At 38.9% G+C, this 72,089-nt stretch overlaps 3 protein-coding genes across 4 annotated transcripts in view; all 3 read left to right on the top strand.

The window, feature by feature from the left end:
- LOC133635214 (THAP domain-containing protein 6-like) overlaps positions 1-8,349 on the top strand; it is a 16,193-nt gene extending 7,844 nt beyond the window's left edge. The window contains exons 2-5 of the mRNA XM_062028135.1: positions 6,507-6,606; positions 7,024-7,216; positions 7,402-7,491; positions 7,950-8,349. Coding sequence (XP_061884119.1) covers positions 6,527-6,606; positions 7,024-7,216; positions 7,402-7,491; positions 7,950-8,063 — 477 coding nt within the window. The 5' untranslated portion in view covers positions 6,507-6,526 and the 3' untranslated portion in view covers positions 8,064-8,349. The remainder of the gene's footprint in view (positions 1-6,506; positions 6,607-7,023; positions 7,217-7,401; positions 7,492-7,949) is intronic.
- A 10,343-nt stretch (positions 8,350-18,692) lies between these two features.
- Positions 18,693-44,592, top strand: ctdspl3 (CTD (carboxy-terminal domain, RNA polymerase II, polypeptide A) small phosphatase like 3). Its single transcript, XM_062028134.1, has 11 exons — positions 18,693-18,981; positions 25,961-26,066; positions 26,163-26,297; positions 30,041-30,149; positions 30,724-30,835; positions 31,013-31,099; positions 36,763-36,825; positions 40,977-41,056; positions 41,159-41,285; positions 41,360-41,455; positions 42,593-44,592. Exons 1-11 carry the CDS (start codon positions 18,850-18,852, stop codon positions 42,656-42,658), a joined length of 1,113 nt encoding a protein of 370 aa, XP_061884118.1. The 5' UTR covers positions 18,693-18,849; the 3' UTR covers positions 42,659-44,592.
- Positions 44,593-47,010: 2,418 nt separating this feature from the next.
- Positions 47,011-67,458, top strand: LOC133634876 (uncharacterized). Of its 2 annotated transcripts, none has more exons than XM_062027527.1 (5): positions 47,011-47,193; positions 54,049-54,343; positions 58,964-59,506; positions 64,706-64,919; positions 66,791-67,458. In XM_062027527.1, exons 2-5 carry the CDS (start codon positions 54,067-54,069, stop codon positions 67,044-67,046), a joined length of 1,290 nt encoding a protein of 429 aa, XP_061883511.1. In that variant the 5' UTR covers positions 47,011-47,193; positions 54,049-54,066; the 3' UTR covers positions 67,047-67,458. The 2 variants fall into 2 exon arrangements, with proteins under 2 accessions (XP_061883511.1, XP_061883512.1); XM_062027528.1 differs by lacking the exon at positions 47,011-47,193 and adding an exon at positions 51,652-51,725.
- The last annotated feature ends 4,631 nt before the right edge of the window (positions 67,459-72,089 follow it).

Genomic DNA, 72,089 nt, shown 5'->3' with positions numbered 1-72,089 from the left:
CACGCCGTCCCCTGCTATGTTGAAATAGTAACTAATATTGATACTGTTGTTGATAATATTCATTTTTGTTTCACTACTTTTGGATTGTTCTGTGTTGTGTTTGTGTCTCCTCTCAATTGCTCTGTTTATTGCTGTTCTGAGTGTTGCTGGGTCGGGTTTGGTTTTGGAATTGGATTGCATTGTTATGGTATTGCTTTGTATTATTTTGTTGGATTGATTAATAAAAAAAATAAAAAATGTTTGTTTTTAAATAAAAAAAATAAAAATCGATTTTTGGAAAAATGAGAATCAATACTGAATTGTACAACGTGAGAATCGCGATTTGAATTCAAATCGATTTTTTCCCACACCCCTAATATATATACACAACCCGGCCCAATTTTTTTAACCCAAAGCAGCCCCGAGTCAAAAAGTTTGGGTCATCAGACCGGAGGTTGGGTCTTGGGCGCGCAGTTGGGTGTTCCAACAGGACAATGACCCCAAACACACGTCAAAAGTGGTAAAGGAATGGTTAAATCAGGCTAGAATTAAGGTTTTAGATTGGCCTTCCCAAAGTCCTGACTTAAACGTGTGGACAATGCTGAAGAAACATGTCCATGTCAGAAAACCAACAAATTTAGCTGAACTGCACCAATTTTGTCAAGAGGAGTAGTCAAAAATTCAACCAGAAGCTTGTGGATGGCTACCAAAAGTGCCCTATTGCAGTGAAACTTGCCAAGGGACATGTAACCAAATATTAACATTGCTTTATGTATACTTTTGACCCAGCAGATTTGGTCGCATTTTCAGTAGACCCATAATAAATTCATAAAAGAACCAAACTTCATGAATGTTTTTTGTGACTGGCAAGTATGTGCTCCAATCACTCTATCACAAAAAAATAAGAGTTGTACAAATTATTGGAAACTCAAGACAGCCATGACATTATGTTCCTGTAAACTTTTGACCACGACTGTATATATGAGTGTATAATATATATATATATATATATATATACATATATATATATATATATATATATATATATATATATATATATATATATATATATATATATATATATATATATATATATATATATATATATATATATATATATATATATATATATGTGTGTGTGTGTGTGTGTGTGTGGGAAAAAATCACAAGACTATTTCATCTCTACAGGCCTGTTTCATGAGGGTTTCCTCAATCATCAGGAGATTTTAATGGAAGCATTCACATACCATGGTTTATATAGGGCACAGAGCGGGTGGGTACAGGCAGGCGTAGGGGCGTGGTGATTGGCTCATGTGTTACCTAGGAGGTGTTTCCTTCTGTGACGGCATGCTGATACAATTTCGCTGCGATTGTTGAGGGATGACAAGTCTGGACTGTATATAATATACAGTTTCTCTTTTAAGCATAGGTTGCATCTTTTATTACCACTGTTGTAAGGTGTGCTGGATGCAAGAATTTGCCATGTTATCGAATATTCAACATTATTGTCTTTGAGATTCCAAATGTGTTTACTGAGTTCTGTAGTATTCCGCAAGCTTTTGCTTCTGAAAGAGGCCTTGTGATTGTTCCATCTGGTTTTGAATGCTCCCTCAGTTAATCCTACATATGTGTCGGATGTCTTAATGTCCTTGCGTGTTACCTTTGCTTGGTAAACGACTGATGATTGTAAGCACCCCCCGTTGAGAGGGCAATCAGGTTTCTTGCGGCAGTTGCAGCCTTTGTCGGTTTTGGAGTCGTTCTGCCTGGTGGTGGACGGCTCATTTTCAATTGCTTTATTGTGGTTTGAAATGATTTGTCGTATGTTGTTCATGCAGCTGTAGCTCAATTTAATGTTGTTCTTGTTGAATACTTTTCTTAGGGTGTTGCCTTTGGGGAAGTGTTTGTCGATCAGGGTGAGGAATTTGTGGCCAATATTAGTTGAGACGTTTTTGCTGTATGGGGGATTGTACCAGATAATGTTTCGTTTTCTGCTCCTTTTTGGTTGGTTTCCTGGCGTGGGTTCGTAGGTGAGGGTGAAGTTGTATCCGCTTTCATCAAGTGCTTTTTGGTACGGGGGGGTTGCTTTGTCGAATTCAGCTTTGCTAGATGACAGCATCGATAGTCTTTTATTAATACCGGTAGGTATTCTTTTCGTAGTAACGGATTGCGGCTGAACTGGACATCGAGGACAGGGTGGACGCTACAGCCAACAAGGAAGCCTTCATCACATTGAAGGACCACAAACCCAACTTGGAACAATCACAAGGCCTCTTTCAGAAGCAAAAGCTTGCGGAATACTACAGAACTCAGTAAACACATTTGGAATCTCAAAGACAATAATGTTGAATATTCGATAACATGGCAAATTCTTGCATCCAGTACACCTTACAACAGTGGTAATAAAAGATGCAACCTATACTTAAAAGAGAAACTGTTTATTATATACAGTCCAGACTTGTCATCCCTCAACAAGCGCAGCGAAATTGTATCAGCATGCCGTCACAGAAGGAAACACCTCCTAGGTAACACATGAGCCAATCACCACGCCCCTACGCCTGCCTGTACCCACCCGCTCTGCGCTCTGTGCCCTATATAAACCATGGTATGTGAATGCTTCCATTAAAATCTCCTGATGATTGAGGAAACCCTCATGAAACAGGCCTGTAGAGATGAAATTGTCTTGTGATTTTTTCCCACACACACATATTACGCTCTACCACGGTATCGAGCACTATTTTTTGGATAATCTAATTAAGACATATATATATATATATATATATATATATATATATATATATATATATATATATATATATATATATATATATATATATATATATATATATATATATATATATACAGCCCGGCCCCCAGCCACATTTTTTTTAACCCAATGCGGCCCGAGTCAAAAAGTTTGGGGACCCCTGGTTTGAACCAATGGCATCATTAGGCCTTTTTGGGGTGGCTGAAGGCTATATAAAATATACTTTAAACCCTACTATAATCTTTTGTCATGTTTTTTGTTTTTCTTTAAATGTTTACAATGACAAAGAAAAAAGTCATATAAAGTAGCTATATGTGACTTTTAATAATTATGCAATCTGCCATTATACATGTCAAGTTCACTTGACTGCATAGTAGAGATCAGCTGAGTCATGTAAGATTATCATGCGGGAGGGGGCGGGCTATTGTACGGGCGACGGCAGGGGAGGAGAGGATGCTCGAAGGTCTGTACAATTCACACTCATTTTCAATGTAATCAGGGCTTTTTGTGGCCCTAAACAAGATTGTGTTTGTGGCCCAATTCCAAAGCACAGTAGCTGGCACGCCCCGTGATCAGAAAGCCCAGGAAGTCTTTGTTTCATCAATAATGTTTTTCATCAAGTGTTTGAACCAGGGGTCCCCAAGCTACGGATTCGGCCCACCAGCGTCCAAAATCCGGCCCGTGGGAAGTCCCAAGTTAAAAAATATAAATAAATAAATAAAATGTTTTTATTATTATTATTTTGTCCTTTCTAATCCATTTTCTACCGCTTGTTACTCTCGGTGTCTCCTAGCCGCTCAGGCAAATCATATTGTCTGAAAATGCATTTTCCCATCGATAACGTGACATCATCGCGCTCGGAATATACACTATATTGCCAAAAGTATTTGGCCACCTGCCTTGACTCACATATGAACTTGAAGTGCCATCCCATTCCTAATCCATAAGGTTCAATATGATGTTGGTCCACCTTTTGCAGCTATTACAGCTTCAACTCTTCTGGGAAGGCTGTCCACAAGGTTGCGGAGTATTTTTATAGGAATTTTCGACCATTTTTCCAAAAGCGCATTGGTGAGGTCACACACTGATGTTGGTCGAGAAGGCCTCTGTCTCAGTTCTAATTCATCCCAAAGGTGTTCTATCGGGTTAAGGTCAGGACTCTGCAGGCCAGTCAAGTTCATCCACACCAGAATATGTCTTCCATGTCTTTATGGACCTTGCTTTGTGCACTGGTGCACAGTCATGTTGGAAGAGGAAGGGGCCCACAAGGTTGGGAGCATGGAATTGTCCAAAATGTGTCGTATCCTGGAGCATTCAAAGTTCCTTTCACTGGAACTAAGGATTCAAGCCCAACTCCTGAAAAACAACCCCATACCATAATTCCTACCACTTTGTGGCTGAGTTGCTGTTGTTCCCAAACTCTTCCATTTTGTTATAATAAAGCCGACAGTTGACTTTGGAATATTTTGGAGCGAGGAAGTTTCACGACTGGATTTGTTGCACTGTCCTATGACAGTTCCACGCTGGAAATCACTGAGCTCCTGAGAGCAGCCCATTCTTTCACAAATGTTTGTGGAAACAGTCTCCATGCCTAAGTGCTTGATTTTATACACCTGTGGCCGGGCCAAGTGATTAGGACACCTGATTCTGATCATTTGGATGGGGGGCCAAATACTTTTGGCAATATAGTGTATATATATATATAAATAGCCCGGCCCCCGGCCAAATTTTTTTAACCCAACCCGAGTCAAAAGGTTTGAGGACCCCTACTTTGAACCAATGGTATCATTACTGCACCTTATTGATTTTTTATCCTGCACTACCATGAGCTAATGCAACGAAATGTCTTTCTTATCTGTACTGTAAAAACTGCAAATTTGAATGACAATAAAAAGGAAGTCTAAGTCTAAGTCTATTAGGCCTTTTTAGGGTGGCTGAAGGCTCCCTAAAATATACTTAAAGTTCTACTTAAAAATTCTTTTGTCATGTTTTTTGTTTTTCTTTAAAAGTTTAAAATGACAAATAGAAAAGTAATATAAAGTAGCTATATGTGACTTGTAATAATTATGCAATCTGCCATTATACATGTCAAGTTCACTTGACTGCATGTAGAGATCAGCTGAGTCATGTAAGATTGTCACCAGTGGATAATAATAATCATAATACATCCTAGTGAATATTATTATATTATTATTAGTGCATCCGGGGCCAAGCATCACCTATCTCGGGGGTCGGCAACGTGGGGCTTTCGAACCACAAGCGGCTCTATAGCGCCGCCCTAGTGGCTTCCTGGAGCTTTTTTAGAAATGTATGAAAATGGAAAAATAAATCTCACTGTTTACATTAAACATGCTTCACTGATGAGAGTATTTGGCGAGCGCCATTTTGTCCTAATTTCTGAAGTCCTTGAACGCACCGTAATTGGTTTACATGTACAACGTTCCTTGATGCTGCCACAGAAAGACGTGTTTTATATCACTCCTTCTTTGTCTCTATGTGTCCACCAAACGTTTTATGCTGTGCGTGAATCCACAAAGGTGAACTTTGTTGATGTTATTGAGTGCTAATCAGACATTTTTGGTGACTGCATGACTGCAAGCCTAATCGATGCTAACATGCTATTTATGCTAGCTGTATGGACATAATGCATCATTATGCCTCGTATTTTAGGTATATTGGTGGTCATTTTATTTGTAGTTTCCGTTTCCTTAAACTTGAACACACATATCTTAGTAATTTCCAGGAGTTATCTCACCATCTGAAAAGCCTCAGTTTTAGTAATGTTTTCAAATGTTGTAAAAATGTGTAGAATAAATATTACATTTCAACATTCCTGTCAACGAAGATTTGCATCAGCCTGCGACACAGTCATTTTGATAGTAGTCTAATATAGCTAACATAGACACTTACTTCATGTGTTGCCTTCATTATAACACTTATATAAGGCTTTACATTTACAGATTTTTATTTTTATTTTTGGTCCACTGTGGCTCTTCCAACATTTTGGGTTGCCGACCCCTGCTCTATCTTTAGAAACTAGTGATACCTCTATTTCAAACTTTAATTAAGGGTCCTTCAATGCACCACAGTCGTGTGCTATAAAATGCAAAATAACTTTGTATGTGGCACTTGTTAACTGTTAGCATGCAAACGATAGCATGCTAGCAAGCTAACTTAAAGAATGCTAACTTTTTCATCTAATTTTACACTTTTTTTTTAAATTGACCTTTGAGTCATATAACTTGGTATATGAAACATGCTGACTGTTATCATCATAGATATATATCAGTAGATGGCGCAAGGCGGAGTCTCCAGCGTAGTTCACCGGCGGCCATCTTGTGACGGTCAACTATTCTGGTACGTTCTATGGTAGCTGTTGTAAGGTGAGTGATCTGCACAAACAAAAATACTCTTAACTCGCTGAAATCTTGACGGATTTACAAACGGTTTTGTTTATTACACACGTTATTAACGTGGCTATGATTCAGGATGCTTGGACATGTTGAAATTGCAGCTTTTCTGTTCGAAAAACGACTTAAAAAATAAGGTTGTATGTTTGTCCCTGGCCAGCTGTACCTATTAACGTTAGCTAAGTTAGCTGAACAATTTTGTTAGCTCGTTTCATGGGAAAAGGATCAGTGGGAGAGGCAGAATTGCTCTTTCTTTTCAACATAACTTAAGTTGCACATGATTTCCAAGCGGTTTGGTTTGTTAAAAACATCTTACATTATGATACAGGAAATTGCTGGCTTTGTGTTTACAGAACTACGCCTACCAGTGAAGATGCCTGACTTTTGTGCAGCCTACGGATGCTCTAATCGCCGTAGTCTCAAAACGAGAACCCGTGGGATCACCTTTCACCGGTAAGATATGACAATATTATGACTATAATTAGGATAATCGTTAGTTACTTAGTGGATGTATGTACAATACAGGTCCTGCTACACAGGAACAGCGGGGCTATGTGAGATAATAGTATTGCAAGATTGTTGTTGACCCAAGGCTTTTTACACAATTGAATGTTTCTTTTGGACACCTTTCTTATAACTCTTTTAGTGTGGTTGTCTTATTCTTAAAGTACATACATGCATACATGCACATACATGCATACATGCATACATACATGCATACATACATACATACATACATACATACAATTACCCCAAAAATATGATAATTTAGGTGTGTATTTTTGTCCTTACCCTTAATGTTAAAGGAAAGAAGGGTGGAAAATGTTGACAATAATTTATATATCTGGCTACCTTTCTCACGTTTTTAAGGTTTCCCAAAACCGGAGAGAGGAAGAGGCAGTGGGAACTTGCCCTAAGAAGGGATGGTTTTGTTGCCTCTGGCAGGACAGTGCTCTGCAGTGAGCACTTTAGGAGTGAGGATTTTGACAGGACGGGGCAGACTGTCCGGCTTAAAGATGGTGTTGTGCCAACAATTTTCAACTTTCCAGCTCATCTTCAAAGGGTATGTGTATCATTGACCAACAAGAATTCAAGGTGTATAAGATTGATATATCAATATATAAATATGTGATTAAATGTCACACTTTAGTTTTTCTTTCTGCAAGTTTAGGAAGAAATAATGTGTTGCTTATTACAGCACATTTTAGACACTCAATATGTTTTTTTTCACTCTTATGTTTATTTTAGCCGATAGCAACAAGAAGCACAACCACTGCTAGAAGAGCGGAAGACAACCTGCCAATGGACTTGTCTCAGGATGAACCTCAGCCTGATGTTGTGAGTATTTGCATGTGGAATGTCCAGGTGTCATCAACATGTCCGTACACGGACAAATGTGTCCATTGGTCTTGGCTTGTCATATTATTATATTGAGGTGGTACTCTGTGTAAAAAGTTTGAGAACCACTGGCTATCTCACTTGCTCTGTCACTCATACACTTGGATGAATAAACATGTGCGAACATTGAAACTACACCCAGGGGTAGGCAACCTTTACAATCAAAAGAGTCATTTTTGTCCAGAGCCACAAAACATATTTTTGCCTTATAAGGGGACAAGCCTATTAAGATCAATTTCTTAAAAGTATGCTGAGTTGTGTTTTCTGTTGGAGAATTGGAGAACATAAAAATTGATTTAGGCTCACAGCATTGATAAGTGAACATTGAATTGTTAAAAAAGTAACTGTTATTAATTAACATATTACTAATATTTATATATTTGTATATTTTGCCAAAGCAACAGGGAGCCACTGGAGAGAGGCGAAAGAGCCGCAAGCGGATGTGTTTTTGCTCGGGGAGCACATCGGCGACACACAGTATGGCATTGACAGTCACCACCATACGCTGGTAACATTAGTTGTGTCCCTGTTTTTCAAGCTAAGGCTGCACCACATTGCAAAAATCAATACTCTGAGCTTACAGAGTGGCAACATGAGACAGAAGCTCACCAAAGCAGTCCTTTTCAAAGGGCATTAGCTCCAACTGTGTGTGCACCGTGTGTCTTATTGGTTTTGTGTTGTACTGTATTGTATTGTGTGCAGCTGGTCCTTGTCTCCAAGACAAAATAAAATAACCTTGAACCTTGAAGCCCCATCTCTCCCCACCTGCCCCTGCTTCCTACATCCCCTCCACACCACACCAAGTTGTTCTTGGGCTTTTTTCGACTACAGGAACTCAGCGCACCGTGCTGTGTAGTGGTAACGCATTTCAAAGGTTCTGGATTTGTTTCCAAATCCAGAACCTAAATACAAAACCAATCACAGACCTTCATGGGTTTCTAGAAAGTTTCAGGTTATGGAAGGTATTGGTTAGGAATGGGACGATATGAAGATTTAATGTCAAAATATTTGTGATAAATGAGACAGAACTGGCCAGGACCTACTGTCTGTGAGATAATTTTATGTTGGTTTGGTTCTTCTGATAAAGGTGTGAATATCTATGCTATTGTCATTAGTTGTGTCCCTGTCATTCAAGCTAAGGCATTGCTAAATTAACAACTCTTAGCTTACAGAGTGGCAACATGAGACAGATTTTTATATATAAAATGTAAATATATTTAAATTTTAAAATGTATTATAAAATAACATAAATATTAACAATATAATAAAATAAATGGAATTGTATTTATTTATTTATATATATATATATTTTTTTTTTATATATAAAAAATATCTCGGTAAATGTGTAATATAAATACTGTGTGTGTGTGTGTGTGTATAGCTATTGCTTTACCTATCTGCTTAATATTATTTTCATATGAAAGTCCATTATAAGTATGCAGTATCATAACTACATCTCTGACGTTTATAACAAACCAACCCGTTTGAAAATCGGTTGAAAATTGAGCAAGCTATGGTTATTTCAATAGTACATGCACCATAGACATTCATGTTATGAGTGGGCGTGCTGCCCGACGCAAGATGGCCGCCATGTGGCAACGTCGGTCTCCATCGGCCAGCAGCGCGGGTGAGTCATCTAGCCTTTATATATGTCTATGGTTATCATGCTATTGTTAGCACACATGCTAAGTGTTAGCATTTTTATGTCAACATGCTACTGTTTTAGGCTAGCTCTGTGGTTCGTTTTGTACAGTTACATCTAAAATTCAGGAAAAATTCAGACATCTATCTAATAAGTACGGCGGCTTCCGGCAACCCCCGGCCAGAGGTCCAGGGCACGGACAGCAGGTCCATCAAAATTTCCGCTGAAATTTTCTAGTTATATTGTTATTATTAGTGCATCCATAGCCAAGCATCCCCTATATTTAGAAACTAGTGATACTTCTTTTTCAAACTTTTTTAAGGGTTTTTTAATGCACCACAGTTGTGTGCTATAAAATGCAAAAGTGAAACTTCAACTGCCACAAATAGATGTTTTATAATTTTACCTTTCTTCTGTCCCCTCATCCTTGTTCCCAAATGTTGGCGCTGTGTGTTATGCTTGACCTAATGACATTATGACATTTGTGTTGAGGGAAGAGACAAGTCTCAAGTTGTGAGCCACGCCGTTCCTGTTTTACACTTTTGCAAAGGAGTGTCGGTAGTGTTATGTATAGGGATGTCGGACTGCCGATATTATCGGCCGATAAATGCTTTAAAATATAATATCGGAAATTATCGGTATCGGTTTCATAATTATCGGTATCTGTTTCAAAAAGTAAAATGTATGCCTTTTTAAAACGCCGCTGTGTACACTGACGTAGGGAGAGGTACAGAGCGCCAATAAACCTCAAAGGCACTGCCTTTGCGTGCCGGCCCAATCACATAATATCTACGGCTTTTCACACACACAAGTGAATGCAAGGCATACTTGGTCAAAAGCCATACATGTCACACTGAGCGTAGCCGTATAAACAACTTTAACACTGTTACAAATATGCGCCACACTGTGAACCCACACCAAACAAGAATGACAAACACATTTCGGGAGAACATCTGCACCGTAACACAACATAAACACAACAGAACAAATACCCAGAACCCCTTGCAGTACTAACTCTTCCGGGACGCTACAATATACACCCCCCGCTACCCCCCCCCCCCCCCCCCCTCGACCTCCTCATGCTCTCTCAGGGAGAGCATGTCCCAAATTCCAAGCTGCTGTTTTGAGGCATGTTAAAAAAAATAATGCACTTTGTGACTTCAATAATAAATATGGCAATGCCATGTTGGCATTTTTTTCCATAACTTGAGTTGATTTATTTTGGAAAACCTTGTTACATTGTTTAATGCATCCAGCGGGGCATCACAACAAAATTAGGCATAATAATGTGTTAATTCCACGACTGTATATATCGGTATTGGTTGATATCGGTATCGGTAATTAAGAGTTGGACAATATCGGAATATCGGATATCGGCAAAAAAGCCATTATCGGACATCTCTAGTTATGTAACAACCATATCAATCAATTTGACAGCAACATTGATTTTATCGTATTGTTTTCATGATGTTGTTCGCTATTAAAAAAATTTAAAAGCTTTAAATATTTAGAGAAGCCCAGGGCACATGATCATGTGCCCCTTAGTTGTTGTGGCCTTATAGTTTATGCAGGAATATCATGTAATCGTTGTTTGTTGATTATTATTTGGTTAAGTGTTTTAAAATCTAAGATGACATTTTCATGTAAGTCTTTGTGCTAGATTTTTGCTCCAAATAGCCTACTTTGTTGAAGCACCTTTTGCGTTAATTGCAGGCTACAAATTCAGCCTTTATTGCGCGACACTTTTTGCATTGGGAACATTTGCCCAGAGACTGATATTGCTATGTGGCTTTTAATACATTTGGATATACCTATACTGAAAAAAATTAATGTGTACATCGGTCCTATATGTTAAGAAAGTTAAGACTGTCCTTCTTTTACATAATGACTTCTTAGCGAAGTTGGTAGAGTGGCTGTGCCAGCAATCGGAGTGTTGCTGGTTACTGGGGTTCAATTCCCACCTTCTACCTTCCTAGTCACGTCCGTTGTGTCCTTGGGCAAGACACTTCACCCTTTGCCTCTGATGGCTGCTGGTTAGCGCCTTGCATGGCAGCGCCCGCCATCAGTGTGTGAATGTGTGTGTGAATGGGTAAATGTGGAAATACTGTCAAAGCGCTTTGAGTACCTTGAAGGTAGAAAAGCGCTATACAAGTACAACCCATTTATCATTTATTTATTTACTTGTTAAACCAAAATGCTTCGATCCTGTTTAGGTCTTTAAAAGACTCAAGTTGACTCAACTTTTTTTTAAAGTTTTGATCATTGTCCATTGTTCTATTAGAACCTTCTTCCCAAGAATGTACAAAAATCTTCTCAACAAAAGAGGAAAATATAAGTTTAGAGAAAAATCTAACTCAAAACACTTGTATGCACATACAACACTTAAGATATTTAGTATATCATTGTGTGGAATGAAATTGTAGAATGGATTGAGCAAATACGTCAAAAAATGTACAAAACACAAAACCAGTGAAGTTGGGACATTGTATAATTCGTAAATAAAAACAGAATATAATGATTTGCAAATCCTTTTCAACTTCTATTTAAATGACTAGACTGCAAATACAACATATTTAATGTTCGAACTGAGAAACTTTGTTATTTTTTGCAAATATTCATTAACTTAGAATTTAATGGCAGCAACACATTGCAAAAAAAGTTGGCACAGGGGAATTTTTACCACTGTGTTACATGGCCTTTCCTTTTAACAACACTCAGTAAACGTTTGGGAACTGAGGAGACCAATTTTTGAAACTTTTCAGGTGGAATTATATCCCATTCTTGCTTGATGTACAGCTTAAGTTGTTCAACAGTCCGGGGTCTCCGCTGTGGTATTTTCTGCTTCATATTGCGCCACACATTTTCAATGGGAGACAGGTCTAAATTACAGGTAGGCCAGTCTAGTACCCGCAGCCTTTTACTATGACGCCACGCTGTAGCTAGGCATTGTCTTGCTGAAATAGGCAGGGGCGTCCATGATAACGTTGCTTGGATGGCAACATATGCTGCTCCAAAACCTGTATGTACCTTTCAGCATGAATGGTGCCTTCACAGATGTGTAAGTTACCCATGTCTTGGGCACTAATACACCCCCATACCATCATAATACGGATGGTTATTTTCCTCTTTGTTCCAGAGGACATGACGTCCACAGTTTCCAAAAACAATTTGAAATGTGCACTCGTCAGACCACAGAACACTTTTCCACTTTGCATCAGTCAGGCTCGGGCCCAGCGAAGCCGGCGGCGTTTCTGGGTGTTGTTGATAAATGGCTTTCACTTTGCATAGTAGAGTTTTAACTTGCACTTACAGATGTAGCGATAAACTGTAGTTACTGACAATGGTTTTCTGAAGTGTTCCTGAGCCCATGTGAAGATATCCTTTACACACTGATGTCGGTTTTTGATGCAGTACCGCCTGAGGGATCCAAGGTCACGGGCATTCACTGTTACGTGCAGTGATTTCTCCAGATTCTCTGAACCTTTTGATGATATTACGGACCATAATATTTAGAATGCATTAAAAAAAATCCATCCGTCGTCATGTCTTTTATAATGATTGTGAACGAAAAAAAGTGCAGTTCCCCTTTAACATATTTAGTCACATGGTTTTAACGTGAATAGGAAGTGAATACAAGACGAGGGCCTCAATAGCGGCCCCCAGGTAAATAGAGTTTGAGACTACTTAATTAAAATGTGTAAATTAAAATTAATTTCATTATGTCCCCACAACCAAAATGTTGTCTCCTAATGCGATTAGCTAAAGGGAAACTGTATTTAAAAAACATTTTTATCATTCACAATTTCTATGTGAGACAAGAACACATGTTGTCTTTATCTTTATTGGGTATTCTAAATCGCAAAAAACACTCACAAGGAGTGGCTAACAATGTAGGTAATGTGATTAATCTATTCTGCATTTTTTAAAGTCCTCTAAAAAAACTAAAAACAATACAGCCAACAATACTCCATTTACATGCCATGACGTGCATATTAACCAAGTATAAGCAACTTTGGAACTTTTTTTAGTAACATGACGTTTTATCTCATAGAGGTCAATAGCTTATGCAGCTATTGACCTACTGAGCTGCTGCTGCATTGTCTCTGAATTGGTAAAATTTTGTGCTGAGTTTTAAATCCTGCCTCACACTTGTATACCGTATTTTCCGGACCATAGGGCGCACCAGATTATAAGGCGCACTGCTGATGAGCGGGTCTAGTCAGGTCTATTTTCATACAAAAGGCGCACCGGATTATAGGGTACATGTAGAGGTTGCCCTCTAGTGGGTTCTTCGGACCACCACACACCACCAGGAGAGCCTGGATTTCAGGGTACAACACTGTTTTATTTTCATCAATGTGGAGAGGCTTTTGCTTTATAGCAAAATGTCTTTCTCTTTGTTTGTCTCTCTCTCTCTCTCGCTCTCTCTCTCTCTCTCTCTCTCTCTCTCTCTCTCTCTCTCCCTGGCTCCCACTCCAACTCCAACTACGTGTCTCATCCCGGCTGCTCCTAATAAGGGCGACAGGTGATTAGATACCAAGGCCCACCTGGGCCATCTACTCACCTGTCACTGTTTTCGAGGCCGGTCCTGGCACACCCTGTTCCGCGGCAGGCCCGCAGGCCACGCCCCCCTCCACAGCGCATTAAAGGGGTCATTTATTTTTTTTTTTTTCTAAATTGAAAACACTTCCTTGTGATCTACATAACATGTAATGGTGGTTCTTTGGTCGCTTTAGGATGTGCCGTTTTGTGGCCGGTCTTATTTACGTGGCTCACCTGCCGCGGCATCTTTTCTCCGTCATCTTTTGTTGTAGCGGTGTAGCGTGCAAGGACGGGAGTGGAAGAAGTGTCAAAAGATGGAGCTAACTAGTTTATGCACAATGATTTAATATTGCAAAACAAAACGCCAGATAATATGTCTTACCTTATACACACACCATAATAATACTTGTATGTTGAACACAGTACAATCCATCAAGCGGTGCGGCTTCATAAATTACCGAAGTCATACTAAAACATTTTGATAGATTTTTGAGCGCCGTGTGTAATATTCTATATTTTCAATGGAACATGTAACATTTTGGTGTTGTTTACTTGAGTCATATTGCAGTCTACACGTATCTCTTATGTGTGACTGCCATCATATTGCAGTCTACACATATCTCTTATGTGTGACTGCCATCTACTGGTCACACTTATTATTTCACCATGTACCAAATAAAATAGCTTCGAGGTTGGTAAGCACGACTAAAATTATTCCGTACATTAGGCGCACCGGGTTATAAAGCGCGTTTTTCGAGTTTTGAGAAAATGAAAGGATTTTAAGTGCGCCTTATAGTCCGGAAAATACGGTAGTATAAGGTTGTGGTTGGTCAACTTTGAAATCCAATTTTGACCTCAAGACATTGCTAGGAATACGTGACAATATGCTTTTTTTTTACTTAAGGAGTGAGGATTTTATGATTATATCATAATCTAAACGGAAAATACAAGTCTTATGCTGAAAGCAATAAGAATCCCGACAGTTGGCATCCCAATGAGAGTGGACATTTTAACAGTAAGTGACGGTTTTCTTATGTTGTAGTTTGGATTTCTTGTCTAGCACTTACAAATAGTGCTACATGATGCTTAGCCCTTCTGGATCTGCCTATCACCCAGCATTTAAAACTTGTAGCTCATCCTCCTTATATTCAAGCTAAAAAAAAAAAAGGTTTTTGATCATTATTTGTCCCAAAGTAGTCATTGTTGACTTTCACAAAGTCTGCCATGATTATTATTAGTTTTTCTTGTTAATGGAAATAGCAAACTTTGCAAAACCAATGTGTTACCAGAATTTTCCAGGAATGCTTAAAATGATCAAAATATTACATGTTATTATGATTGTGCCTGTTACTACATTAGATATCTACTCACAGCATATGAATAAAACCTTGTTGAAGGCTAGTGGAGGTTTTTTCAAGGCCTTCGTAGGCGGAATAGATCAAATCTTATTGTTGTTAGCCACCTCTTGCTGGAGTTTATTTACGATCTATATGGATAAAAGAGAAATGTGTGTTCTTGTCTCACATAAGGATGATGAATGGTAGGCAATATTCCAAAAAAAGTGCAGTTCTCCTTTAAAGTCAGTCAAATGCATTGTCGACAGTGTTTTGAATTGTGTGTGCAAATACACAAATCTAAAGTCATTGCAATGAGAAAACTGGCTTGATCTTTCAAACTTTGCAGTTTACCAAACCAGAAAAAGGCTCTTAGTACGGCAATACAATCATCATGCAGAATGAAACAAGTCAATTCACAGTAAATTCACAAAATAAATAATTATCTAAATAAAACCAGACTTCAGGCTGTAATGGACTGCAAAAAACTGTGAAAAAGTCAGATTATTCATGCAAATGCATGCATGTGTGTATATATATATATATATATATATATATATATATATATATATATATATATATATATATATATATATATATATATATATATATAATGCAAATGCACGCATATATATATATATATATATATATATATATATATATATATATATATATATATATATATATATATATATATATATATATATATAATGCAAATGCACGCATATATATATATATATATGCGTGCATTTGCATTATATATATATATATATATATATATATATATATATATATGTATATACATATATATGTATATATATATATATATATATATATATATATATATATATATATATATATATATATATATATATAATGCAAATGCACGCATATATATATATATATAAAGCAAATGCACGCATGTGTATATATATATATATATATATTTATATATATATATATATATATATATATCAGGCGGCGGCGTGGCGCTGTTGGGAGAGTGGGGTTCCTGGTTCAATCCCCATCTTCTACCAACTTCGTCATGTCCGTTGTCTCCTTGAGCAAGACACTTCACCCTTGCTCCTGATGGGTCATGGTTAGGGCCTTGCATGGCAGCTCCCGCCATCAGTGTGTGGATGTGTGTATGAATGGGTGAATAGTGTCAAAGCGCTTTGAGTACCCTGAAGGTAGAAAAGCGCTATACAAGTATAACCCACTTTACTCACTTCTATTAGAAAATAATCTCATGATTGATTGTAATAAAACATTGAATTTAGAAATTTAGGTTTGGGACAGGCCACAGTTTGCATAGTCGCTGGCGCTCATATGTGCTCCACTGAATGCTAGGAGAATTTTTGCGTTTTCTCAGACACATGAAAAATTAGAGAGATCATTGCTCCCATTGGCTCCATTGAAAGCAGACTTTTTTAACGTTTATTTATGCATTAAAAATTACATCTACCGTCTTGTCTTTCATGATTGTGACGATAGGCAAAATAAAAATTAAAAAGTGCAGTTCGAACTGCACTTTTTATTTTTCACTAAAGAATTCTTTAGTGAAAAATAAAATGTTGGGTTTTTTTCAAATTCAAGACAAAGTTATATGTTTTTGGTAACACTTTAGTATGGGGAACATATTCTAAGTAACAAAGACTTAATTTAGAGTTATTTGGACACTAGGGGAACATATTCTAAGTAACAAAAACTTAATTTAGAGTTATTTGGTTAGGGTTAGGGTTAGGGTTAGAGGGTTAGGGCCAGGGTTAGAGGGTTAGGGTTATAATAAGGCCATGCCGAATAAGGCATTAATAAGTACTTAATAATGACTAGTTAAGAGCCAATATGTTACTAATTTGCATGTTAATAAGCAACTAATTAATGGTGAATATGTTCCCCATACTAAAGTGTTACCATGTTTTTTTACTGGTGCACAAAATGAACCGTGCATGAACATCACCTTGTTCAAACAACAAAACCAACACAGTGCATAAACTCACAACAAATTACACACCTGCAAATCAGTGTGACTTCTGCTGTTGCCGTATCCGTAATACGCCAATAGGGAGAAATTTTTATTTACACGATGAGTCGGGTGTGTCTTGACCTCCGCCGAACCCCTGAGCCCGACTCACCAAACCCCTAGGGTTCGATCGAACCCAGGTTAAGAACCACTGCCTTGGACACAGGGGGCTTCGGAGCTACATAGATTAATATTGAATATATTTGTTGGCTTTTGTTCCCCTATTTCAGTGTTTTTCAACCTTTTTTGAGCCAAGGCACATTTTTTGCGTTGAAAAAAATCCAGAGGCACACCACCAGCAGAAATCATTAAAAACAAAACTCAGTTGACAGTACAAAGTCGTTGTCGCAATCGTTAGATATGACTTTAAAGCATAACCAAGCATGCATCACTATAGCTCTTGTCTCAAAGTACGTGTACTGTCACCACCTGTCACATCACACCCTGACTTATTTTGAGTTGTTTGCTGTTTTCCTGTGTGTAGTGTTTTGGTTCTTGTCTTGCGCTCCTATTTTAGTGGCTTTTTCTTTTTTTTTGGTATTTTCCCCTGTAGCAGTTTCATGTCTTCCTTAGAGCGATATTTCCCGCATCTACTTTGTTTTTATCCTTCTTCGTGGGGACATTGTCGATTGTCACGTCATGTTCGGATGTACATTGTGTATGCCGTCTTTGCTCCACAGTCTTTGCTGTCGTCCAGCATTCTGTTTTTGTTGACTTTGAAGCCAGTTCAGTTTTAGTTTCATTCTGCATAGCCTTCCCTATGCTTCAATGCCTTTTCTTAGGGGCACTTACCTTTTGTTTATTTTTGGTTTAAGCATTAAATACATTTTTACCTGCACGCTGCCTCCCGCTGTTTCCGACATCGACAAAGCAATTAGCTACCGGCCGCCACCTACTGATATGGAAGAGTATTACACGGTTACTCTGCCGAGCTCTACACAGCACAGAAACTCAACAACAACACATCATTTGCAGACTATAATTACTGGTTTGCTTAAAATATTTTTTTTTACCCCAAATAGGTGAAATTAGATCATCTCCCACGGCCACGACACATCAGATTGTATCTCACGGCACACTAGTGGTTGAAAAACACTGCCCTATTTGACACTATTGTCTTTATTTTACTTCAACAATTGTACGTAATAAAATAAGACATTTTATTATTTTGTTGATATTGCCCGATTGTAGCTGAGATAGGCTCCAGCGCCCCCCGCGACCCCGAAGGGAATAAGCGGTAGAAAATGGATGGATGGATGTTACATGTATCTAAAATGGTATTTATTGCTGAATTGTTCAAAAAAATTATGTGGTAAAATATGTTTTTTATTTGCCTAAAACCTCTGGGTGTGTGTATTCTGAAAATAATGATGAAGATTAAAAATGTAATGCAAAATCGCTAAATAATCACAAAAAAATCGTAGTAAAAAGTATTGGTATATTGGCAATACGCGTCGTGTATTTACTTGGTATCGGGATAGGCACCGAAAATTGCAGTATCGCCCACCCGTTCTTTCAGGTTGAAGTTGGCCTTTTCTATTGCACCGCCCAGCGAGAGTGTCAGCTGCGGATAACCAATCGTACACCAGCACATTTTAAACAAGCACAAATGAGCGCACGATTCGAGAGTAAGCGGGGCGGAGCTAAAGCAGCTAGTCGAAACAAACAAAATGGAATACAACAAAACACTGAACAGGAAGCATTAAGAGTAATATATTGCTAATTTGGTGGTTAATAACGTTACCTGTGAAGCAAAAATGCGACTTAGGTCTCAGAGAACCACCGTGCCCTACATAGCGACACCAAGGAAATCCCGCACACCTACTAGTGGCAAAGCAACACCGAGACGGACGCGGCTATCGGTTCCAGACAGTCCATTCGATGACAAGGTAACGTTACGTATTACTTGTTATCGTCACCGACTATATAATTATGTGTCACCCTAAAAGTAAGCTAAACACGTTATTGGTTTACTTTTAACATAGCCTAATGTCGCTTGACTGTGGTAGTCGTGCAAGGAAAGGCTGCTAGCTGGCATGCTAATGCTAAGGCCGAGAAGTTCACTACAAGTGTGTGCGTGTCATTCATTAATCAACTAACACATGTCACTGTTTAATTACAATCTGTATTTAAATAATCCTTCATTGTGATATAACCAACAATTGATCAACAGTACCTCTTTTTTTAAAACCGGATGTTGTAAGGAAGTGACCACTCAACTTAAAGTGCCACCAGCAGGTGGCAACAGCTAATGGTGGTCCCTACTGACTTTGAATGGACTTGACTTTTTCCCTTCTTTTCTGGACATTTTGTCCGCTCTATTAGCTGTATAAATGTCGGAGATCATATTATAGTGCCTCTACTACAGTGTGTTTCAACCTTTTTTAAGCCAAGGCACATTTTTTTTCATTGAAAAAATCCAGGGGGTCACTATCCCATCCTCGTCGCCATTGTTGTGTGCCAAACTTGTCACTTATTAGTTAACTTATTAGCAATCTAAGCTTAATAATACACCAAAAGAAAGGTTATTGTCTTTTTCTGCCTTTTATTCCCGCTGTTACTTTTTCCACTTCCAGGTGTCCAACACACAACACATGTCATCATATCCTGTGTCCCCCTGAAACCCATTACTACCGACCATGCAGTCAGATAGTTTATATCAATGATGAAATCTTAACATTGCAACACATGCCAATACGGCCGGGTTAACTCATAAAGGGCAATTTTAAATTTCCCGCAAAACTTCCGGTTGAAAACGTCTATGTATGATGACGTATGCGCGTGACGTCAATCGTTGAAACGGAAGTATTCGGACACCATTGTATCCAATGCAAAAAGCTGTGTTTTCATTGCAAAATTCCACAGTATTCTGGACATCTGTGTTGGTAAATCTTTTGCAATTTGTTTAATGAACAATGAAGACTGCAAAAAAGAAAGCTGTAGGTGGGATCGGTGTATTAGCGGCTGGCTGCAGCAACACAACCAGGAGGACTTTGACTTGGATAGCAGACGCGCTATCCGACGATAGCCGCCGACCGCATCGATGATCGGGTGAAGTCCTTCGTTGCTCCGTCGCTGGAACGCAGGTGAGCACGGGTGTTGATGAGCAGATAAGGGCTGGCTGGCGTAGGTGGATAGCTAATGTTTTCAGCATAGCTCTGCGAGGTCCCATAGCTAAGTTAGCTTCAATGGCGTCATTAGCAACAGCATTGTTAAGCTTCGCCAGGCTGGAAAGCATTAACCGTGTAGTTACAGGTCCATGGTTTAATAGTATTGTTGATTTTCTGTCTATCCTTCCAGTCAGGGGTTTATTTATTTTGTTTCTATCTGCAGTTAAGCCAGATGCTATCACGTTAGCTCCGTAGCTAAAGTGCTTCGCCGATGTATTGTCGTGGAGATAAAAGTCACTGTGAATGTCCATTTCGCGTTCTCGACTCTCATTTTCAAGAGGATATAGTATCCGAGGTGGTTTAAAATACAAATCCGTGATCCACAATAGAAAAAGGAGAAAGTGTGGAATCCAATGAGCCCTTGTACCTAAGTTACGGTCAGAGCGAAAAAAGATACGTCCTGCACTGCACTTTAGTCCTTCACTCTCATGTTCCTCATCCACGAATCTTTCATCCTCGCTCAAATTAATGGGGTAATCGCCGCTTTCTCTGTCCGAATCGCTCTCGCTGCTGGTGTAAACAATGGGGAAATGTGAGGAGCCTTTCAACCTGCGACGTCACGCTACTTCCGGTACAGGCAAGGCTTTTTTTATCAGCGACCAAAAGTTGCGAACTTTATCGTTGATGTTCTCTACTAAATCCTTTCAGCAAAAATATGGCAATATCGCGAAATGATCAAGTATGACACATAGAATGGATCTGCTATCCCCGTTTAAATAAAAAAAATTAATTTCAGTAGGCCTTTAAGTTCCCCTTACAATGGTTCTGGTATTGTCCTGTGACCCGAGTAACCAATACCTGACAGGCACCACCAGCAGAAAATGTTAAAAACGAAACTCAGTAGCCTATATTAACAATATTCCACCCACAGTCTGAATGCTTCTGTATATATGTTAGACTTAGACAAACTTTAATGATCCACAAGGGAAATTGTTCCACACAGTAGCTCAGTTACAAATGGGGGAAAAGATGGAAAGGACAATGCAGGTATAAAATAGACTAAAAGCAATATAAAATATAACATATATACGTAATATTTACATAATATATGTACAATATAGGATATATACTGATATATGTTTATATCATATATACAATATATAACAATTACCATGTACAATTAGGGCTGCAACTAACTAATTTGATAATCGATTAATCTGTCGGTTATTACTTCGATTAATCGATTAATAAGCGCGTAAAAGAGACAAAGTACATTTCTATCCTTTCCATTATTTTATTGGAAAAAAAAACAGCATACTGGCACCATACTTATTTTGATTATTGTTTCTCAGCTGTTTGTAAATGTTGCAGTTTATAAATAAAGGTTTATAAAAAAATTTAAAAAAGTAGCCTCTGCGCATAGCATAGATCCAACGAATCGATGCCTTAATTAATCGCCAACTATTTTTACAATCGATTTTAATCAATTAGTTGTTGCAGCTCTATGTACAATATTACAGTATATGTAACAGCTGCAGAATAAAATAGAGAGTACATCCAGCAGAAAATAGACATTATAAACAAAGAGAGGTGGCAAACATAGGTGTCAGGTAATAGACATCATCTATTGCTGTATGGCGAGTGATTATACAGCTGGATGGAGTGCGGAATGAAGGAGTTCTTGAATCGAAATGTATATAGTATAATATTTAATATTTAAACAACACATTCAGAACATTCGTTCTCAGGACTGGATTGTGCACCTTACCTCCTTTTGCACTATTTATTTTCTTTCCTTCCTATCCATCCATTTCCTACCGCTTGTCCCTTTCGGAGTCGCGGGGGGTGCTGGAGCCTATCTCAGCTGCATTCGGACAAAAGGCAGGGTACACCCTGGACAAGTCGCCACCTCATCACAGGGCTAACACAGATAGACAGACAACATTCACACTCACATTCACACACTAGGGCCAATTTAGTGTTGCCAATCAACCTATCCCCAGGTGCATGTTTTTTGGAGGTGGGAGGAAGCCAGAGTACACGGAGGGAACCCACGCAGTCACGGGGAGAACATGCAAACTCCACACAGAAAGATCCCGAGCCTGGGATTGAACCCAGGACTGCTCAGGACCTTCGTTTTGTGAGGCACGTGCACTAACCCCTCCCTGTGCCACCGTATGTAAATGTTGCATATTAAAATTAGAGGTTTATAAAGAAAAGAAAAAAAAAGGTGGTAGGGACTACTTTTCTCTCTGCCAGACAGCAACTTGATCTGTTCTGCAATTCAATATTGACACACAAACACAGAAATTATGATGTACCATGCAGTTGAGGCAAAATAATAGGATCACTGACATATATCTAGCTAATGGAGCTGCCAAAACATTCAGAAAAGAAAGAAAAATAGTAAAGTCCATTCAAAGTCAATAAAGATCACAGCTGCGACCAGTCTCACCAGCGCCCCTAGTGGTAGGGACCACTGGTTTCTGCCAGACAGCAACTGATCTAATCTGCAATTCAATAATAACAAATAATCTAAGTAATTATTATTAGGGCTGCAACAACTAATCGATTAAAATCGATTCTAAAAATAGTTGCCGATTAATTTAGTAATCGATTCGTTGGATCTATGCTATGCGCATGTGCAGAGGCTTTTTTTTTTAATTTATTTAAATTTTGTATTTATTTATATATTCATTTTTTAATAAACCTTTATTTATAAACTGCAACATTTACAAACAGCTGAGAAACAATAATCAAAATAAGTATGGTTCCAGTATGCTGGGTTTTTTTCAATAAAATACTGGGTAGGATAGAAATGTAGTTTGTCTCTTTTATCCGATTATTAATCGATTAATCGAAGTAATAATCGACAGATTAAGCGATTGTCAAATTAATCGTTAGTTGCAGCCCTAATTATTATATAGCGTGCAATAGAGGCAAAATAATATGATCTCCAACATATATCCAGCTAATGGAGCTGCCAAAAGGAAATAGTAAAGTCAACAGGGGACAACAGCTGTGCCATTGGCCATGACCAGTCTCAGTAGCGCCCCTAGTGGTAGGGACAACTGGTCCCAGGGCAGACCACGGAATCGGCTTCAACCTGCTGGATGATATATTGTCCCACAAATTATTGCCAATAAATTATTTTCAGCATTATTTTGATGCCAAATTTATTACTAATGTAATCATAATATATAATAATAAAAAATGCAAGTAACTTTTTCAAATGCAATCAACATACTCATTACTATAGTATTTGTTTTTACCAGTTTTATTTTTGTATTTGGAAGGTCAGTAACTTATAATTGTCCTAAATATTTAAATGGCTATAAAAATGAAATGGACCCTGAATTTGTGTTAGCAAACATTGCAATTCAGTAGATAGTGAACATTTTGCATTCAGCGTCTTTTGCTCCCGTTGTAAAACTTGTTGGGTGTTTTTTTGTTGCCATCGCTTTCCAACGATCTCGGCATACTGGCTTGTTCGTCTGTGTTGATGGACTCATGCTGCTCATTCGGTTTAAAGCGGAAATATTCCCACAGGGACATTTGGCTTTAAAATTGTCTTTTTTCCTCTTAATTATTGTTACTTGGTGCTGCTTCTCATTAACGTCCAGGGAGGCTCTGTTGGTGCAAGCTAGTGGTCCTGCCTCCGCCCCCCGGGACAAAGATGGTGGATGACTAACGAGGCTCTGTTCATTTAATTCTGCTATTGAAAAAAAAAAACACTCAGTTGATGAGAACGATGCACAGTGAACCCTCTTAAACCATATTTGGAAGCAAGAGAAGAAGAAAACAAACACACACTGCATTTTATTTTATTTTTTTCATTTATCTTTTGAGTAATTGATTTGACAGCTCAGGGCTATGTACGCACTACAATCATTAACTTTGAGGTTAAAAGGTTAAAAACGGAATTAAAAACAAGACAGAAAAACTGAATTTTGTTTATCGCTATTGTTTTTAAATGTATTGTTATCACCTCGCTCATGTGTGCTCCATTGAAGCGATCTGCAGTTTATACATTTAATTAAACTCATTAACAAAACATCAAAGCAACAAAATACTAATTGCGGCCCTAATGCATGCATCACACCACAACCAATAAACACATACACCAAATTAAGGCTGAAACGACGCGTCGACGTAGTCGACGTCATCGGTTACGTAAATACGTCGACGCCGTTTTTGTGCGTCGACGCGTCGCATAATGACGTCACACTACCGTCATGGCGAAGCGCAAAGCAGACGATCAAAGAAGACGATGCGAGCGGTGCGAGCGAGGGGGGAAAAGCATGCCAAAAGTGGTCAAAAGTGTGGAAGTATTTCAATAAACGGCCTAATAATGTTGTTGTATGCACACTGTGTCGAGCGGAAATGGCCTATCATAGCAGCACAACGGCTATGAACGAACATTTGAAAAGAAAACCATCAACTAGTCAATCGTCCGCGCGAGCATACGTTGTCATCATTACACAAAAACATGAATGTGTCATTTGTATCTGCTAGGGGTGTAACGGTACGTGTTTTGTATTGAACCGTTTCGGTACGGGGTTTTCGGTTCGGTACGGGGGTGTACCGAACGAGTTTCTAAGCTAAAGCTAAAGTCTTAACAAGCTGCTTTGCTCCGTCTGCCTCTGTCTCCGCACGCAGCATTGTCCCGCCCACACAACCATCTGATTGGTACACACGAAGCATTATCAGCCAATCAGCAGTGCGTATTCAGAGCGCATGTAGTCAGCGCTTCAGCGTGGGGCAGATAGGTGTTTAGCAGGTGAGCATCAGGCAGCGGACTCTCCCCAAATGATAATAAACACCTCCCAGTCAACTACTAGTAACATCACTATGAGCCCGTTGACCTTCTAGAAACTTAAACTGCAGCTCAGCTCACTCGCAATCCTGGCTTGAGGTGAAGGCTAATTAGCTCTCAGTTCCAGCCACATCGACCCCTTCTGAGCGCCTATTTTCAGCTGCTGGGAATATTGTAAACAAGAAAAGAACCAAAGCATGTAGACATGCTAACCTTTCTTCATTACAACTGTTAGACACTCACTGGAATGAGTAGAATTGGTTATTGTGTACTGTGTTGGACTGGATATTTATTTTGCACATTTTAAAAGCAATACTTAATGTTTACAGTGCTCCAGAATATTTCGTTTTGCACTTTTTTGTATTGGATGTTTATCTTTATTTTTGCACATTTTAAAGCAAAATAAGCAATACTTTTACTTTTGAAATGCTTATACTATTGCAGAATATTAAGATTTGCACTGGATGTTGACTTTTATATTTGCACATTAAAAAGCAAATAAGCTACTTTTAATTTTGTTAAATGTTAAAAGTTTTAAATGTTTACATTGTTACAGAATATTTAGTCATGTTGTTGTCAATGTTGACTGAGTGGCCATACTTCTTTTTTTTTGTAAATAAAAGCCATGCCTTTTGAAAAAACGGGCCTACATTTATTTTTTCATCTTCATTTTGAATAAAAAAATAATTGGTAAAAGGAAAAATAATCTATAGATTAATCGGAAAAATCTATAGATTAACCGATTAATCGAAAAAATAATCTATAGATTAATCGATAGAAAAATAATCGTTAGCTGCAGCCTTACACCAAATGTATGTTTTGACTGAAAAATCCTAACATCCACAACAATTATTTATTCACACACTTGCTTTCATAACCTATTGTTTGTAAAAATGAATGTAAGTGGTCAATGATGAAAGATGGCATCAACTTTCTGTGTAGGTTGAAGAGACACATGATGCTGAAGATATTCCCACCATGACGAAGCGACCGCTGCCCCGTGGTCGGCCAAGAAAGCGAGCCATTGCTGCAGATGACACCGAAGCAGGTGATATTTTTGCTCTGCACCCAAAAAAACGTTTACATTGTGATTATACACCCAAATACTTTTGCTCACATCCTGTCACTTTTTGTCATAATTTAGCCTTCAAGACTCCGACCAGGCCTACCTCGCACCCTGAGCACATACTGTCTGAGATAGACCCCGTCTCTCCTCATAACTCCACATCCAGGAAGATCTACACCCCCATTGTACGATTCCTCACACCAAGCAAAGAGAGTGAGTAAAAGCCACAGTTGCACCATCCTCCATTAAAGACACATTATCATGCCTGCTAGCTTTTTATGTTTTTTAATTTTTTTTTTCTTAGCTAATTTTTAAGAATGCCGTGAGCAATAAACATGAAAAATAGGTGTGTACTGTTGATATCAGGTTGATATTAGGAGTTGTGACATCACACTAGTAGCCCGAAAACAAATTTTTTAAAAAAAAGCTCAGATAACTGATAAAAAATTATTATTTTTTAAAACTCCAGTGAAGTGATATTACCCATTCTGTGGTGTAGAAGGGTTTGGGTGAACATATCAAGCACTCCTATCTCGGATGTTCCATACTGCCCCTAAGATCACCGGACCTCACTGCTCATTAGAGGAAGACATCTCGTGTGGCTATCAAACCAGATACCCTGCAAATACTCAGGGAGGGGGGTGGGGGGGAGAAACCCCACCTGTTTTCGACACATCAAACCTCACGAGCCAGCTACTAGTATCAAACCCGGAAAAAACAGTAGCTATCAGTGCCTAAATCCGTTGCTAAGTGAATGCAGACCACCTGCAACAAGTGCTTAGCGGTAAAATTGTGCAAGTAACATCCTTGTTAGTAATGAAGCGTCCTGACAAAAGCACACAGTCTGACGCTGTTTTTTTAACTGTAATGCCACACGCCAACGGCACCGCAGCACTGGCCTAAACAGTAGCCACAACAAAAACAACACAACACTTTCACATGACTGTAACGAGCGAGGTTGCATTCAGGAACACCCGGAATTTTGTGCATCAAACATTCTCAACTCAAGTAAGTTGTTATTGGCACATTCTCCATGTTCTGTATTGCTTCAATAATTATGATGACTTGTTATGGATTGTATTTCTTATTTTTTAATGTATTAGTTGGTTATCATTCAGTTTATATCACTGAAGTATTTAAGTTACTAGTATGTTCAACTCAAATGGCACAACATTCCATAAAATTAAAAAGGCATTTTCTTTAGGTTTTTTACAAAAATGTGCATGTTCTTACACTTTTTTTAATTACCAGTTTGGGCCCCATTTTTAAACTGCAGATTTGGCACTATTACTGGTTAAAATATCCATCTTTAATCAGCACACTGATTTATGGATGTAACGTTAGCTCAGTCATAGTAGTGATGTCAAATTATAATTAGGACACATTTAAGTTAAGTTAAAGTACCAATTATTGTCACACACACACACAAGGTGTGGCAAAATTATTCTCTGCATTTGACCCATCACCCTTGATCACCCCCTGGGAGGTGAAGGGAGCAGTGGGCAGCAGCGGTGGCCGCGCCCGGGATAAATTTTTGGTGATTTAACCCCCAATACCAACCCTTGATGTTGAGTGCCAAGCATGGAGGTAATGGGTCCCATTGTTATAGTCTTTGGTATGACTCGGCCGGGGTTTGAACTCACAACCTACTGATCTCAGGGCGGACACTCCACAGGTACTGTTTGTCAAATCATTCATTGTTTCACTCTTTCTTACCTCCAGGTGTGCACAAACTACAGTCAAATCTTCATTTAATAAATCCACCCATCCATAATAATAGACATAAATAAGGATCAGTCTTGAGAAGCAGTAAGTTATGTTTGAAAAAAAAAGTATTGTGCATCCCTAAACAAAATCAAAGCAAATATGATTTAAAAATAAAATGTAAGTTTATTTTCTTTATTTTTTGTGGGGGTTTTTTTAGGTAACATTGGCCACACGCGAAAAGGGGATATGTCCATTCATGTTAGACTCATAAAGTGTCCAACAACTAGGGATGATACTCGAAACCGGTTTTCCCGGTTGTTCGATAAGAAAAGAACCGAGTTCTCGGACTCGAATCCCTTTTTGAGAACCGGTACCCGTTATCGAGACCACTATAGTAAAGAAAGAGAGTTGGTTCTTTATTCGAATCCCTCGGAACGAATCCAGTCCCGACCAGAAATGCTCCGTGTGACATCACAAGAAATGACGTTACGTAGCTCAGTCATTAGGCGCAGATAGCGAAAGCAGGAAAAAAATGGACGGGAAAAAGCGCTCCAAGGTGTAATAAAGTTCAAAACAAAATGTATAATCCAATGAATAACTTTACTGAGAGATTTAGCAGACTACAAACGCATGACGAACACTTTTACGACCAACCGGAAACATAGCAACGCACCTCCTTTACGGCAGCTGTCGCAACGTTCTTAAAGCAACCGCAGCACATACATATATATACAACACATCTCCATTTTTTAACTTTTGTTTTTCTTTCCTTGTAAACAAAACCAAATCACACTGTATATGTGTTGTCTGTCTAATTATAAATAATGCAGACGAGGCGTGTTGGCTGAGTTCTTGACGTTTACTTTCACAGCGTGCTCATAACCTCATTCATACGTGAAGACATGCAACACTTTTCGGGGCTACCGCGCATGCTCGTCACTCCCGTTGCATGCTGGGTATTGTAGTTGTTATATTCCCCAGCTCATAACATCTTTCCCCCTATAAAGAAATAATGGTAACTCAAAGTGTATTTCTTTTTTTAGCTTTAACTTTTCATTTTTTAGCATTGTAACCACATTTGCAAACAACTTTTCTCTTCATAGAATTTTCTTTCAATAAAGAAATAAAGTGCAAAAATGTCAAAGCATCATAACAAACAGTTATGTCAAATAGCAGCAGAAGTGCACTTTTTGGAGAACTGTATTATTTTCAGTTTTGTGCCCAAAGGACTGATTTTATTTAACACTATATTATAATTTATACACCTATAGTGATCACAGAGACAGGTTGTTTTTGTGTTACTGTATATATTTGTTTTTCTGAAAAATCCCACTTAATATACTTTGGGTAACAACAGTCAATATTTATTTATTTGATTTTATTTTTTTAGGGGGGTAACAGTCAATATTTATTTATTTATTATATTAAATTGTTTTCTTGTATAATATAAGTGAGCTTTTGTTAAACCAATTATTGTGTGGTTTTTTTCCATATACCACAACCTATCTGGACTCGATAAGAGAATCGATAAGGAATCGGTTCGATAAGAGGATTCGATAATAGGCTCAAACTCGATAATTTCTTATCAAACATCATCCCTACCAACAACACCAGAAAAGTCGCTAGATATATCACTAGTTGTTTTTTTTTTAAAACAAATAATACAAAATCTGGGGGAAGACTTAAACCCTCGCTAAATATAGTGCCAAAGTCGCTAAATTGGCAACACTTTTTGACAGGCTGATTTACTACATATGAGGTGTGTTAGAACAAATTTACAATACCATCAACTGTACAGAGCTGATACTCACAGTCCAGTTATATTTTTATGACCGAAGGCAACTGGTAGTACCAACTCAGTTTGTGTTTGGCATCCACAAATAATTGAATGTTTGGGAAACTGTCCTTTAAATGTATTGTGTATATATGCAGTATAAATCGTGGTTGTTTATTTATTTGGTTCAAGACACAGAGTCACTGCAATATGCTGGGCAGTCTTTCGCTTCCGAGCCTGTGCTTCCACTTAGTGTTAAATAAAATAAACTTCACCATTACTGAACTATTTTACCCTACTTTGGACCTAAATCTTCCATCAAGTATTACATCTTCTTTGACTTTTGTTTTTTTTATCTCATTCACTAGTCTCTTGTACGTAAATCAGTGGTTTGTGGTGAACACTATTAAGCAAGAGAATATGCTTTTTGTTATTTCAGTATGCAAATGTTTTTTTGTTGTTTATTTTAATCCAGATTACAAGAGCACAGAAAATAATGTGTTGATGAGCCCTGAACAAGGGGTATTTGGTTATGGCTCCGTTGAACTTCTGGTGGGAGAGGACGACGACCACATCTTCAGTCCGTAAGTGTATCACAAATCTTGTTTTACTGCTTTTTAAAGTTTCATTATCTCCTAACAATAACACAAATATATTGTATGATGATTTCATTCATTCTTCACTATCACCAACACATCTACAGTAATTAGGGGTGTTCTAATACAACTTTTTAACTTCCGATACGATACAGATATTGCAACCTTGAATAATTTTTGATACTGATGTCAATCCGATACGAAATCATACCAACATGTATTACTTATTTTGTAGTCAGGGTCCTTGCAGGTCTTATGCAAGACTATAATGAATACAATTTAAGACCCATTTTACATCCATACTGATAAAGAAATACAAGGACATGAAGGAAAATTGATTTGGTTCATTTACGATACAGTAAGGGAAAGAAATGTAAAACATATTTGTGATTACGTGGTTTATGCAATAACTGCCAGAGTGAATTGTTGGAGTGCTAACTGGAATGGACTGCTTATGTTAAAGGCTAATATTTTATATCCATGCCAATATATTCCGCTACACATTTTTTTGGTGTATATTGGATCTGGACACCCCTGCATCTAATAATTTTTTTTTTTCTAGCTTCACTTTCATTAAGAACCTGCCATCACAGTCCCAATATTCCCAGCCCAGATTGCCTGACATCCCTCCAAAAACAAGGAGCACCCCTGAGGCCACGCTGGTGTTAGACCTGGTGAGTTCCACCATCTGCACTATAATGCTCTTCGTCCATAGGAACCTTTTGGCTGTGGCCTTACCTTAATTACAGTTCAATAGTAAAAGTTCCCTAATCTAGTTCAAGATTTACAGGTTGTGTCTATGTGTAATTGTGTATCTTAAATTTTTTTATCTAAGATTGTTCTGTTTTCAGGAGGAAACACTGGTGTTCAGCTCTCTGAATGTGATTGAGAATGCAGAATACACATTCCACACAGCTTTCCAGGATAATCAGTACAAGGTGAGCCTCCCACTCACTAACTCAGTTAGGATTGGAGATGTCATGTCGGGCTATGGTGGTTGACTTATGGTTACACAGGATTTTATTGTGGTTGACGCTTTAGTGCAGTACTTGAAGGCAGCATTTAAAAAAATGGTGCATATTGATACATTTTAATATTTAAAAAAAAAATGCATTTATTTCAGTACTGCAATTCAAAAAGTAGAACTCTAAGGCTGCACAATTATTAGGGCTCCAAATGGCACGCGATTTCACAATGCATTGTGGTTCTGCGGTGGCCATATTTGTTGGCCAAAGCTTTTGTTTACATGGTTATATTGTAATACTGTAACCACAATAATGTGAAAGAGCGCAACAAACTGGATTAAAATGAAATGTACAAAACAAAAAAATCAACGGGCCATATTGAGGCAAACTGTATACAAAAAGGAACATTTGTAGAATTGATCCATATGAGCACATCCAGTGGACAAGAGATTGTCTATATTTTGTCAACGGAGTCAGTTTTGATTTCAGAAAGCAAAGTCTATTAAAAGGAAACTGCACTTTTTTGTTTGAAATCAATCATTATGAGAGAAAAGAACACACGTCGTTTTTTGGGAGTCAGCGTTGTGGTCTTCAAAGCCCTTTAAAACTACTTCAAAACTCTCCATCAACCTGTTACAATCAGGGGTGCACACAACTTTTATTGTGAGCTACTCGGGTGAGTACCAGCAGATGGTGTTTGGTACTCACCCCTTATTAGGGTTTCCCCCAGCTTGCAATTTACATGTGGCGGTGGGGGCATTGCTGGGGGTGTGGTCAATGTGACGTCATAATTTGCATTGATTGATTGATAGATTGATTGAAACTTTTATTAGTAGATTGCACAGTGAAGTACATATTCCGTACAATTGACCACTAAATGGTAACACCCGAATAAGTCCATCGGGGTCCATTTAAATTGATTCATGATACAGATATATACTATTTTCATAATACAGTCATCACACAAGATAATTGTAGATGATGTACACACATTATATATATATATATATATATATATATATATATATATATATATATATATATATATATATATATATATATATAAATAAAATTTTAACGGTAAACGTAATTTACATACATTTAAAAACAAGTCTTTGTTTTTGGTAATTAGTATTAACATATTTTTATTATCGTTTTGCTGTATTTTTCAGAATTGTTGTTATTGTACAATGTAACACGGGTTGTAAGTGGCAGCTGCTGGTCTTTCAAGTAGGGGAAGCTGTTTTTTTGGCTACTCTTTCAACACGAGTACAGTCTCCAATAATAGATACAAGATATAAACATGCTAGATTTTCCAAAGAAAACTTAACTAAAAATAATATATAATAAACTCCATATCAACAGGAACAACGGAATGAAAGTTGAAAAGTGTTTTGGCAGTGTTTTATATTTCAAGATTGCTGATTCATTCATTTTGCTGTCTATCAAAAAGGGATTCAGCCCAGACAGGTCAGCAAATCATGCGGAAGCCCGGCGACCCCTGTTCGATCACTCTTATTCATTCACTCAGCATTGGTGGGCAGGACAAAGTCGAGCATTCATCCAATGAATGTCTAATTTGGCTGCAACACTGTGCTCTAAACAAAAGTTAAACGCATCCCAATGCATTTAGTCAATGAAATGCAAACACAAAAGAACATATTTGACAACTTTTTTATTTTGGGGGGAAACTGAACTTCCTTGAAGACTTTCGCAATTGCCACTGCTGTATATCTGGCATCACTTGTAACAACAATGCGGGTAAGAGAAGTCCATAACTTCAGGACAAGGATTGGCTCTAATGGCTGGGTGGATCTGGCTGGAGTGCAAAGCGTGGCTGTGCGCATTTCGCCAATGTAGAGCCGCCGCCCCATCACCCAAGCCGCCATCCGCCGCAGCAAAGGTGCAGCAAAGCGGCCAAGCGGGCAAAGCCTTGTCTTACCGCTGAGGCTCCAGACACTCGGATGCGTCTTGATTGCAGTTCATCAAAGTTTTTCGGTGGCCACATTTTCTGCACATCACTAGTAAATAGTGCGTGAATAATATAGGCTATACAGGCTTCATATAGGCTTCATATAACATATTGCTCTGGTTCCAGTTGACGTTTCTTTGCCGGTGGTGAAACGCCAGAGAAACGGCTTGATGTCTGGTTTTTTTTCGGCATTTAGTTGATGATAAGAAACATGTGTAGATGAAATGAGGTAGTCCTGTTGATACCGTGACAGTCATGTACCGTACGCATATGCATGGGGTAATTCAATCGACATTACGCATTCCGATTTTTTGGCGCGTACGCATACCTGCAGACACATTCATAATAATATGTAATATGTACAATATTTACAGTATTTTGGTCATTTCATGGAATTCCTCAGCGCATTTATTTTTGTTTCTGCAGTAGCACTCTTATGACTCCCAGCAATAAATGTGTGTTCTACTGTACTTTCGGAAACAAACGCTTGCGTGTGTTCTAATTATGGCAGACTTGGCAACAGACAACGAAAACGACTAATTTTAGACAAACAAGGATTCCCAACCTTATATTTGTGGCGCTGAATTACGGAGGATGAATTGCTGGTTATAGAAGCTTAGCGAGTGAGAAGAAAGGCTGAAACATTGGATCAGACGGAAGCTGAGGGAGTGAGGTCGGTGTGACTTTGACGCTATAAATGTGGAACTTGGAGCCAAGCTATGCAGACAGAAATGGAGTGCTTACCAAAACTATCTGGAAAAAATTTCCCCGGCTAGCTGGACAAAACGGGAAACTGTCCATCGAGTGAGTCTCTATAATATTGATCATGGTACATGCAGCTCATCATCGTTCAACTACAGTACATATGCTGTAGGGCTAGCTGTGTGGTCATGTTTTTCAGTCAGTACAGATTTGTGTCCAATCGCTTTGTGTTGTGTATTACAAACTCAAAAGCCATTCAGCTGTTGACACATTTGCTAGCTAGAAAAAGTATTCCTCAGTGTTCGCTCTTTCAATAACAATGTCGCCACAGCTTGGTTAATATACAGGTTACCGATTCGGAACGTAAATTAAGTACTGTTGCTGGTTTCTGAATGCATTTTTAAACTGACTTAGAGGCAGAATGGATTGCTCCCATTCGCTGCATTGCTAGCTACCTAGAACAACCCAATTTTTACAAATATTAGAATACGAAAAAAAACCTTGAGTCCCCTTGTCTCTCTTAAAGATTGTGCAAAATTTACAAAAACGGTGCAGTTCCCCTTTAAGGCTCGTTGTCCCCCGTTCAAATTAAGCGTAATCTACGGCTTTCATCTCTTTAGTTTCCGACAGAATGTGAGGGAGCTCAGCCTCATTGCATAAGCAGGTTTCCCTGAAAAAAGAAGCCAGGTATTACTTTTAAATACTTTGATCACTGCTTTACTGCTCTGAAAATAATACTCATTCATTTGTGTGCTTACCCATCACCAAAAGTAAGAGACAACATGCTTTTTTCCAAGATACTGTATGTTGTTTGTAGCCCGCAGCTAGCTTGGCTAACGCTAACATAGGGCTGCACGTTTATGGCCAAAATAATAATCAAGATTATTTTCATCAATATTAAAAAACACGATTATTTTCTGTTAACTATTTTATTGCACTTTCTATTTCAAACAGTATGTGAATTTAGCTTTTATTTCAAAATGAAACTATAAAAATAATAATAAAATAAAATGTACAAAGGACAAAAGGCTAAGTACTATAAAAATATACCATTGCAAAATGTGATCATAAAGTGCAAGCAAGTAGAAAAAATGTTTGAAAGGCACATACAAAGGAACACATTCATTGTACTGCTCACAGTATATTTAGGATATTTGTCTTAGTCCAAATAAAACATTACGTTCGTATTTTGGTGTGTCTTTGAGAAGTGGGTGGATACGGTGTCCATCGGTGCACGGTTGATTTGACAGTCGTCTGTATTTTGGCCACTCCTGTTTTTGTGGTTGTTCGTCGGAGCTGTGCGCTGATGGCAACCAGCTTTTCAGTGCGGGCAAACAATAGCAGTTGAGAAAAGAAAATAAGTGTTGTTTATGCTTATCGTGTCTTCGCAACTCAATAATTTGTTTGGATGTGAACACCATGTGTGTTTATTGTTGGGTCATTGGGAAACGAGCGGGAGTGCCTAGAGAATAGCGAGGCATGGCTGATCTACCTTCAACTTCTGTTGTCACTCACTCTTACTCGCTCTCACATGAGTCTACTGTCGGTCGCCCCTTGGTGGTTGGCTGACTGTTGGTTGTGAACATGCTTGATTTGAAATGCAGCAGAACCTGTTTTTTAAATGTTAATATTGCCAACTATCACCCTAATTTCACCGTAGCTGCGAAAATTTAGATCATTATGCAGCCCTACGATAACCGCCTACTAAATGCCATGTGTGGAACTGAATAAAACATGCTTTGATTCAAACTTACCAGTCTGAAAATACCGTGAACACACCAACATGTACCAGGTGATGACATTAAAAGTAATGTTTGATAATCTCACGGGTGCTATCCAGGCTATTCACCGTCTCTTTATTAGCTCACTAACCCAAGTTCCTTGATTTGCTTTCACGCTGGAAATGAAAAAAATCTGACCAAATCGGTTTTTTTCTTGAAGCGATCATGTCAACGATAAACGGTGCTACATTTTTGTGGAATGTTTTGAACTTGTTAAAGAAATGAACAAAACTTTAGCACAGTCTTGTATTCAGCTGTGTAAATAAGCTATTTAAACGCCTTTAAGACCCACAATGCATTGCGTTTACTATGTCACACTTTTAAGGCCTATTGAATTTTAATCTTGATTCTTTTTTTATGGTCCCAAAGAAAACCATCAAAAAGGGATGAATAAAGCTAAAGGAATCATGTTATGGGGGAAAAAAGCTGTAATGTTAATACTAATAATGAACAAAAGACAAATGTTTATTTTGCCTTTAAATTTGACTTTCATTACAAATTACTTGACGTCACGTTCACTCACCCCCCTCCCGTTCCCTAATTTTTACCTAACATAATGAATTAGGGGTTCATTATTGATTAAAAAAATAAAAACCTGATGATTATTTTGTCCATAAATGTGCAGCCCTACTCTTATATTCTATAAATTCACTACACACTGGAAAATAATTAAATGGTGTATTTCCTAATGATTTTGATGGTTACAGCTAATAAAAATCCAAAATTCAACATCTTGCAAAAAAAAGAAAAAGTATGATTTTGCAAACTACTGATTTGTGCTTTTAACAGCTGATGAGTTGCAAAAGCTTCCTGAGCCTTTTTGGGGCCTGTTTGTCAGAATTTAACCAAATGAAAGCATTTCTGCACCGTAGTATGAGTTATTGAGAAGACCCTGTGTAGTGCGGAAAATTAAGATTGTGTAGGTTTACCACTATACGAAGTACTCATTTTTTATGGTATGTTTATTGTAACTGAGACAGACAGAATATAATAAAGTCAACAAAGAAAAAAATACATTTATAAATTAATTCAATTTGCATTTTGAAAAGACACATTTTGTTATAGTTTCAAAAGAGGGCGCTTTTAGATATTTTTATTTCTATCAAAAATGTTTTTTGTCCTGTGCTGTCGTAAAAACTGGTAAAAGACTGACTCCCACTTGACTGGTGTGTTGCTAACAGGTTTACATGATCCTGCGACCACATTTAACAGAGTTTCTGCAGGCCGTGGCAAAAGTCTATGAGGTAGGTTTCCATGTTCCCTGTGTCTAATTTTTTCAATATTTGATCATATTCATGTCCTGCTTTGAATCCATAGCAACAAAATGTGCATGTAAATATTTGAGTCAGTCACGGTAGCTTTAGATAACCTTAGCAAACCAACCTCATGTTGTTAGTGCACTGTTTAGAGTTGGGTGCTGTTGTTACAATGCAGTCTTTGTTCAGGGTGAGATACTTCTACTACCGTACATGCCAGGGCCCAAATGTTCACAGGAAATCTGATTGGATTTTGGATAATGAATTGGATCAAATCTTGAAAATGGGTTGTTCAACACCAAAAATGGATTCTGAAATCAGATTAGATCACATAATCCCATTTTGGTTTTCACCTGAATCAATCCCTCAATTTGTGTTGTACAAAACTTTTTAATAGGTTTGGGATAACTTTGATCCAAAAAATTCTGGATTATTCTGATCCCAGCAGTTTGTCTTGCATGTCAGGAAAAAAAAAATAATTTAAGTCAAATTCTAAATGGTGAACTAAAATAGCATTCATCATGCAGTAGATATACATTTTTTTTTGGAGAATTTTTCAACCCCTTTTTTATACCATACAGTTGAAATGATAGACTATCTAATAGGGTTGACGGATATAGACGATACACGATTTAAAGGATATAAATTTATTTATATTGTGATAATGCATGTTAATGACACATTCTAGCTGTGTAACTGTCACGCAAATTTGACAGCGACAAGCAAACAAAAGCGTCCTCAACACACTGTAGCATTCTTGCTAGCGGCTAACATCCCTCCACAGTACAAAGCCACTTCTAAGTCAGCAATGCTCGCCTCCATTACAGCAAATAGATTAATTATCTTCCAAGTATCATCCCCAGACGACAAGGAATAGCTAAACATGCTAGTCTACATACGGTAGGACGATAGGCTAACTGCAAGCTAGAGCTCTTGAATAAACAAAGGTGAGCCGATCGATCCAAATATTGACCGTAACAATACCAAGTAAATTATGATTATATGGTCGATGGTCTATACCAGGGGTCACCAACCTTTTTGAAACCAAGAGCTACTTCTTGGGTAGTGATTAATGCGAAGGACTACCAGTTTGATACACACTTCAAAAAATTGCCAGAAATAGCCAATTTGCTCAATTTACCTTTAACTCTATGTTATTATTAATAATTAATTATATTTTCACTTAATTGAACGGTTTAAAAGAGGAGAAAACACGAAAAAAAATGACAATTAAATTTTGAAACATAGTTTATCTTCAATTTCGACTCTTTAAAATTCAAAATTCAACCGAAAAAAAGAAGAGAAAAACTAGCTAATTCGAATCTTTTTGAAAAAATTAAAAAAAGAATTTATGGAACATCATTAGTCATTTTTCCTGATTAAGATTAATTTTAGAATTTTGATGACATGTTTTAAATAGGTTAAAATCCAATCTGCACTTTGTTAGAATATATAACAAATTGGACCAAGCTATATTTCTAACAAAGACAAATCATTATTTCTTCTAGATTTTCCAGAACAAAAATTATAAAAGAAATTCAAAAGACTTTGAAATAAGATTTAAATTTGATTCTACAGATTTTCTAGATTGAATTTTAATCATAATAAGTTTGAAGAAATATTTCACAAATATTCTTCGTCGAAAAAACAGAAGCTAAAATGAAGAATTAAATTAAAATGTGTTTATTATTCTTTACAATAAAAAAGATAAATTTACTTGAACATTGTTTTAAATTGTCAGGAAAGAAGAGGAAGGAATTTAAAAGGTAAAAAAGGTATATGTGTTTAAAAATCCTAAAATCATTTTTAAGGTTGTATTTTTTCTCTAAAATTGTCTTTCTGAAAGTTATAAGAAGCAAAGTAAAATAATTAATGAATTTATTTCAACAAGTGAAGACCAAGTCTTTAAAATATTTTCTTGGATTTTCAAATTCTATTTGAGTTTTGTCTCTCTTAGAATTAAAAATGTCGGGCAAAGCGAGACCAGCTTGCTAGTAAATAAATACAATTTTAAGGTCCTATATTCCGCCCATAAAACCATTCAAATACTGCCAACAATACTCCATTTAAATTTTGTGACTTGAATATTAACCAATGATTAGTGATATTGTTTTTATAAGCGCTAAAGCAGACAAAGTATTTATAGCGGCGCCATGTTCTCTACCAGCTGTCCCTATGTTTACATCATAGGGTGGTCTGCTGATTCTCCGCTTCCTAGCTCCCTGTAAGTTTATTCTAGATCATAAATCATGCATCTCACCTGGACAGAAGAAGTGTAAGTAGGTATTCCAACAGGTTGGTACACTTTGACAGCCATTTAGGACCCGAAATTGCAGAGGACGACACGAAAAGACGCTAGCCTTCGCTTTGCCCATTTTAAGCATTAATTTCATAGACTCATCACAACGTTTGCTTTTTTTCTTCAACACTGTTAACTACTCACTGCAGACTTCGTGAGAGCCAAACAACATGATAAAACAAAGACTTCTTGTACAATATCTGCTCTCACTAGGATGCCAACTAATGGGGTAGCCATATATTACCGTTTAGATGAAGAATTAATCATAGCCCTCGCAAAGGGTTGGAAAAAAAAGGTGAGTGCAAAACAATTGTCTTTTCGTGACTTTCTCGCCATCTCAGGATCTGGGTTGTCTGTCAACGTTGACCAACTTCTTGGTTGATGTCCACATCCTTCTCCTATCCAAGTGAGAGGCATGATTTATAATCTAGAAATAACTTTCACCAGCTAATACACCAGCCATACAGCAATAGATTATATCAGTCTATTATCTGACACCTTCTATGTTAGCTACTTATTTTTGTTTTTAATGTCTATTTTCTATTTTCTGCTGGATTTACTCTCTATTTTATGCTGCAGCTGTCACATGTACTGTAATATTGTACATGGTAATTGTTATATATTGTATATATGATATAGACATAATATATCAGTATATATAGTATACGTTACATATATTATGTAAATATTACGTGTATATGTTATATTTTATTTCGCTATATTTAGTCTACAATAAAGTACTATTTATCTATTTATACCTGCATTGTTCTTTCCATCCTTACACTTTCCATCATTGTGACTGAGCTACTGTGTGGAACAATTTCCCTTGTGGATCATTAAAGTTTGTCTAAGTCTAACATGCGATGCATCAGCTCACCGGCTGATGATGTCAATACAGCAGCATAAGCTAGTTACCTCTCTGTGATCAATGCGTCACTAAAAGTAGGTTCTTAACGTTACTGCTTATAATAACAATATCGTTAATACTTGGTCAATATTCAGGTCACAAAATGTAAATGGAGTATTTGTGCTTTTGGCATGTTTTTTTCATGGGTTTATTGGTGCCCATTGACTCCATTGTTAGCTGACTTTTATTTACATTAATTTAGGAGTTAGAATGCAATGAAAAAATACATTCTTGTCTCTCATAAGGATTGTGAATGATATGCAAAATTCCAAAAAAGTTTGAATGTGAAGCACATGCTATGTATATAATTGGTATTTGCTGTTTTTTTTTTACTTTGTTATGGGGCAGATATTGTCTGACGTCAAAAGATATTGAAAATAGGGTATACTACTACTACTTTCCGTTTTCTTTTTGTTTCTTTTAAATACACTTTGAGTGACCCCATCCTTGCTATTCTTCCAGCTTTTTTTACACACCTAGCAGCTTTCAAAGTAATATGAAGTATAATGTGAGCACCGGATTTGGTAATCTTGAAAAGCTTGGATCTGGATCAGACTAATTCAATCCACCTCTGCTTTGAACAACTGGGATAAATGTAAGACGAATTTCGTGATCCTGAATGGCAAAAAAGGGAGATTTCGAATAAGAATCATTTAGATTCAGACTACACCTTTTTGAACAACTGAGCCCTGGTGTGTTTGAGGTGTGTTAAGTAGGTACGATGAGTTACTATGCATCGCACCGCCTACCGTACAAAGTTGTACAGACACCCACACAGTCCCATTATAATGTGTTTATGAGTGAGGGTGAACAGGTAGCGCCATAACCAAATGAATGTATGAGACACACTATACAATAATTCCTGAAGCAGTAAATTGAGCCTGTTGTTGTGTTGCTGGTATTGAATTGTCTCCATCTGTTCTTGTGTTCCAGCTCTTTGTTTACACCTGTGCAAAGAAAGAGTACGCCGAGAAGATTCTGGAAATCCTGGATCCGCAGAGGAAGCTCTTTCGGTATTGATACTCCCTGAAGATCTGCTTGCACTCGTTTTCGTAAACTCTTCGCATTTTGTAAGAAAGAAATAACTCAGTTGACCTAATATTTTGTCATTGCAGCCACCGTCTCTACCAGGATGAGTGTGCCTGTGTCCTCGGGCACTATGTCAAAGATCTCAGCATCCTAGGGAGGGATCTCACTAAGATTGTGGTTCTGGACAACGCACCTCACACATACCCCTACCATGTAAGTAGTACACTCATGTGTTGTTATCCATCTCGTTGATGTTTCTCCAGTTGGTTTCAATTTTGTTTTTGCAGCTGATGAATACCCTTCCCGTCAAGAGCTGGTCTGGAGAGTCGGAGGACCGAGAGCTCCACAAGCTCATCCCGTACATGGAGAAACTGTCTACAGCGGTTTGTCTGTTTTCATATTCATTTTACACCGGGGGTGTCCAAAGTGTGGCCTGGAGGCCATTTGCAGCCTTTGACTCGTTTTTTGTTGTTTACAGGCCTGGGCTGCAGTGTTTGAAATAAAAACAGAAACAATGCACAAAGAGAAAAGCCTAAACTTTGACATCACTAATTAACTTAATAATAATGTTATTATTAATTAAATAATTATTTAATTATTACTTTCAACTAGGAGTGTCCCGATCTGATATTATCAGACATTGGTTCAAAATCAGAAAAAAAACAGGTTTTGTATTATATCAGCTTGTATCTAAAACAGGTCTTCAACAGGAGTCCGCCCTAGGGCTGTGCTATTCAACTGGCAGCCTGGGGAAATCATGCCCGGGAATGACATCATACTGGCCCCCGAGTTCGGTTCAATACTTGGGAGACAAACATTTTTGCATCAAATGTCTAAAAACTCTAGAGTGCTTCTGTTGTACAGAGGAACGTGAACCACTGTAAATACATAGGCTGATCTTTGCATTGACATTTTAACCTTGCTAGCAAACGTGTTTTCAAAATTTTCCTCCTTTTTGGCAGTTATATATTTTTTCAATAATGTGATTTATGTAACAACGTTGTTGTCGTAGCTTGTTTACTTCAGATGCAGTCAGTAGTCATTTGTTCAACTTCTTTAGTTATACTAGTGGTGTTCCTCAAGGTTCCAATTTAGGTCCTCTCTTTTTCATCAGTTGGGCTATTCAACTCAGGGCCTGTAAGTTCAGTTCAAAAAAACTATTATTACTTCACTTCAACTAAATGACAGCACAAGTCCCTTCCAGACGGTTAATAATAAATAGGTTAGTGTTTTTCATACTTACTTACAATTGTCCTCTGTTTGATTGATTTGACTCGATCAAGCTTTTTCGATCATTGCACACTACAAAATAATGAACACTTTCATCAGTTTGGTGTGCTGCACGTTTGTCTGCATGTTTTACACCCAGTAAAAAAAAATGTTATCTGTAAATCTCCACTCTTTACACTTCACTGGTGTATTTTATTTCCCACAGTTGTGAATAAAACAGCAGGTTATCTCTTGCAGCAGCTTCTTTCCCACTTCCACATGTTGTCATCCAATCTCCTGTGTTTTTTCAGGAGGACTTTCGGGAGGTGCTGAAGAAGAGGAAGGACCACTTCCACCGGCTGCTGTCGGAGGACTGACACGACCAGATCCTCCCACTTACCCCAAACCTCCACTTTGACGACCCTATTTGACTCCTGCAGGTTATGTGTGCATTCTTCCTGCTTTGACTTTGAAAGCAGAACCGGCTCCCAGTTCTCTAACGTGCACCCCTGCTGTGTGGTGGTGGTGGTGGTGGTGTTAGTGGCCTCCTGTGTCTCACTGGTGACTCTTAATGACACCTCTGTATTTCATGCTGCTGCACTGTTAGGCACCCAAAACCCCGTGTCCAAAGACTCATTCCACAGGGCAATACCCTGAGATGAAACTTGAAATGTTGTACAGTATATCATTTTCCTTCTTTAATTTATTTGTTATATTGCAAATTACATCACTTTATCCCCAATTATTTTTAGATCCAATTTTAATCCAATAAAATAAAACCCTTATAAGGGGGGAACTAATTTGAAAAGTCTGTTTGTTTCATGTTTGTGTGAAATAGTCGTGGCATCTAGCAACACAGCTCATAAACAAACAAGTGAAAATGAAATGATACATTTGACCTCCTCTGTCCTCTCAACGTCGCACTTGGGTCATAATTTGTTCTCGGCTTGTTGCTACAGTTTTCGGACCTCTCACTTTGCTTTTCATCTAGGATGGTTTCTTTAAAAAAAAAAAACTTGAAAAAACAAGTCTGTAAAAATAAAACTTGACTTCCTGTTCAGCAGGAAAAAGCTAACAGAGCAGCTAATGGAAAAGCTAAGTGGGAACAAAAACATGAGTTATTGCACCTTCAGTAGTACAATGGCTTGTCACTGTGGGGTGCCCTTAAAGTTACTACAGCTATACTCTTGATGGATGACTACTTCATCTTAAAAGCATAACCTTTTGTTTTCACACTTTTGGCCCAGAAAGTGGTGCAAACCGTCATCTTGGAGTCCCATCGTGTATCCCTACAGCAGACCTGGGCAAATTAAGGCCCGGGGGCCTTAAAGCTTTTCAATCTGGCCCGCCGGACATTCCCAAATTTTTTTTAGATGTTTAAGATGTAAAGTGTAGCTGCCATTATGATGTGCAGTGATGTTTTCTAATGACCGTAAGTCTTCAACTATACTAAGTCTTTCAATGCTTGGAATCTGCATGATATACTAGTTACTATGGTCATCTAATTAGTTACTATGGTCATCTAATTAGTTACTATTGTAATCGACGTCACAGCAACTCAGACGAGGTACCAAGCACTGTTGGGCGGGAGGCGTTTCCACAGACGTGGAAGGAGATTTTCACAACAAAGTTCTAAAGCTTAGTCATATATCAGATGTATCAGATTGTAGGTGGGTTTATTTTGTACCCTTCGCGTTCATATTTCACTGTTTGTTGCATTTTTGTTGCGTTTCACTTGATTGTAAAATATGTCGATTGAAAGGGGGTGTGACATTCATATTTTGTCAATATTCAGTGTTTTATCGTTCATAGAAAGAAAAAAATTCCATTACGCTTTTTAAGGTGGTCTGTCATGGCGTTTTTAGCATTCAATCAGACATTATTGTGAGGTTATGTATTAGTGTTCCTAAAAATAGATATACCGGCCTCCAGACACTTTTTTTTCTCTAAATGTGGCCCCCGAGTCAAAATAATTGCCCAGGCCTGCCCTACGGAGTACATAAGTTCACTTTGTATTCCTACCCTATTTCTGTGTGTATGCCACTTTTTACATGCGAGTCATGTGACTTTTTAGTCATCTACTCATCAGTTATTTAAGATGACCAATTGTTCCACTGGCCTGAAGCAGAACTTTTCCTTATAGAAGTTAAACATCCATTCATTTTTGAGTGGGTACAGCTACTGTATATGTTCATTGTAATTGTCATGTATAAAAATACTATTACTATGGTACGCCCATGCAGAAGCGTTTTATGAAGGTGGTGAGCACGTCAAGAAAGAACTGCTAGCAAAAGTTGGTGTCTTTTCCAACAAGAGTCTTCAATAAAGGTAAAAGAGATGCAATTTTAGTCATCATTTATATAAACTTCACATTGGAATATATTTATTGTCAATAAAATGTGTTTTGCGTTTATAGTTTTGGGTATCTGGAGCAGACTACGGTGTTTGGATTTACATTATATCTTACGGGGAAAATTGCTTCTGTTTTTGTACGATTTGGTTTTTGTCTGAACTTTTGGAACAAACGTAAAAAGTGATGTACCACATTTTACATAAACTATATGAATGAATATATTACGCAACACAACACATTCGTCTCACCACATTGCGCTTAAAATTCTGCGGTTTTACCCCATCACACTTTTTTTTTTAAATTAAGCATATTGTGTAATTTTTTAAACTCCTAAATTAAGAATTTTCAAGCATAAAAATGTCTAAATGAAGGAAAAATACCAATATGACAGGAATATTGGCCATTAGATGAGACCAAACCAATCAGAGCATGCTGTTCAGTAACATGGCCACTGATTGGCTCTGGCAGCATTACTATATCGCAGTGGTTCTCACTTTTTTCATCAGGTACCACCTCAGAAAAAACTTTGCTCTCCAAGTACCACCATGATGACCAACATTAGAATACAGTAGCGTAGTAGGCCTACGTATTCATTAATAACTAAGTACACTTTTTGAAGGTATATTTAATATTTTTGAGCACTATAAAATCACACACAGTTTGAACAGTAACACTGTTTTACTATAGGAAAATAAAAGACTACATTAATCAAGTGTTTCTTTGGCATACCACTATATGGAGCCTGTGTACCACTCGTGACTAATGGGTGTTCTTCCATGTCTAGTGAGCTCTCATTGTGTTGGAAAATGTATTAGGAGGTCATTAAGGGGCTTTTTTTTACGCTCCAGCTATGAAAATATTTGATTAGTTTTTAATGATTTTTACCTCATGGGCGTTCACTTAATGTGGCCATATCCGGAACCAATTAACAGCGAGAGGCGATGGCGAAAATTGCTTTGGTTTTTGTACGATTCTATTTTCGCCTAAACTTCTCGACAACATGAAAACCGATGTATTACTTTACATAAACAATACAAGTTCAATCAATCAATCAATGTTTACTTGTATAGCCCTAAATCACGAGTGTCTCAAAGGACTGCACAAGCTCTGTGGCCTAGTGGTTAGAGTGTCCGCCCTGAGATCGGTAAGTTGTGAGTAGAGACAGGCCGATATTATCGGCTGATAAATGCTTTAAAATGTAATATCGGAAATGATCGGTATCGTTTTTTTTATTATTGGTATAGTTTTTTTAAATGTTTTTTTTATTATTATTATTATTAAATCAACATAAAAAACACAAGATACACTTACAATTGGTGCACCAACCCAAAAAAAACTCCCTCCCCCATTCACACTCATTCACACAAAAGGGTTGTTTCTTTCTGTTATTAATATTCTGGTTCCTACATTATATATCAATATATATCAATACAGTCTGCAAGCGACACAGTCCGTAAGCACACATGATTGTGTGTGCTGCTGGTCCACTAATAGTACTAACCTTTAACAGTTAATTTTACTCATTTTCATTCATTACTAGTTTCTATGCAACTGTTTTTATATTGTTTTACTTTCTTTTTTATTCAAGAAAATGTTTTTAATGTATCTTATTTTTATTTTTTTATTTTTTTTTAAAAAGGACCTTATTTTCACCATACCTGGTTGTCCAAATTAGGCATAATAATGTGTTAATTCTACGACTGTATATATCGGTATCGATAATTAAGAGTTGGACAATATCGGGATATCGGCAAAAAGCCATTATCGGACATCCCTAGTTGTAAGTTCAAACCCCGGCCGAATCATACCAAAGACTATAAAAATGGGAGCCATTACCTCCCTGCTTGGCACTCGGCATCAAGGGCTGATATTGGGTTAAATCTCCAAAAATGATTTCCGGGCGCGGCCACCGCTGCTGCTCACTGCTCCCATCACCTCCCAGGGGGTGAACAAGGGGATGGGTCAAATGCAGAGGACACATTTCACCACACCTAGTGTGTGCGTGACTAACATTGGTACTTTAACTTTAACAACGACATCCTCGGCTCAGATCCCACATCAGGGCAAGAAAAAAGTCAACTCAATGGGATAACAATAACAAAGTTATGTATAATAATGAATAATACAAACAAATAACTAAACAAGGCAAAATAAAATAGAATTTAAGATCAAAATCTAACCTGGCTGTTAAAGTTTGTCAGCAAAATTAGACATAACTGAACAAAAAAATATTTGTCAAAATAAAACCAAAGTGATCCTAGAAGTATCGACACCGAGATGATGATAATGTGGTATCGATAGTACACGTGGAGTCGATCCGCCCACTATACCCTCCTCCTCCTGCTGGAGCTCCTTTGCTTTATTTGCTCCATCTGGTGTTTGACATGGTACCCGGGGTGGTGTGGGCGGAGGAAAAGCCTCGCATTTTGTCCCTGCTGAAATTTGATTCACAAGTTCAGGATCCTGGAAGACAAAAAGCAGACGGAGAGGGGGAGGGAAGAAAGGCTTTCTTCTACTTCTTCTTCTAACTCAACAAATAGTACGCAACCTCCCGGGAAGGTACGTCCATTGTTTACTTTAATCGTTTACTCAATGATGTGTTTGTGTACCCTCGGAGAAGTTCATTGTGTATTTATTTGCGCCACATTTTTGATTCATCCCGAGCCAACCTAATCAAGACCACCCCCCACTAAAGTGGTTTTTGTTGTTGTTAGAATACATAAACAAACCGGGGGGGGGGGGGGGGGGGTGAGTCGCGCTGCAGCGCCGAAAGTTACGTTTTTTTTCCCTCCAAGCAAGAAAAAACGCGCATTTTCCACATGCGCCGCAACGCCACACAAAGTGATTGTTGTTTTTTTTAAATAAAAGTTCACGTCATCATTTGTTGTTGAACAAAATTGTTACATGTTAGATTTTCTTGCGAGGCTCCAGACTGTGCGCCAAAAAACATCTGCGGCTAATGTGAGCGAGAACATGTCAATCAAAGTCAGCGTGGCTGAGCTGAAAAGTCCAGGCGGAGCAGCGTGTCTGGATTATTTAGTTTTTGTACGAGTTTACAAAGGTGGAAATAAAAGATGAGCTCATATTCAACACCAGGGGTGTCCAAAGTGCGGCCCATGGACCATTTGTGGACACGTGTTTTGTCCCTAAACATTTGTTCTAAAATTGTTTTTATTGGGGATAGGTTGATTGGCAACACTAAATTGGCCCTAATGTGTGAATGTTGTCTATCTGTGTTGGCCCTGTGATGAGTGTACGCCGGCCGCCTTCCACCTGAATGCAGCTGAGATAGGCTCCAGCACCCCCCCCCCCCCCCCCCCCCCGCAACCCCAAAAGGGACAAGCGGTAGAAAATGAATGGATTAAAAATTAGAAGTGTCTTCGTCCGATATTGATATCCGTCCGATATCGGCGAAGACTAATCAGATGATATCGGCCTGTGTCTAAAATCTCCGATACAAGCAGTCCTGCAGCATGTTTACTTGAGCAAAGCTGGACAAGCAGTTAACATCTAAATGTCCTCCAATTGGCACACAAAGTTGGTCATTTGTTGTACAAACCCCGTTTCCATATGAGTTGGGAAATTGTGTTAGATGTAAATATAAACGGAGTACAATGATTTGCAAATCATTTTGAACCCATATTCAGTTGAATGCACTACAAAGACAATATATTTGATGTTCAAACTCATAAACTTTTTTTTTTTTTTGTAAATAATAATTAACTTAGAATTTCATGGCTGCAACACGTGCCAAAGTAGTTGGGAAAGGGCATGTTCACCACTGTGTTACATGGCCTTTCCTTTTCCTTTTAACACTCAGTAAACGTTTGGGAACTGAGGAGACACATTTTTTAAGCTTCTCAGGTGGAATTCTTTCCCATTCTTGCTTGATGTACAGCTTAAGTTGTTCAACAGTCCGGGGGTCTCCGTTGTGGTATTTTAGGCTTCATAATGCGCCACACATTTTCAATGGGAGACAGGTCTGGACTACAGGCAGGCCAGTCTAGTACCCGCACTCTTACTATGAAGCCACGTTGATGTAACACGTGGCTTGGCATTGTCTTGCTGAAATAAGCAGGGGCGTCTATGGTAACGTTGCTTGGATGGCAACATATGTTGCTCCAAAACTTGTATGTACCTTTCAGCATTAATGGCGCCTTCACAGATGTGTAAGTTACCCATGTCTTGGGCACTAATACACCACCATACCATCACAGATGCTGGCTTTTCAACTTTGCGCCTATAACAATCCGGATGTTTCTTTTACTCTTTGGTCCGGAGGACACGACGTCCACAGTTTCCAAAAACAATTTGAAATGTGGACTCGTCAGACCACAGAACACTTTTCCACTTTGTATCAGTCCATCTTAGATGAGCTCAGGCCCAGCGAAGCCGACGGTGTTTCTGGGTGTTGTTGATAAACGGTTTTCGCCTTGTATAGGAGAGTTTTAACTTGCACTTACAGATGTAGCGACCAACTGTAGTTACTGACAGTAGGTTTCTGAAGTGTTCTTGAGCCCATGTGGTGATATCTTTTACACACTGATGTCGCTTGTTGATGCAGTACAGCCTGAGGGATCGAAGGTCACGGACTTAGCTGCTTATGTGCAGTGATTTCTCCAGATTCTCTGAACCCTTTGATGATGTTACGGACCGTCCATCCATCCATCCATCCATTTTCTACCGCTTATAAGTAGATGGTGAAATCCCTAAATTCCTTGCAATAGCTGGTTGAGAAAGGTTTTTCTTAAACTGTTCAACAATTTGCTCACGCATTTGTTGACAAAGTGGTGACCCTCGCCCCATCCTTGTTTGTGAATGACTGAGCATTTCATGGAATCTACTTTTATACCCAATCATGGCACCCACCTGTTCCCAATTTGCCTGTTCACCTGTGGGATGTTCCAAATAAGTGTTTTATGAGCATTCCTCAACTTTATCAGTATTTATTGCCACCTTTCCCGACTTCTTTGTCACGTGTTGCTGGCATCAAATTCTAAAGTTAATGGTTATTTGCAAAAAAAAAAATGTATCAGTTTGAACATCAAATATGTTGTTTTTGTAGCATATTCAACTGAATATGGGTTGAAAATGATTTGCAAATCATTGTATTCCGTTTATATTTACATCTAACACAATTTCCCAACTCATATGGAAATGGGGTTTGTAGAAGGCCTTACTGACAAAAACTTGTGATCTGATTGGCTATCGCAACTGTCCATCAACTGTATGTGCCCGTTCACTTACAGTGCATAGACGCATGCATTGTTGATTCTGAGGCCCCGGGCAGATTTCGCACAGCATGGCAACATAAGCTAGCTGAATTCTGATTGGATAACAACTTAACCTAAAAACAACAGCGCTGGAAGGAGCACAATATGACATGAAGAGAATATGAATACTTTTAGATATTTAGGTCAGCCCTTTGAGACACTTGTCATTTAGGTCTATATCAATAAACTTTGATTGATTGATTAATTAATAGGGAAAGTAAATAAAAAAATAATTTTATTTTTAATTATGATCATGATTTCTGGTTATGTTAGGCCAGCAGAAAAGGCATCGCTATATTTAAGTAGTAGACTACCAGCAGCTACACGACAGCTAAGCACACAATAGTATAGCAAGCTAGAAATACACGAATGTTCTTAATCGAACAGTATTTCAGTCTAAAACAACACATTTGTACATTAGTATCAACAAATTACAGTTGCATATTACTTTCAGATACAAACTTTCCAAGGCCGAAACATACTAGAATGTATCCAGTAACAAAAGTGTCCGCATCATTCAATTCACTATCTCATGAGGTTGACTTAATGGGAAGTGTCGCCAAACAACAAATTACCACGCCATTTCAAATGTAAAAACCACATAAGTCTGTCATAAGGTTAGCGATTTTCATATATCCGCTATTGATATTGGTCTAATATCAGCAACAAAATTAGATGATATCGGCCTGGATCTAAAATCTCCAATACAAGCAGTCCTGCAGCATGTTTACTTGTGCAAAGCTGGACACCCGGTTAACATCTTAATGTCCTCCAATAAGCACACAAGGTTGGTCTTTTGTTGTATTTAAATAGTAGACTACTATGAGCTAGCAGCTACACAACAGCTAAGCACACAATAGCATAGCAAGCTAGACATACATAATGAGTCCACCTAACTGAACAATATTGCGGTCTAGAACAGCAAATGTATCAATTAGTATCAACAACTTATAGGTGCATATTACTTACAGATACGTTTCCAAGGCAGAAGCATATTAGAAAGTATCCAGTAACAAATGTGTCCGCACCATTCAACTCACTACATCATAAGCTTGACCTATTGTGACCACTATTTCCGTCTTAAACACCACATTCGTACATTAGTATCAGCAAAGTATAGTTGCATATTACTTACAGATACAAACTTTCCAAGGCCGAAACATACTAGAAAGTATCCAGTAACAAAAGTGTCCGCATCATTCAATTCACTATGTCATGAGCTTGACTTAATGGATTATTGTGACCACTAGGTGTCACCAAACAACAAATTACCACACCATTTCAAATGTAAAAACCACGTAACAACATGCTCAGGGTTCGTACGGGCGCTTAAAAACCTTGAAAATGCTTGGATTGTAATGTTGTGTTTTCAAGGTTTGAAAAATGCTTGAATTTTGGGTGAAGTGCTTGTAAATGCTTGGAAATGTTCAACATATTTCTCTGCAGTCGGACTCAATAGGCTAATTATAAAATGGGAAAAATTAAAATACGTTTCCTCAAAAATGAAAGCTACATGCTTGATGTGTTGGCTTTGCACGAGCCCTTACATTAGGTTGTTGTCATGTCTGTGATCATGTTTTGTTTAAGTCATGTTCTGTTTGGTTTTTGGACACTTAGTTCCTGCTTTTTCACTCTCTTGTTTTGTCACCATAGCAACCATTAGTTTCACCTGTTTCACATTTTGAGTCACGCACCTGTTTTCACTAATCATGTCACTATTATTTAAACCGATAGTTGCCAGGAAGTCAGCCTGGCGACATTAACTCTGCTACCTTTCATTCCAAGCCATTGTTCCATGCACGTTTTTTTCATGCCACAGTAAGTGTTGTATATTTCATGTTCATAGTTTTTGCCTTTGTGCTAGTCTTTTGTTTTCATTAGCCAAGTTTGTACTTCCGCCCTCGTGCGTGCTTTTCGTTTGTTCCTTTTGTTAGTGTTTAAATAAATATGTCCTTACCTTCACGCCTTGCCCGCTCCAACTTTCCTTTGCATTCCGGGAAAACAAACCATCCCATAGTCCAAGTTATGACAGTTGTTGTCATGTATATACTGCTCTGTGTCGCCCCCAAGGGGACAGTGGTGCATCATGCTGGGAGGTTGTCGTTTTAATGAACATTGGATGGAAATTATTAGTCCATTATTGGACTTGTTTGTACTGTGAAGGTCATGTAAAGTATAATTTGTAACCTTTTTCACAATTTAGAGCTGAGTTAATATGAATGATGTTGTAGTTATTACACAACATGGCTGTATGTATTTCTTGCTCTATTATTTTTGTTGTCTATTTAACTTGTCTGGCTACCTCAGTGAAAGCAAAAAAAGTTAACTTTTGTCTTTGTTAATTTCTTATCATAGCCACAGTTATAAGGCTAGATATGCTTAACGAAAGGTGACTGAGGTGTTGTGAAACAAACACAATATTTTCCTTTAATTTATTATCCTTATATTAATGTGGAACAGTTTTGTTAATAAATGAGTGAAATTGACATTTTGAGGGTGCGTGTATTTATATCACGGTATGCAGTTTACAAGCACAAATACGCTGTGAATCAATCCGTGCTGTTCGATGTCATTGAGTGCTGTAAGTAAGAAAAAGAACAAGAAATGTGAAAAACAACACAAATGACATTGAATAGTCACACTGCTTCATTTTCTATGCCCCATTCAGTTAATGATAACTGCTGGTTCAATGTTAGGCATAGGTTTGAGCAGATTTTCCGTATTTTTCCTACAGACAGCATTTGGTGACCTCAAACAACAAGGCTATGGATTGATTCACACTGGTTTCTGCCTTTTGAAGGGTACTGGAAAAACTGGACAATTTATTTTGAAAGTCATTAAAAAGTTCTTGAATTTGGCCATGGAAATAGTGTACGAACCCTGAACATGCTTTTTGACAACGTTGGGTTCTGGCCTTGATTTGACCGTTGAATGTTGGTCATTTTACAACACAAATACAACGTTGAAACATGCTTTTTAACAACGTTTAATCAATGTCAGGTTGTGACGTTGATTTGACCGTTGAAATTTGGTCATTTCCCAACCAACAACGTGGATCCAACCTTAGACATCAACGTTGTCTCAGTTTCCAAATACAACTATTTTGCAACGTTGTCTCAAAGTCAGTTTTAAAGGTCATGTATGTATAATTATTGTTGTGTCAATGTCTTGTGCCTGCTGGGATTTGAATGTTGCACACTGCAAAAAGAGCTGACAAAATATAAGACAAAAACTCTAGATTTTAGTTGGAAAATGCTAAAAAAAAAACTAGTGCAATTATTTTACCATGCAGCTAGTTCATTTTGCCTGAAGAGACGTCCTAAATTAAGATCGGAATTAGCAGGACTTTTAAGAGATGTTGCAGAAAAACAAAATCCACATTTGGAAAGCCAAAATATCTTATTTGAATAGTTATTTTTTCAATTTTAACACTTTTTAACCAAAATATAATTATTCATGCTAAAATTAAGATTATGACGTAAAGTCAATGACTGAAAATAAGTAAATAGCTCTTAAAACTGGGGACATTTTGATGAAATAAAATGTGAAGTGGCAAATGATTTGTAGAGTAGAAACAAAACAAAAAAAAACCAGCAAAAATGAAGAGGGAAAAAAAGCAATAAGGAATAAAGGAATAACGCAAAAGAAATAATGTAAAAATAATGAGACTAATAAAACTGATAATAATGTACTTTGTCACATAAAACAACAAAGCTGATACAAAGTTTAATCTTTCAATATACAAAAACATCTTTTTTAGCCTTAAAAAATATGTACAATATTCAGACAGCTCTGTATTGTGTTCTTAGTGTACAGTTAATGATGATAAATGATAAATACTTGAGTTCTGATGTTTTATTATTTTCATTTTATGACTCTATAATAATGGTTAAATTTGCTAATTGTGGTGTTTGTTATACAAATGAGGGTATTTTAATCCCTTGAAGGTCTTCATGTGTCACATGACCTAATTAGCATGGAGAAAAAGTAGGGCATATTTTGTTATATTTTAAACAGTTCCAATATTAGGGCTGTCCTCTGGGCTTTCTGCTTTAGCATCCAGCTTGCATACGAGAGAGTCAAACTCAAATCAAGATTGCAATCTTCATTTCAAGGCTGAGGTTTGTGTTGTTGTGGTCAGGTGCCAGGCTGCGTGATTATGAGCACCTCAGGGCTACAGGCCAGCGACGGGCAGAACGCGAAGGAGCTCGACAGCATGAAGGAATCCATCAGTGACATCATCAACCAGCTCCAGGACATCGACCCCGCCAGACTCTCCTTCTCTCCCTTCCTGGACCTGGACACTCAGATCTGCATGGCGCCCGTGTCCGACAGCCCCGAGTCCTCGGTGGAGGAGCTGCACTCGTCCTCCCTGCACTCGGCCTCTGGCTCGCAGCGCTCCCTCCAACCTCCGCCGTTGGCCGACGAGCCAGAGAGTGAGTTATTAGCTTTTTATCGTCTCAGAAGTGAAAGGTCAACTGAGGTGAATGTCAGATTCGAACACTGATGACATCTATTAAACAAGACAAGATGCAAAGAATTAAACAGACAGAATTAAATTTGGCTCAATTGAGGAGATACGTCTCGGCTGTCTCCCAGCACGCTCTGGCGAACGATTGTACGCCTCCTCTTTTATTTGGACTTTCCCTGATTACATGGCAACAGCTGTTTCCAAGGAACGGGGGTCGTAAACAGCCATCGCCTTCGATTAAAACAGTTCAAAGAAAAGGTCGCCTTGAGGGGAGTCAGGCCCTGCTTCCTCTCCGCTTTGTAGTTCTTGGGTCAAGACAAAATCTTTCTGTGGATTACAATAGAAGAAAGAAACAGAACACCTTCATGTTGCTTCCCATCCTACACAGTGGAGTTTTACAAGCCTTCTTCTTGGTAGCTTCAAAGACAGCTTTTGTCTTCTCGCCGGGAACTCATTTCAACACATAGTTTTGTGATAACTTAGATACAATTATTCTGACAGTGAACTTGATCCGAAAGGATTTTAAAAGCAAATCTCATCTCATGAGAAGCAAAGGCAGTCAACTTTGAAAATAGGACCACTTATTAGCAGGGGTTGAGCACCAAATTCAGGCCCTGAATATGATTCACTTCACTTCACTGAGTGGGAAAGAACGTTGTTGGTTAATGTTAAAAGATTGCAAAGATGTTGTAATAGGAAACAAACATGTTCAATTGGAGTAAGGATGATAATTATCGATAATTATACTCCAGTATCCAGAACTGCTTTGTTGATGTTCTGGGAATAGATGGCGACAGACCAGACATTTGAGGTCCTCAACATTTTTGGGCTACAAGCTGACCTCACCCTCTAACAATGTGAATGGACTATGGAGCATCCATTTTGAATACATCAGTGACGGTCGAGTGTGTGTGTGTGTGTGTATGTATGTGTGTGTGTGTGTGTGTTTTCTGGCAATGCTTACTTAGTGGGACATCGCTCTGTTTACACAGTCACCTTTATGCGACCTCTGACGGTATGGGGACAAAAAAACAGGTCCCCTAAAGGAAACCCTTTTTAAATGATAGTCAGATCCATTCTGAAGATGCCTAAATGATTTTTAAGCTTTGGCCCTTAAAACATGTTTACTGGTTAGTCAGAAAATTAATTTTCTTGAAAAGTGAAACATGTGTTATCCTGGCATTAATAGTACTGGGATTCTGTATGGTATCCATCCTTAGTTAAAACTGGTATATTTTTCCAAAAACAAAAATCTGGTTTAGTGTTCCTTAGGATGACATTTTCATACAGCATGATTATAAAACATTATTAACTTAAAGGCCTACTGAAACCCACTACTACCGACCACGCAGTCTTGATAGTTTATATATCAATGATGAAATCTTAACATTGCAACACATGCCAATACGACCGGGTTAACTTACAAAGTGCAATTTTAAATTTCCCGCGAAACTTCCGGTTGAAAACGTCTATGTATGATGACGTATGCGCGTGACGTCAATCGTGGAAACGGAAGTATTCGGACCCCATTGAATCCAATACAAAAAAGCTCTGTTTTCATCTCAAAATTCCACAGTATTCTGGACATCTGTGTTGGTAAATCTTTTGCAATTTGTTTAATGAACAATGAAGACGGCAAAGAAGAAAGCTGTAGGTGGGATCTGTGTATTAGCGGCTGGCTGCAGCAACACAACCAGGAGGACTTTGACTTGGATAGCAGACGCGCTAGCCGACGCTAGCCGCTGACCGCACGGATGATCGGGTGAAGTCCTTCCGTCGATCGTTGGAATGCAGGTGAGCATGGGTGTTGATGAGCAGATGAGGGCTGGCTGGCGTAGGTGGAGCGCTAATGTTTTTATCATAGCTCTGTGAGGACCCGTTGCTAGGTTAGCTTCAATGGCGTCGTTAGCAACAGCATTGTTAAGCTTCGCCAAGCTGGGAATTATTAACCATGTAGTTACATGTCCATGGTGTAATAGTATTGTTGATCTTCTGTCCATCCTTCCAGTCAGGGATTTATTTATTTTGTTTCTATCTGCATTTGAGCCCGATGCTATCACGTTAGCTCAGTAGCTAAAGAGCTTCGCCGATGTATTGTCGTGGAGATAAATGTCACTGTGAATGTCCATTTCGCGTCCTCTACTCATTTTCAAGAGGATATAGTATCCGAGGTGGTTTAAAATACAAATCCGTGATCCACAATAGAAAAAGGAGAAAGTGTGGAATCCAATGAACCCTTGTATCTAAGTTACGGTCAGAGCGAAAAAAGATACGTCCTGCACTGCACTGTAGTCCTTCACTCTCACTTTCCTCATCCACAAATCTTTCATCCTCGCTCAAATTAATGGGGTAATCGTCGCTTTCTCGATCCGAATCTCTCTCGCTGCATTGTAAACAATGGGGAAATGTGAGGAGTCCTTCCTCCGGTGACGTCACGCTACTTCCGGTATAGGCAAGGCTTTTTTTTTATCAGCGACCAAAAGTTGCGAAATTTATCGTCGTCGTTCTCTACTAAATCCTTTCAGCAAAAATATGGCAATATCGCGAAATGATCAAGTATGACACATAGAATGGATCTGCTATCCCCGTTTGAATAAAAAAAATTCATTTCAGTAGGCCTTTAAAGTATGATTCACGTTCAGAATTTCCCATCCTTCTATTTATGGTAGTTGGAGTTGCAGACAACTTCTTTACTGCTAAATAGCAGTTTTCAGTAATGTCACAGAAGATGCAGGATTTGCTTGAACATTTAAGTGGTGAAACTTCCTATAAGAGGACAGCTGTAGTGCTGTATTCTGAGGATCATGTCATATTTCATTTGAACTTTTTTTTTTTTTTTTTTTTTTTAAATGCTCCTCAGTAGTCACGTACAAATTTGTGTGAATTATGCAAAATTATTTAAATTTGGTCCCCATGAACCATATTAACTCTTTTTCCCCAGGGTCCTCAGCAATGTTCCCTCTAAGGTGCGCGCCTGTGCAATTGCGCACTGCTCAAGCGTCCTCTGCGCACGGCAAATCTATGCCGCGCACAAAATCAAATAAAAAAATAAGCGCATAACAATTTTCGACACGACATAGAAAACAGTTTTCGTCATCATTGTTCAAATATTGTAAAGTCTGTTGAGACGCTTTGAGGACATGAATTCCATCGATCACTTTACTGAGCAAAACTCTTTATTGTCGGCCATAAACACATCACCAAAACATTAGTAAAAAAAATTATATCTAGCAAAACTGGTCATTTTCTGCAGTACAAACCAGACCAAAACCAACTTTGTTATATCAACAGCAGCCGCTCGCTCTTTCTCACTTGCGCCAACACATGCACATATGGCACTTAGCCAGCGATGCGTTTACAGCCACACAAAAAGTCGGACAACTCCAACACCACACATAAAGTGTCATTACAGGTCGTTACACTATGATTTACCAATCAAATGTGTGCTTATTCTAGTGTCATTTATTAGGAATCTTAATTTATAAATATTATTAATGAAATGCTGTTAGTATATTAATAAATACTAATAAAAATATATTTTTTACAAACAGGAAGTTGCAGGAATGTACACATGATCCCCTGCTTACATCTCATTGTGCAACATGTGGATGTTTTAATGGGAACTAAATGCAATGTCTGAAAGGGGTACAAAATATTTCCAAAGCAGGACCTCCACCCAGACAAACAATACAAGTACACAGTTCATGAAAAACAATATTTGTTGTTATTGTCATTGTAAGTGGGCCTAAACACTTATATTAGAAAATAACCTCATGGAAATGACTGCTGTCATTTGATTATAATAACAAGAGAATGTTGTCTGTCTATCTGTGTTGGCCCTGCGATGAGGGGTGGACTTGTCCAGGGTGTACCCCGCCTTCCGCCCGAATGCAGCTGAGATAGGCTCCAGCACCCCCCGGGACCCCGAAAGGGACAAGCGGTAGAAAATGGATGGATGGATGGATGGAGATTTAGCTTGTTATTTAGTCAGGTTTGGGACAGGTGTGCTGCTGGTGTAGCCACAGTGTGCACGTCTGACGTTGCTCACATGGGCTCCACTGAATGCTCAGGGAGTTTTTGCGTTTGCTCACACACATGAAAAATTAAAGGGAACATTGGTCCCCAGTAAGGATGATCAGTACATTACTTCATCACTCCAGAGATTTAAAGACGTGTATGAGCTAACTGGGCAGTGGTCATTTTACCTAATTTTGTTTATGCCTCCACAACCTGTAGAAAGGGTGGTGCCCACAAGTGATGATCAAAAACTTGGTCCCCATTTCAAATGATAACCTGTGTGTGTGTGTGTGTGTGTGTGCGTGTGTGCGTGTGTGTGTGTGTGTGTGTGTGTGTGTGTGTGTGTGTGTGTGTGTGTGTGTGTGTGTGTGTGTGTGTGTGTGTGTGTGTGTGTGTGTGCGCGTGTGTGCGTGTGTGTGCGTGTGTGCGTGTGTGCGTGTGTGTGTGTGTGTGTGTGTGTGTGTGTGTGTGTGTGTGTGTGTGTGTGTGTGCGTGTCAGCCTCCAAAGGGCTGATTCCACTGTTTGGTTTTGGATGCTGCGTTAAAACGTATCTCTGGTTTTGAACAGGCTCCTGCCTCCAGCGGCCCGACGATGGCCTCCGCGAGGATCAAACTGCCGAAGAGGGACCGCTGGATCAAACTCTTTCCACTCCGATCACCACAGAGCGCAATTTGGACACCGCCACGGAAAATTGCATCAGCACTCCAACCCCGGCTTCTCACGGAGACATTCCCAACGGCACAGACACGCCAAGATGGAGTCCGGCATCCGCTCATCCGGACTGTACCGCGGATGAGGGTCGACCCCTGATAGGCCCGCCCCCGGACAGCATGGAGCTGGCGGTGTGGAGCCCAGAGGGCGTAGTAGACACTTGCCAAAGCGCGAGTGAGACGACAGGTGGCGGAGCGTGCTGCTGCAAGTGTCGATGCTGTCACAGCGGCAGAGTTCCCGCCTTCATCTCCGTGCTGGCGTCTCTTCTGTGTGCAGCCGGGATTCTCTATGCACTCTATTTCTACGTCCACATCAAACCGCCCGACTGCCCTGATGTGGGCAGTCGGGTGGTCTTCACCCTCGGCTGCTGCGTGGTGGCCGCCCTGCCCATCCTGCTCGGTAGGCACCGCTCACATCACACACCAAGCATATACACTGCAAAAAGTCAGTGTTCAAAAACAAGAAGGAAAAAAAAAAAATTAGGGGTATTTTATTTGAAATAAGCAAAATTATCTGCCAATAGAACAAGAAAATTTGGCTTGTCAAGACTTTCCAAAACAAGTAAAATTAGCTAACCTCAATGAACCCACAAATACCTTAAAATAAGTATATTCTCACTAATAAGTGCACATTTCTTGGTAGAAAAAAGAAAGACCTTTTTGCTCAATATGTTGAAAAATATTCTTAAATGAAGTAAATGCTAGTGCCATTATCTTGACATAATGATATGCGCTCGGCATTACATTTCTTGAAACCAGCAAACTTATACTAAAAACTAATTTATTGTTCTTAATGGAAAGGCAACAAGGCAACCGCTTGTTACTCTCTGGGTTTCCTAGCCGCTCAGGCAAATCATATAGTCTAAAAATGCATTTTTCCATCGATAACATGACATCATCGCGCCAAGTGCGTGCTCTTTCAGTCAATTAGTGCGCATATATACAGCCCGGCCCCCGGCCAAAAATTTTTCAAATGTAATTTTGAGGAATTTATCTGGATGTGCATGAACTATTTCTGTTCAAAATAGTTTGAAATGTTAAATATTTAAATATTAACTGTCAGTTTACTGTGCCAACTGTACTACTATATGAGTACGTATTTCCTATTGTTTCATTGAAAATAAGACAGCAAAGTCCATTTTCTGTCATCTGTTTTAATTATGAGACACAATTGTGTCAAAATCATGATTTTTGTTCATGCTTGATATAAGAAATTATTACTTTAAAAAAGTAGTTTTATACTTGCGAATGCTGATGGCGCAGCTTTGCAACAGTTGATATTCTAGTTTCAAGCATGTTTTACTCAATATAGGTCATACAATCTCAGCAACAAGCTGTAATATCTTACTGAGATCATTTAGGACCAAAACCCTTAAAATAAGTAAAACACTGTAACATAAAATCTGCTTAGTGAGAAGAATTATCTTATCAGACAGAAAATAAGCAAATGTCACCCTTATTTGAGATATTTAATCTTACTTAGATTTCAGTTTTTGCAGTGTAGGATTACGAAAGGATTCGCTTTGTCTGGTCGTCTTGGAATCTTTTCCTGTCCTCTTTAATTTGCTGCACTTCCGACCTTGGCAGACGTCTCTTGGTGTCTCTGAGGAGGAGCATCCTCTCATTGCCATGCACGCTTGAAATGGAAAATACACTGAGAGGCTCCTTTGTCTCCCGGGCCTAATTGTTGCGGAATATTTGAATAATTTTCCAACGTCTGTCAGGAAGAGGGGACATCGCGTTTGTCTTTTCCTGACATTGTCGAGCCGTTGAGGCGTATTTGCATGTAGGCCATTCAAATGAAGGTACAGTGCTATCTCTGCTTTTGTCAGTCATACCTTCCAAAAGGTCAGGTATGAAAACCAAGCAAGCCAAAAACATTTTACATAAGAAATAATGTAAACTCAATTCATTTGTTCCAGACACCCACAAATATGAACACAAAACACATTTTATAGAGCATAAATATAGTTGCATACATTTGATTATTTACGGGGAGGTGGGATGTGGTGGGGGGAGGGTGTTAGTCTAGGGTTGTAGTTGCCTGGAGGTGTTCTTTTAGCGTGGTTTTGAAGGAGGGTAGAGATGCATTTTCTTTTACACCTGTTGGGAGTGCATTCCATATTGATGTGGTATAGAAGGAGAATTAGTCTTAACTAATTCTCCTTTGTTAGATCGGAATCTGGGTTTAACGTGGTTTGTGGCGCTCCCCCTGGTGTTGTGGTTATGGCGGTCATTTACGTTATGGAAGTAGTTTGACATGTACTTCGGTATCAGGGAGGTGTAGCGAATTTTATAGACTAGGCTCAGTGCAAGTTGTTTAACTCTGTCCTCCACCCTGAGCCAGCCCACTTTGGAGAAGTGGGTAGGAGTGAGGTGTGATGTGGGGTGGAGGTCTAGAAGTAATCTGACTAGCTTGTTCTGGGATGTTTGGAGTCTTGATTTGAGGGTTTTAGAGGTGCTAGGGTACCAGGAGGTGCATGCGTAATCGAAAAAGGGTTGAACGAGAGTTCCCGCTAGAATCTTCATGGTGCTTTTGTTGACCAGAGAGGAGATTCTGTAGAGAAATATTGTTCGTTGGTTGACCTTTTTGATTACCTTGGTTGCCATTTTATCACAGGAAAGATTAGCCTCTAGAATGGAACCTAGGTAGGTGACCTCATCTTTCCTGGTGATAACAATGTCACCCACTTTAATAGTGAAGTCACTGACTTTCTTAAGGTTGATTTGAGACCCAAATAGGATGGATTAGGTTTTACCTAAGTGTATGGATAGCTTATTGTCCACGAGCCAGGTGCAAATTCTACAGAGTTCAGCACTGAGGATTTTTTCCACCTGTATTGAGACTAGGGCTGGGTATCGTTTAAAAATGTTCGATACCAATACCAGTACCCTTCCATCCCGATGGATGTACAAACATGTACAACAAAGTATTATTTCGGCTGCGTAATTTTGAACCACATCACAACCAACCGACATTCTGAATCTAACCAGTAAGTAACCACTGACCAGTCAGTCCTCCTCAACAGTTCTTTTTAAGAAATAGTAACATGTCAGCCTTCTCTGGGGCAAGGCATGCCCTTTCCTAGCTTATTGTGTCTCCAGCAGTTGAAAATATTCGATCTGCTGGAGTGGAGAATGCCTGGACACATGTATAATTAGAGGCCAGGTCAAAACAAGATGGGTAGTCGTTGTTGGATCTTAACAAATTACATAAGTAATTAAGCTGCTACAGAAGCTAAAACCGGTAACCTAAGCACTGGACAAAACATTGACAGTTGTGACTGACCAGGGCGCTAACTTGTGTGGTGTTCGGGTCTGTGGGACCCGTTTTCATTTTTTATTAAAAGAAAAATTATACAATTAATTAATTTTTCAAACTGAGACTCACTGACTTTGGCTCATTTTCTGTGAAGAACATATATCAGAATACATATTTAATGACCACACACCATACACCCCCCCCTACACATTTCTATTACATATAAGATGTCCGGGTCCACTGGACCCGGGGCTAATAGAAGTGTGGAAATTGATGTTCTGTGTACCACACACACACACACACACACAGCAGGCCTAGACAGGAGGAAGACAAAGCTATGTAGGTACACAGAACATCAGAGGGTCAAATGTGCGAGAAAATGAGAGCAGACAGTGTTGACAAACAATGTTGCAACCTTGTGTGGGAACCGCAGGTGCAGAAACACAAAAGAAGAATCCCTGTGGGGTGGAGAAACTGGCAGAGAAATTTTCCGTGCAACGTTCATATTGTTGTTACTCAGCCAGCGTTTGTGGGTCTGATGGACCCGTTGCTTTTTGTGGCCTTTAATGCCTCACAATCAAACACTTTTATATTAAAATACTGAACAGATGTTTACCTTATCCCAATAAACATCTCTTTTCCACCCTTAAGTTTGCTACGTGCTTGATGAGGTGCTTAATCATCTTGCTAGTATTCCCCGTTTTCCCCGAAATAATCTTGCCGCATTGTATGCATTTATTTGTACCCGGCGTCACAGGCGTGTAGTACAACCATTATTTTCGGAAAATGTTATAGATAGCAAGCGTGTCTTGAATGAGCGGAACATTTTGGTTGATTGATATATATATTGGTTGAAAATTAAGCGAGGGTCTTTGGTCCCAAAGTAGCTTATTTTGCAGCTGAAAGTGTGTTCTATCACAACGAGACTCAGTCGCCAACTTGTAGTATTTATGAGGTGTTGACTTGTCCAGGGTGTACCCCGCCTTCCGCCCGAATGCAGCTTCGATAGGCTCCAGCGACCCCGAAAGGTACAAGCGGTAGAAAAATGGATGGATGGAATTTGTGGGCTGTGCAAACTGAAAAGCAGGGCCAACTTCTGGCAAAAACCGAATCCCACGAAAAGTTGGGTGTACAAAAACCGCGTTAACATGTAGTCAGAGAGAGTAGAGCTGTCCTATCCAAATCTTTGAGGAAATATAGTCAGACTAGAGCTGTCCTAACTTTTTTGGGGGGAACATATAGCTTGTCAGATTCGAGCAGTCATTTGAGGACATATACGGTCAGACTAGAGCTGCCCTTTTTAGTCTTTGAGTACGTACACCGTACAGTATATAATCAGATTAGAGCTTTCCTAGCTGGTCTTTTGAGGACATATTTACATAGTCGGACCAGAGCTCTCCTATCGTGTCTTTGAGGACAACTTCAACTTATTCTATTTGGTGTTTAAGGACAAATATACACAGTCCGACTAACGCTGTCCTATCTAGTCTTTGAGAATGTATGTATAGTCAGAATATAGCTGTCCTTTCTGGTGTTTGATGACATCTAGTCAGAGAGAGTAGAGCTGTCCTATCTAATCTTGGAATAAATATATATAGTCAGGCTAGAGTTGCCCTATTTTTATTTTTTGGGAATGTAGCTTACCAGACTAGCTGTCATTTTTAGTCTTTCAGGACATCTATGGTCAAACTGGAGCTATGTCTTTGAAAGACATATGTATAGTCAGAATAGAGCTTTCCTATCTAGTGTTTTATAACATCAGAGAGAGTAGAGATGTCCTATCCAATCTTTGAGGAAATATAGTCAGACTAGTGCTGTCCTAGCTTTTTTGGGGGAACATATAGCTTGTCAGATTCGAGCAGTCATCTTTGAGGACATATACGGTCAGACTAGAGATGCCCTTTTTAGTCTTTGAGTATGTACACCGTACAGTTTATAATCAGATTAGAGCTTTCCTAGCTGGTCTTTTGAGGACATATTTACATAGTCAGACCAGAGCTCTCCAATCGTGTCTTTGAGGCCAGGTATAGTCTTGATAGAGCCTATCCAATTTGATTTTAAGGACTTATATATATATATAGTCAGAGTAGAGCTGTCCCATCTAGCCTTTGAGGACTAATGTATAGTACTATACATTTAAAGGAGGTAAAACGTCAAACAGTTGCGATCATGTACATATTGATCATATGAACTATTGATCAAGAAAAATCATTCAAACAGATGAAGGACTCAGTCAGTACGATTTCAAGTTTATTCCAAAGTGCTTTAGATATATGCGGTCTGACATTGTGGACACCTGCTGACATGTTTCCTCTTGATTCCTCCATGGGCGTCCAGCGATGCTCTCAGGTGCAGCGTGTCGCTTCTGCAGCGCCTCTTTTGGACGGCAAGAGTCACCGCCCAGGAGGCACGCGGCCCAGCAGCTGTTTGTCACGGCCTCCGTGGAGTTGCTGTTCCTCTACGTCCTCAACCTCGTCGTCATGGCGGCCTTGCTGCCTCAACATGAGCTCAAGTTGGTACCGATCCTGGTCGCCATGTTCATCCTGGGAAGGTGAGGCTTTAGAAGTGTTTACAAGCATCACATGACATCACAATAAACCCTGTTCTGTAATCACAGGAATATTTGCAGACACTTTCTATACGTGAATACTGTGGTTTTTAGGAACAATGTGCATAGCGACACCAGTTTAGCTTTGTTGGGCTCGCCGATATACATGAGGGTGCCTTATAGCCTTGAAATGTAGATAACAGGCGGGATCTTAAAAAGTCAAAAATCAAACACAGTATTTTTTGGACTATAGAGGCACCGGTATATAAGCCGCACCCGCTAAATTTTAGAAGAAAAAAAGTAGAGATGTGCGATAATATCGGACTGCCGATATTATCGGCCGATAAATCCTTTAAAATGTAATATTGGAACTTATCGGCATCTTGCTTGATGTACAGCTTAAGTTGTTCAACAGTCCGGGGGTCTCCGTTGTGGTATTTTAGGCTTCATAATGCGTCACACATTTTCAATGGGAGACAGGTCTGGACTACAGGCAGGCCAGTCTAGTACCCGCACTCTTTTACTATGAAGCCACGTTGATGTAACACGTGGCTTGGCATTGTCTTGCTGAAATAAGCAGGGGCGTCTATGGTAATGTTGCTTGGATGGCAACATATGTTGCTCCAAAACCCGTATGTACCTTTCAGCATTAATGGCGCCTTCACAGATATGTAAGTTACCCATGTCTTGGGCACTAATACACCCCCATACCATCACAGATGCTGGCTTTTCAACTTTGCGCCTATAACAATCCGGATGGTTCTTTTCCTCTTTGGTCCGGAGGACACGACGTCCACAGTTTCCAAAAACAATTTGAAATGTGGACTCGTCAGACCACAGAACACTTTTCCACTTTGTATCAGTCCATCTTAGATGAGCTCAGGCCCAGCGAAGCCGACGGCGTTTCCGGGTGTTGTTGATAAACGCTTTTCGCCTTGCATAGGAGAGTTTTAACTTGCACTTACAGATGTAGCGACCAACTGTAGTTACTGACAGTGGGTTTCTGAAGTGTTCCTGAGCCCATGTGGTGATATCCTTTACACACTGATGTTGCTTGTTGATGCAGTACAGCCTGAGGAATCGAAGGTCACAGGCTTAGCTGCTTACGTGCAGTGATTTCTCCAGATTCTCTGAACCCTTTGATGATATTACGGACCGTAGATGGTGAAATCCCTGAATTCCTTGCAATAGCTGGTTGAGAAAGGTTTTTCTTAAACTGTTCAACAATTTGCTCACACATTTGTTGACAAAGTGGTGACCCTCGCCCCATCGTTGTTGGTGAATGACTGAGCATTTCATGGAATCTACTATTATACCCAATCATGGCACCCACCTGTTCCCAATTTGCCTGTTCACCTGTGGGATGTTTCAAATAAGTGTTTGATGAGCATTCCTCAACTTTATCAGTATTTATTGCCACCTTTCCCAACTTCTTTGTCACGTGTTGCTGGCATCAAATTCTAAAGTTAATGATTATTTGCTCAATGTTTATCAGTTTGAACATCAAATATGTTGTCTTTGTAGCATATTCAACTGAATATGGGTTGAAAATGATTTGCAAATCATTGTATTCCGTTTATATTTACATCTAACACAATTTCCCAACTCATATGGAAACGGGGTTTGCAAAACACTCTAACATAAAATCTGCTAAGTGAAAAGAATTATCTTATCAGACAGAAAATAAGCAAATATCACCCTTATTTGAGATATTTAATCTTCCTTAGATTTCAGTTTTTGCAGTGTAGGGAGAGAAAGTAATAGAACCTCTATAGGCAATACTGTCATGTTTGCTATAAGAGTACTTCAAAACACTTCTTCAGCTGTTAATATCAGTTCATTCTCTTGTTTGTTGTCCTTCTCCCCCCCAACAGGCTCATTTACTGGGCGAGCCTGAATATGTGCGGCTCCTGGCGAGGCTTCGGCTCCGGCCTGACCGTCTTCCCCCTCCTGGCGATGGTGGCTCTCAATCTGTTCCTCCTGTACCGCCTGAATCTCAAAGAGCCGCTTTTCGTCTCCCAGGACGTGGTCCTCAACCAGGTCACGCCGTCTCCATGGACCGGGGAGACGTCACAGAGCCCGAGCGGCAAACCAGACGCGGCGGCCACAGACTTCCTGGACTCCCAGTGAGGACGTGCGCTCTCTTCTTTCAAAGGAGGAGATGGTTACAAAAATAAGTCATTCCTGTGGTCCGCAGTCCGGCAAAGCTACACATGTTGCCACGATAAACTCTTTGTCCTTGACGACTTGTGATTTAACTCCTCCTAAACTGGACTTTTAAAAAAAAAATTTATTGTTTATTTTTTGAAACCCGAGAGCTCCTTGCCTGCTTGTGGTGGAGGACTCCTTTGAACCAACACATGTCCTTTCAAGCTTTTCCAGTACCTACAGTATATTTAATGTCTTGAACTCTAAAAGTAGCTTAAAAGCTTCACTATATGTGTGGGCGAAAAATGGGTTGGACCTGCAAAAGCTATTACTTCTCAGCTTTTTCATTGTTAAATGTACAAAATGTTTGTTCTGAATAAAATCCCACTTGTGGGGGGGGAAAAAATCCTGCTGCTTTGGCATTGAGCCGTAGACTGAGGACTTATTTTAGGAGAAACGTGTTTTTGTGTGCAGCGTTGGAACTGTCATTGTGTGCTCCCATGTTGCTCTCTGTTTATGCGGCACACAAAATGAGGCCTAACAAAAGTAGAATTTTTAAAATATGTTTAAATGCCTACTGAAAGCCACTACTACCGACCACGCAGTCTGATAGTTTATATATCAATGATGAAATCTTAACATTGCAACACATGCCAATATGGCCGGGTTAACTTATAAAGTGCAATTTTAAGTTTCCCGCTAAACTTCCGGTTGAAAACGTCTATGTATGATGACGTATGCGCGTGACGTCAATAGTTAAACGGAAGTATTCGGACACCATTGAATCCAATACAAAAAAGCTCTGTTTTCATCTCAAAATTCCACAGTATTCTGGACATCTGTGTTGGTGAATCTTTTGCAATTTGTTTAATGAACAATGAAGACTGCAAAGAAGAAAGTTGTAGGTGGGATCGGTGTATTAGCGGCTGGCTGCAGCAACACAACCAGGAGGACTTTGACTTGAATAGCAGACGCGCTAGCCGCCGACCGCACGGATGATCGGGTGAAGTCCTTTCGTCGATCGCTGGAACGCAGGTGAGCACAGGTGTTGATGAGCAGATGAGGGCTGGCTGGCGTAGGTGGAGAGCTAATGTTTTTATCATAGCTCTGTGAGGTCCCGTTGCTAAGTTAGCTTCAATGGCGTCGTTAGCAACAGCATTGTTAAGCTTCGCCAAGCTGGAAAGCATTAACCGTGTATTTACAGGTCCATGGTTTAATAGTATTGTTGATTTTCTGTCTATCCTTCCAGTCAGGGGTTTATTTCTTTTGTTAATATCTGCATTTAAGCACGATGCTATCACGTTAGCTCCGTAGCTAAAGTGCTTCGCCGATGTATTGTCGTGGAGATAAAAGTCACTGTGAATGTCCATTTCGCGTTCTCGACTCTCATTTTCAAGAGGATATAGTATCCGAGGTGGTTTAAAATACAAATCCGTGATCCACAATAGAAAAAGGAGAGAGTGTGGAATCCAATGTTCAGTTATGGTCAGAGCGAAAAAGATGCGTCCTGCACTGCACTCTAGTCCTTCACTCTCACGTCCCTCATCCACGAATCTTTCATCCTCGCTCAAATTAATGGGGTAATCGTCGCTTTCTCGGTCCAAATCGCTCTCGCTGCATTGAAAACAATGGGGAAATGTGAGGAGCCTTTCAACCTTTGACGTCACGCTACTTCCGGTACAGGCAAGGCTTTTTTTATCAGCGACCAAAAGTTGCAAACTTTATCGTCGATGTTCTCTACTAAATCCTTTCAGCAAAAATATGGCAATATCGCAAAATGATCAAGTATGACACATAGAATGGATCTGCTATCCCCGTTTAAATAAAAAAAATTCATTTCAGTAGGCCTTTAATTGCATACAATTGTTCTGACTCAATTAAATAATTTAAAGTAGACTTTGTCCAAGGAGCAGGTAAATCTCAGTCTAGGTCAGGGGTTGGCAACCCAAAGTGTTGAAAGAGCCATATTGCACCAAAAATACGAAAAAGTAATCTGTTTGGAGTCGCAAAAAATTAAAAGACTTATACAAGTGTTATAATGAAGGCAACACGGGATGTACGTGGCTAATTAGCTATATTAGCCTACTATCAAAGTGACTTTAAAAGTCTTATATAAGTGTTATAATAAAGAAAACACATGTAAGTGTCTATATTAGTTATATTAGCCTACTATCGAAATTACTATGTCGCAGGCTGACACAAATCTTCGTTAAAAGAAATGTTGAAATGTAATATTTGTTCTATGCATTTTTACAACATTGGAAAACATTAGTAAAACTTCTCAGAGGGTGAGATAACTCCTGGAAATTACTGTCTTAAAATGACCAATGGTATAGATGTGTGTTTCCAAGTTAAAGGAAACTGCAGGCTGTCTTCTTCTAATGGATTTATTACAGTTTTTGCAAGCTGGCTGAAGTTTGCTGTGGTCTGGAACAACATGGCAGCCAATATTACATACAGATCATGTGTCATGAGACATAGAAAAATAAACTAAATACACAGAGGACATAAGTAAAGGAAATTAAATGAGCCTACACCTACAAACGAGACATAATGATGCAATATGTATGTACAGCTAGCCTAAATAGCATGTTGATTAGCTTGCAGTCATGCACTGACCAAATATGCCTGATTAGCTAGCACTCCATAACAAGTCAATAACATCAACAAAGCTCACCTTTGTGCATTCACGCACAGCATAAAACGTTTGGTGGACAAAATTAGACAAAGAAGGAGTGGCATAAAACACGTCTTTCTGTGGCGGCGTCAGAGAAAGTTTTACCTGTAAACAAACTGAGTCACGGTCCACACAACTACGGTGAGTTCAAGGGCCGCTGAAATTAGTAGGACAACACATGGCTCGCCAAATACTCTCATCAGTGAAGCATAAACACAAACATATTAAACAGAGGGCTTTCTAACAATTAGGAAGGTTTGTGTCATCTTTGTCCTCCGACAGAAAGCATATTGCAACAAAAAAATTTTTTTTCACCCCATACATTTTGAAAAAGCTCCATAGAGCCACCAGGGCACCGCTCAAGAGCCATGCGGCTCTAGGTGATAAATGCTGTGTTCAGAACTACGATGTGCAGTAAAGTCAATGAAAGTAACCATTGAACTAAACTACTTCCATGTGCTCATTTGAAGGCCATAAAATGTGTCTAATATTTCTGAATTATCTTTTTCTTTATGATTGTTTTGTCAACTCTTTAATTTCAAGGCCAACAATTACATTTCACCCTTGTGCAACCTTAAGATTGACTATACACATTTACTTTTAAGATCCAAAAGGGACCCGCTATTAAAAGTGTTTTTACTTTTAATGCTTGAAATATTTTTGACAACTTCCGAAAAATCTATTGATATGAAGTTTTTTTTTTTTTTTTATGTTTTAATGTTGTATCCATCCATTCATCCATTTTCTACCGCTTATCCCTTTCGAGGTTGTGGGGGGTGCTGGAGCCTATCTTTGTAAAAAAAAATAAAAATAAAAAGCATATACATAATGTGAAAACGCAAAATGTGCAAAATTTCTAAAACTAAAGCATAATGAAATATTTGAAGTTGGCTAATTACGGCCTTGAACAGGTCAATAATTCACGACATGGATTTTGATACAGGAGAAAAAATATACAAAACCCAAAACCAGTGAAGTTGGCATGTTGTGTAAATGGTAAATAAAAACAGAATACAATTCTTATCAAATCCTTTTCAACCTGTATTAAATTGAATAGACTGCAAAGACAAGATACTTAACGTTCAAACTGGTAAACTTTGTTATTTTTTGCAAATATTAGCTCATTTGGAATTTGATGCCTGCAACATGTTTCAAAAAAGCTGGCACAAGTGGCAAATAAGACTGAGAAAGTTGAGGACTGCTCATCAAACACTTATTTGGAACATCCCACAGGTGAACAGGCTAATTTGGATCAGGTGGGTGCCATGATTGAGTATAAAAGCAGCTTCCATGAAATGCTCAGTCATTCACAAACAAGGATGGGGCGAGGGTCACCACTTTGTGAACAAATGCGTGAGCAAATTGTCCAACAGTTTAAGAACAACATTTCTCAACGAGCTATTGCAAGGAATTTAGCGATTTCACCATGTACGGTCCGTAATATCATCAAAAGGTTCAGAGAATCTGGAAACTGTGGTGACCCAAACCATATAATGAGAGACATTCACCTAAGAGGACACTGTAGCTTTAAGAGAAGAAGCGGAGAGGGAGTTAGGAACTTCCGCTTCCGGTTCAGAGGTCGTTGTTGTTGTCGGATGTATGACATGCTATGTTGGAGCTAGTAAACTTCCTCGACTACGCTCACGTCTCCTGTCTCGTTGTTTACAAACTCCACATTGGTGACCCCGAGAATACGAACTACGAATACGAGCATGTCAGACAATGAAGGCGCTGACAATTTTGTTGACGCGGTACCCGCAGACGGAGTAGCTGCTGCTAACAACAACATGGCTAACGCGGTACCCGCAGGCGGAGTAGCTACTGCTAACAACATGGCTAACGCGGGAATCTACGCCGTTACTGTGAAGTTACCCGATTTCTGGCAGCATAACCCACGGCCGTGGTTTCAACACGTGGAAGCCCAGTTCCAGCTAAGGGGAATAACGCAGGATTCTACGAAGTACTTCCATGTAGTGGCGGCGTTGGACGCATCAACGACGGCGCGAGCGATGACACTGTTGGAGGCTCCACCGCCTGCTGGCAAATACGATGCTTTAAAGGCTTTCCTCCTGAAGTTATTTGAGCTGTCGGAGCTGGAAAAAGCGGACCGTTTACTGTCCCTACATGGCCTTGGTGACGGGAAACCGTCTGAACTGATGGAAAAAATGCTGTCTGTGCTGGGATCAGCCGACCCGGCGTTTCTGTTTACACACATTTTCCTGAGGCAGCTCCCCGCACCGGTACGCACACCGATAGCCAGTTCTCCACTCGCCGCCTCCAAGGACTACCGTGCTTTGGCCGCTGAGGCGGACAGGGTTTTCCTGGCCAACCGGCAACAGTTTGTGCAT

This window comes from Entelurus aequoreus, linkage group LG19 (genome assembly GCF_033978785.1).
Source record: "Entelurus aequoreus isolate RoL-2023_Sb linkage group LG19, RoL_Eaeq_v1.1, whole genome shotgun sequence".
Classification (NCBI taxonomy): Eukaryota; Metazoa; Chordata; class Actinopteri; order Syngnathiformes; family Syngnathidae; genus Entelurus; species Entelurus aequoreus.
The sequence above is the reverse complement of the archived record's forward strand: the minus strand, read 5'-3'. Positions and strand labels throughout refer to the sequence as shown.

Excerpts from the sequence above, each read along its gene's own strand:
- ctdspl3 (XM_062028134.1), top strand. The coding sequence starts at position 18,850 with ATGCGACTTAGGTCTCAGAGAACCACCGTGCCCTACATAGCGACACCA. Across the intron at positions 18,982-25,960 it reads ACAGTCCATTCGATGACAAG|GTTGAAGAGACACATGATGC; the intron begins GTAACGTTACGT and ends CTTTCTGTGTAG. Across the intron at positions 30,150-30,723 it reads GACGACCACATCTTCAGTCC|CTTCACTTTCATTAAGAACC; the intron begins GTAAGTGTATCA and ends TTTTTTTTCTAG.
- LOC133634876 (XM_062027527.1), top strand. The coding sequence starts at position 54,067 with ATGAGCACCTCAGGGCTACAGGCCAGCGACGGGCAGAACGCGAAGGAG. Across the intron at positions 59,507-64,705 it reads CGCCCTGCCCATCCTGCTCG|CGATGCTCTCAGGTGCAGCG; the intron begins GTAGGCACCGCT and ends ATGGGCGTCCAG. Across the intron at positions 64,920-66,790 it reads GCCATGTTCATCCTGGGAAG|GCTCATTTACTGGGCGAGCC; the intron begins GTGAGGCTTTAG and ends CCCCCCCAACAG.